This window comes from Anas acuta, chromosome 2 (assembly GCF_963932015.1).
Source record: "Anas acuta chromosome 2, bAnaAcu1.1, whole genome shotgun sequence".
Taxonomy (NCBI): Eukaryota; Metazoa; Chordata; class Aves; order Anseriformes; family Anatidae; genus Anas; species Anas acuta.
In genome coordinates this window covers 27,570,435-27,642,523 of record NC_088980.1, presented here as the reverse complement: position 1 = coordinate 27,642,523, position 72,089 = coordinate 27,570,435, and the positions used below count along the sequence as shown (strand labels likewise).

General features: G+C 36.1%; 1 long non-coding RNA gene across 1 annotated transcript; it reads left to right on the top strand.

The window, feature by feature from the left end:
- The first annotated feature begins 50,148 nt into the window (after positions 1 to 50,148).
- On the top strand, positions 50,149 to 54,614 carry LOC137851678 (uncharacterized). Its single transcript, XR_011093349.1, has 2 exons — positions 50,149 to 50,401; positions 53,547 to 54,614. It is a non-coding gene; the product is annotated as an uncharacterized lncRNA (long non-coding RNA).
- The last annotated feature ends 17,475 nt before the right edge of the window (positions 54,615 to 72,089 follow it).

Sequence of the window (72,089 nt, the reverse complement as noted above, 5' to 3'; positions counted from 1 at the left end):
CACACAGTACTCAAGGTGAGGCTAGACCAGTGCAGAGTAAAGTGGGACAATCACCTCCCTTGACCGATTAGTGATGCTGTACTTGATGCATCCCAGGATATGGATGGCCCTCCTGGCTGCCAGGGCACACTGCTGCCTCATATTCAACTTGCTGTCAACCACAACTCCCAGGGTCCCAAAGCCCATCACCAGCATTGAAGACAGAGGTGAAGAAGGCATTAAATGTCTCTGCTTTGTCTATGTCATTGTCTGTGAGGAGACCTTCCCCATCAAGTAGGGGACCTATGTTTTCTTTAGTTCTCCTTTTTCTGTTAACATATCTAAAAAAAACTTTTTTATCATCTCTCACAGACATGGACAGCTTGAACTCTAGTTGGGCTTTGGCCCCACAAATTTTCTCTGTACAAACATGAACAGCATCCCGTATTCCTTCCTCATTGCCTGACCCTCCTTCTAGCAGCTGTACACTTTCTTTTTCCATCTAAGCTCCAGTAGAAGATTTCTGGTCAGCCAGGCCAGCCTTCTGCCCCGCCTGCCTACCTTCTGATATTTTGGAATTGCCTGATCTTATGCTTTTAGGGGGTAGTGCTTAAAGATTGACCAGCATTGATGGACGCCAGTGCCTTCAAAAGCAGCTTTCCAGGGGACCTTGCTGACTAGTTCCCTGAGCAGTCTGAAGTCTACTATCCCCATATCCAGGGCTGAAGTTTTAGTGGTAGTTTTCCTTCTGTCACCATAAATTCTAAACTCAACCACTTCATGGTCACTATGACCAAGATGGCTGCCAATTGCCACGTCTCCCACAAGACCCTCTGTTTTCCAGTAACAGGTCAAGAAGGGCACCTTTCCTAGTTGGCTCCCTTAGCACCTGTACCAAGAAGTTATCATCTAGGTGCTTTATGAACCTCCTGGACTTGCTCGTGTCAGCCGTGTGTTGATCCCAGTTGACATCTGGCAAGTTGAAATCTCCCATCAGGACAAGGGGAGTTGATCTCAAGGCATCTCTTAGTTCTGCAAAGAATAATTCATCAGCGTTGTCGTCCTGGCTGGGAGGTCTGTAATAGACTCCCATCTCTTATTTGTTTGTCCCTTAATCCTTACTCAGCAGCTCTCAACTTTGCCATCCCCAACTTGAAATTCCATGCAGTCCAGCCCATGCTTCACATACATTGCTACCCCACCACCTCACCTACCCTGCCTGTCCCTCCTGAAGAGCCTGTAGCCATCTATTGCAGCACACCAGCCACAGGACTCATCCCACCAGGTTTTGCTTATGCCAATGATGTCGTAGCTGTGGGACTGGGCCAAGACTTCTAGCTCATCCATTTTATTCCTCATACTGCATGCGTTTCTGCAGAAGCACTTCAAATGCTCTTCCTTACACACAGCACCTTGTGGAGCTGACTGAAGGACCTCACTGGCTGACTGAAGGACCTCACTCTGATTCTAGAGCACCATCCCTTAGCTCATCACTGGCATGCCTGGTTTTATCCCTTTCCCCCTTCAATTCTAGTTTAAAGCCCTATCTATCAGCCCTGCCAACTCCTGAGCCAAAATCCTTACCCCTCTCTGAGAGAGGTGCATCCTCTCTGGTGACAGCTGGCCTAGCATCATGTAGACCTTCCCATTATCAAAAAACCCAAAGTTCTGTAGGTTGCACCAGTCCTGAAGTCATGTGTTAATGTGGTGAGCCCACTTGTCAGTATTGATCCTCCCTATCGGAAGGACAGAGGCAAACACAACCTGTGCCCCTGATCCTTTAAGTAGTCTCCCCAAAGCCTTTAAGTCCCTTTTGATCACTCTCGGACTTCTCATTGCTACCTCGTCATTACCAGCCTGAAAGACCAGTAGCGGTAGTAGTCAGTGGGCCATATCAGGCACTTGACTTTCTTAGCTAAGTCTCTCACCCGAGCCCCGGGGAGACAACAGGCTTCCCTGTCAGTTGGGTTGGAATATTGCACCTTCTGTCCCTTTCAACAGGGAGTCCCCCATGACAATAACCCTTTTGTCTTTCTTGGTAGACAATGTAGCAATGGGGGGAGGGGGTAGGTTGCCTTGCCTTAGGCACCCTCTCCAACTGGGAAGGGCTTTCGTCTACTTCATTGTTCTGACTATGGTGTTCTAGAGCCTTGTACCTGTTACATAAGGGTAGATGGGAAGGTGAGGTGGGCTTACCTTTCATGGATATCCATGCAGGTTACACCTCTATATCTGATAAAAAATTACATGCTTCATTGACAAGTAAAAATATGTGTCATGCCATTATATTAAACCAGGAAAGTAAGGTCTCTGTATGAGGATAGTTAGAAGAGGGGAATGATTTAGAAACGTATTGCTTCATATTTACAAAAATAGACGTGTCTTTATGCCAAGAGAAAATACAAATTTAACCTGACATTTAAAACACATTTTAATTGCATTTTAAGATAATATGTATTATGCTAACTTCTCCAGCCCCTCTAGAGAGGTCTGCACGGGGCCTACACTACACTTTGAAGAAAACCACCAAAACGTTAGGTACTGCTAAGCATTTGGGAGATCACTTCTTGGATCTAGGTATTAATCTCAAAGCTCTAAAGAAGACTCAGCATATCAGTGTGAAAAGCAGGAAAAAAAAAAAGAAAAGTCTAGAGCAATAAAGACAAAATGGTTTCTGTCTAAATGCCACATCATCTGTGAGATTTTTCTTCAAATGCTATGGACACATATTGTAGCACTTAGATTTGTAATTATATGAGGCTGATATATCCCATGGTAAGAATCTTATAAAAAGAAATGTAACAAAATTTAACATTAATCACAGGGCACCTCTTGGTCAATAGTTAGAAATACATCATTTATTCCAGCAGTTTATTTTAACATCTAGTCCATAATATCTAAATCGTTATGGTTGTCCTTCCTTCCTTCCTTCCTTCCTTCCTTCCTTCCTTCCTTCCTTCCTTCCTTCCTTCCTTCCTTCCTTCCTTCCTTCCTTCCTTCCTTCCTTCCTTCCTTCTCTTTCCTTCCTTCCTTCTCTTTCCTTCTTTCCTTCCCCTCTCTCTTTCATTCTCTCTCTCTACCACATATAAATATGATGTGTGACAAGTCACATGATAGATGTAGGTAACATTCTCCTAGAGCTGCAGTAGGATCATATATCAACATCCGTCATTTTCTGTTAAATTAGACTGTGCTAGGCTTAAATGGAGTCCGGTGGCCAGAAAAGAGTTTATTGTTAACACAGGCTCTTTTTGTTGTTGCTTGCTCACTTAACCTTTTTGCTCTTGAGGTTCTTATTCTGTAAACTGGGCCTAGTAATACTCCCATCTTAAGTGAAGTATGATGTTTCCTAACCACTGTAATGCTTTAAGCTGCCAGTTTTGACAGAGCAACAAGTTTAATGACAATAAAAATAAATGCAAGATGTTTATGTACCACAAGAGTTTTAGGAGATTTTGATCATATAAAATTGTGTTATCTAATTCCTTGGATGACATATGGTTGGTGATCAGAATTTTAAAATTGTGTGAGGTAGGTAAAAGGAAATAACCAGATATTGTATTTCTCAATTACTCTTGAAAACATTCATTTTTTACACTTAAAATAAAAGTCAACAATCTAGCTGCCAAACAGCTACATATATATATATACATATATATATATATATATATATATATATATATATATATATGTTTGGAAAATTAAATTTACATTTCAATTCCATAACAATACAGTATATTAAAAATGTTCTGAGCTAGTTCTGATTTGTAAATTTTGATCTGTTTGCAATAGTCTGTGTTAATAAAATGCATAAGAATGTTACAGCCCTGCATGTACAAGTATTTCTGTATATTAGATATACCCTGGTGTGAACAAATTAGGAAGAACAAAGGATAACAAAATATACTATGTTGATAATCTGCTAGAAAATTGCATATATATATTAAATGTAACATGAAACTTCAGGAATGTTTAGAGCAGACAGTGTGAACTTTCACAGCATGATTTAATAAAATTGCAGTATATGAAAATACAAACTACTGGAAGAGTCATTACTTTCATTAAGAATATTACAGTGAATAAATTAACCTAAAACAATAAAACCTGAGCAGCAGATATATGTAAGTCATTTACATCTTGTAGTAGACTCATTTGGTGTAGAAAAGAATGAATGTGTTATGGTAGAGGTTTCATTAGCACTTGCATTTCAATTGACTTAGAAGCACACCATAATACAAAGACAATAAATATCATCCATAAACAAGAATACTGTAAAAAGCTTCTTTTTTTTTTTTTTTTTTTTTTTTTTAACAATCTGCCTTTACGTTTTAATAGTCATCCTGAAAAATAAAAATAAACAATGCCTTCACTGGTGTCATCAATGAAATCAATGGTAATGTTTTATATGACTATATCACATAACTGCATTAACCCTATGAATACATTGTCACATCAAGGCAGTCTGAAGATCGTTGGAAAGATTTTGCCCCACTGTGTTAAAATCACAGTGAGCTATGTGTTTTAGAGAAATTTTGCCCATGTTTGCTCATCATTTCACACAGTCTAATTAAAATAGCCCACAGAGTAAACCTGTTTATGAACACTGTTATTCATTGAAACCAAGAGGCATTTTAGCATGTTTTCACTATCATTTTGTTAGTATCTAAGTAAACATAGTATGAGAAGTTGTATGATCTCAGCCTTTACAGGATAAGAAGACTAAAAAAAAAAAATTAAAAAAAATCTGACACCTGACCAGGGGGCTGAACTTTTTTACAAACAATCATTTCTAGGAATAAAATTCAATATAGACTGAGCTATCAGTTTGAATGATTTGAATCTTATTCTGCATCAAAGATGGTTGAGGAACTGGGACTGCATTGTGCCTGTGACTTATACTTATCAGCTGTGATCTATCGTTCTGTGTGTAAGCATGTCTGGCATCACAGGAATACATGGTGAATTGTCTGAAAATCTGAAATATGCAAGGTACCATACCATACAAGCAAAAAAAACAACTACTTTCCACCACTGTATATTTATGCATGTATTAATCTACATCTCAGGAAGACAATTAATTTTGTGACATTCATAAAAATGGCTAACCAGTTTAATAACTATACAAATATTTCTAATTTTTATACTCAAAAAAAAATTATCATAAATCAAAATAGTCATCTTTTTAACTTGAAAATAAACTGGTAATATTTTCTGTAGAAAAAGTGTAAGAAAAGGGTAAAACATACATCAGTATGATAATTCTTTTGATATACCCACCCAGTTTCCAGATTTTAGGATTAAAAACATCTTAATCACTACATGTAATAGTCCATGTTTGGTCTTCATTTCCATTAATACTTTTATTCTTTAGGCATCCAAACATCCTTTGGTAAAGTATTCAACACTTCATGAAGTACTTAATGGCAAGTATTCTATCAAATACCCCTCCCTGCCATGTCTCTTTTTCAAGTCATGTTCCTCTTTCATCACTTCTTATAGAGAAGTCATTCGGTATCTCCAGTTGTTCTTGTTGCACTTCTCTGTAGCTTATCAAGTACAATCATATTGTTTTTGACAGGGGATTTACTGAACTGCTGCACAACATTCGAGATAGTGGTTCATCACTACTTTGCTTAGTGTAAGGATTTCTGTTACATTCTCTGTAATTTTCTTTATAAATTCTAATATATAATTGTCTGTTTGGAGAAACAATCCCAACACATTCTAAGATTTTTTATCTTTTTTTTTTTTCTTTTTCTGAGTAGCAGTAAAGAAGATAAAGTCCACCATTATTCATGCACATTCAGGACTCTGTATCCTCAGGGTGATATTCTGCACTTATTAAAGAACATTTTTGTTTCCCATAAAGGTGAGTGGATATTCATGAGATCTTTGTATTTTAAATGTTAGCACTCTACACCTGGAGTAACTGCATTATTAGCCAATTTGTCACTATTTCTATTTTTTCAGATCATTCCTGAATATATTAAATACAACTGTAAACCAGAACATTTCAGTTTGGGATTCCTCTATTATCCTCCTTTCTCCAAAGCAAATAAAAGTCCCATTTCCTATATTGTGTTTAAAGTAAAATATAGGACTCTTTTCATCCTATGCCTGGTTAAGATTCTTTGCTAAAAACTTCCTTGAAAGATTTCTATATATGTCTAAAAACAAATAATATTTTATCACGTGTTTTTGATTCTTCAAATAATTCTAGTAGATTAATAAAATGTGTTTTCCTTCTGGAAAACCATCTGTTTCTTTATCACTATATGAGCTGTATGTATATCAGTATATAAATACTGAACCTAATATTTACTGTAGTTTTAACCGATTTGGCAACTAGAAAGTTCAGACTCACTAGCCTGCAATTCTCTGAATTTTCCCTTGAGACCTTTTAACATGCTACTGTGTTTACAACCTTGCTTTCTTCCTAGTACAAGGGCTGATTCAGTAGGTAAATTACAAACCACTACTCATATTTGGGCACTTTCATACTGTGAAATTCAACTTTTGGGCTAAAATATCTATTCATGGACTTACTAATACTCCTCACATCAGTTCTTTCCAAAACTTGAAATGCTGACATCACAAACTCAGATAGTTCATTTGTCCTATCCCCCTTGGAGAATAAGGTCTAGATTGTTCTAAACTACTTCACAATGAACACTGAGTCAAATAATTCATTCTGGTTTTCTGTGGTGTCCTCATCCTCCTTGAGAACTCAGTTTAGATCTTGATCTGTATATAAGTTCTACCAATTCCCTGGTAGGCTTCCAGAGCTTTTTCTTTTTCTGTGTTTGAAGATTTAAGGAAGTTGTTTTTCAAAATCTCTCTCTCTCTTTTTTTTTTTTTTTCCCTCTGCTTTTACATTCTTTAATCTCCTCCATTTTTTAATAATATCTCATGGCTTTTAACACATCAACCCACCTCCCCCTACACACACACACCCTTCTCTCTTTTTGACTGGCAAGACAAGATGTATTCACCCCACATTAATTTTATTTTTTTAGCTGTTTGTTGTTGTTGCTTTGTTTTGTTTTGTTTTGTTTTTCCAAAATTGTGTGACTTGTTTTCACAAAGTCATCTGAATTCCAGGACAAAGGGACCATACAAAAATGACTTCAAAGGCTTGTCATTTTTTCTCTGTTAAGAGTTGTGCAATGTTGAGATTTTCTTTAGCATTGTACATGATTCTGCAGATAAGATTTTTTTTTCATAGCATTAAGTGACTGTAATTACAACATTTGAGTATAGCATTAAAAAGTTATATTTCAGGGTATTGTACCTTACTTCAAAGTATGCAGAGTCACAGAACTTGGCAAACACATTGTCATGAAGACAACAAAAGTCTTTCACAGCTGGGCCAAAGAAGCCCCTGATATCTTTCTTAAGATAAGACACTGTTATACCTACTGCAATTCTTAAGCTAAGACCCTATTGTACAAATCACGAAAGGCATATTGAGCACAAATTGACAGCTATGCCATCCAGTAAATCTTCAACACATATTTTAAAAATTATTTCAATATAGGACTGTTAGAACAGATTAGTAAACTTTCATTTAGGGAGAGTGATAGGCAGCATTTTGTTTCACCTCACATATCAGTACATGCATTTTTTTAGCTCTAGCTGTTCAGAATTTTGTCTATTTCAATCTCTTTCAAACTGAGTTTAAATAAATTCATTTTAAAAGATGAATATATTGTAAAATATAAGATTTTCTAAGACTGGGATCTTATAGCTCAGAAGTCTTTTGAAAGTTTAAGAATATACAAGCATCCCTCAATCCACTATGGCGTATATGGCATATATATGTAGTGAGAGAATACTAACCACATCCCTGTACCAATGGACTAAGAAGGATTTGACAGTATGATGTCAGTTCCATGTGCCATGTAAGCACGCAGTCGTATTTCCTCTGCACTTGTATTTGTATTGGAAATGCTTCAATTACAAAGAAAGTAAGAAGAGATAACATGTTCTGGCAGAGATATAGATAAAGATAATCAACCTACAAATCATTCATCCTGAAACTAAGCACCAGCCCAGAGATAACAGAGAAAGTTCATTAAACTGTGAAGTGGAGTCAACTCAAGCGCATTTAACAATTTAACACAGAAAAGTTTTTCTTTTTATTACAGAAGATATAAATAAGAATCTTAACCTGTGAATCCATGGATATGATGGATATGTATTTCACTTCATACATCCTATCAGCTACTATAAACTTATGAGTATTTTCTAGGTTTACCTCTGCTAGAATAAAAAGTGTGACATGAAGAATCAGGATATCAAGCATTAAGAATGTGAAAAGAAACTACAAAGCTCTAACTCATCTTCAAATAAATTAATGAGACCCTTTCCAAGTCAAATAAAGGGGCTTATATTAACTACAAATTAAAATTAAACTGAAGCATATAGAAAACATTTTTCTTTACATTCACTATTTCTCCTCCTCATACAAAATAGAAGAGTCCACATATAACAATTAAAATCCCAAATCTCTAATTTGTTTTAATTGCTTGGGCAGTCTGAGTTTGGCATTTTCCAGAATGAGAATGTGGAATGATCAGCTAGTCTGGGAGTTGGCATCAAGGGTGACTTGTTAGTGTCTTATGATTACTACAGAGGAAAATAGATAAAAAAAAGCCAGATCCACAGCCCAGGGAGACTCAACTTCTTACATAGTTTAGCACTGTGACATATTAATCTAATTTACTGCACATTTTTTTACAATTTTTTACATCGCTTTACCCTGTTATGTTACATCACAGCCCCCTCTCTGTGTAACATGATGGCGAAAGCCTATATAGTTGACTTCTGATGTTCAGGGATTTTTTAGTATATAAAATAATTTCTTCGTCTGCCCTATACATTTCTTCTCTTCTTGCATGTTCAAGAGTTAATTGAAAAACTTTTCCTGTAGTTACTATATCTAGTAGTCAGGGATTTGTGATTTTCATCAAACAATTTCATAACTAAGATGCAGGGAAGACGTGATGAACTTTGAGTCAAATAAGAGACATGAATCAACTGGTTAAAAGTGTCATCTGAAAATCTTCCAGCATGTGAATTGTGGTGGAGTTTTCATTAGAGCTGCACATGTTTTTGTTATGGTATTAGACCTTTTGTTTATTAGCAAGGTAAATACGCACATTTTATTTCAAAATTTAAGTTATATTTAACTACTGTGGTTAACTGGCTTAGGATTTCTGCTGGTATTATTTGTTTGGGGTTATTTTTGTTTGTTTGTATTATTACAAGCTGTAAAATTTGGACAAAGTTCATCTAAGAGTATATCATATTTTCAAGGACAATTGGGTTCTACTTCAAATTATAAATTAACCTTCATTTATGGATTCATTATTTGTGTTAGGTACAATTTTGCAGTTTTGACTGTTTCTCTTTTCGTGATCCAGTTGATTCAAAATGCAAATTAAAAGCAGCAAAAAGATTACATCCTTACAAAAAGAAGATGTTGATAAAATTTGTTTGAAATTAAAGAATTCTGGAGCTGCTATTTAAAAAAAAAAATCATAAAAAAAATATATTGGATCTGATTTTCATTGGCTTCTTTCAACAACAAATTTTCTTTTGTCAAAATTTTATCTAATCTTATAAGTAAGGTATTAATATGTTATATTAAAGTATTATTAGTAATATATTACTATTCATTTACAATGAACTTTAATGAAATATTATCTCATGAGAAAAATACATTATAAATATTTATTTATTTGCAATAATTTAGCCTAATTTTTCTGACCAACATTCATGATAGAAAGATTTCTGTCTGTCTGATAAAGAATGTCTTAAACCAAAATCCATTAAAAAAGACTCATGCTAACTTCAGGGGAGCCCCTTAACAGATTCAGTACATAACAATCTCTCTATTTTCCTACAGGTCGTAATGTGGCTAGGCAACATCAGTCTTTTGTGTCTTACATCATTATGCCTTTTCAATTTTTGTGCCTTTGACCATTGAGCAGAAGCTTTATGAAATATTCAGAGCAGACCTCCCAAGTCACTTATCTCTCAGCACTAAAGAAAACACACACTAGTATCTCATCTAGATCTAGTATTCTCCAGTAGGCATTTATTTCAAGCCCAACTGTCTTGACGGGGAAGGAGAAATATCACCCCTAAGTGGGGAAATTTGCTTTGGCCAGGGACATTCATAAGTGGTAAAACTATCAGCACACCTCCATAAGCTTTCTTTCCGTCTGATTCCACAACCCATGCCAACTGCTGAGGCAGTTAACCACTAAGAGAGTCTTAAAGGCAGTGCATGAGATGTAACCAGTCTGCATCAGATGGGGTTAGACACCAATGTGTATTTTGAAATGCTTTTTATTCATTTGACATCAGGGACTGAAGAACAAGAGAACAAGACTTTTTTTTTTTTTTTTTTTTTTTTTTTTTTTTTTTTGACTCCTTTATTTCCTTGCTTACAGAAATACTGCAAATCTTCTCCTATTGCTATAGTTTCAATAACCTGCTGCAATTTGCCATTTGTGACAAAGTTCAATAAATAGAAAGTGTAAAGTGCATCAAAATTATATTTAAGGATCCTCTTCGTCTGCAGAAGTCCTGCTTATTAGTTATATTGCACATTTAGCTCCAAGGGTTCTGATTATAATCAATAATTAATCAGAAAGTAACTTACACAAATGAAGTCCTGAATAATATAAAACTGAGTCATAATTTCCCCAAGTACATAAATACTAACCCTTTTATTGAAAAAATATGCAGTTAGCACTTTTTTTTTTTCTTTTTATTATGGCATCTATTTCAGAAACAAATTTTAAAAGAGAATTTTCAGCAGCAGCCTCTGTTTTCAAGAGCTCTGTATCTACAGTGGTGAATCCACTTTAATCAGAAAAGTTAGATAAGTGCCCTATCAAAGGCATAGTGCAGGGGAAAACATGCAAATGGAGCTGATTAGAATGGACGGTCCAGGGGTAGAAAGCTCTTCTTAATAGGCAACCTCTCTGAAGTGGACAAAATGAAGGAGAAATCCATCTGCAGAACATGCAAACACTTGTCTCAGCTCTGAAACGTAGCTCAAATGCTTTGGTACAAAGTGTGATGAATAGAGTTATTTATGGATGTCCAGGGATGAAAGCTTTGCCTATAAAGAAAACCCACAGACGCTCTAGTGAGGTAAGTACCAACAGTGTAATAAGATTTAATGTGACCATCAAAAGAGAAATAAAATTGAAAACTTTTTGATCACACTTTCTATAGTGAGGGCAAACTGCAGGAATGACCTTTACTGCTAATGCCAAAACATTGAGCCAAATTCACTCCTGGTGCTACAGCGTTGAATTCCTGTAAATTACACCAGGATGACCTTGGTCCATTCTGTTTACTTATTCTAGCTATAAGCACCCAAGAGTAGCCAGAGTGTATTGTGTTTGAAGCAATAACATTTAACAGTCCAGAGGTGAATTAAAAAAATAACAGCCAATTTTACTGACAACTCAATTCAACTTAGGTTTAATTGAAATCACAACATTAAACTGGAAGTAATTCCTGCTTGGGAAACAGCTTCACTACCCACCTACGACACAATATCAAGAATCAAACATTTCACTACCAGAAAACAAAGAAAGACAGAACACTTCTCATTTATTTTAAGTATCCTGAAGGTAAAACTCTAGTATCTAACAACTTCTGAAAACTACTGCTTTATCTTTTTAACTCTTTCATGGACAGCTCATGCAATCTGTTGGTTATGTGCTAGCCCTAAGTAATACTATTTATAAAAAGATACATGGATAGTATTTGGATCATTTTAACAGCCTTGGATACGCTGACCTTCCCATCTAGCCTTAGGAAGTAAACAAAATAGAAGACCACATATGAGCAGAGACTTAAATTTAAGTGTGTGGTATTTCCTCTGCACAGTCAAAAGAATCTGCATTGCATACACAGTGAGTCTAGACTGCACAGACTGTTAATTCACTATGCCAGAGCAGCCAAGCACACTCCGACTTACTACTTACTAGGACTCAGACATCCAGACCTAGCTTAGAGTCAGTTTAAGGTCTGCTTTTTAGACAGGAGTCATATGAACTTAATAAATACCCCGAACAAAAAGCAATAAATCCTCATCTAATAAAATAAAAGAATCAAATTACAGAAAGTGGCTTTTTTTTTTTTTCTTTTTCTTTTTCCTTTCAATAGGAGAAATATTAACTTTGAAGTCATGGAAAAATCCTCTTCACATTTGCTATATCTTGTCTTTTTTCATTGCACTTTTAGATGGATACATCTTTTTAGTCTTAGTTCTCATTTTACAGATATTCTGCAAGATATTATGTGGTTACATTTCACCTACACAGAGCCAGAACCACTCCTTCTTGGAGTGGTTGGGGACCTATCAGGAAAACAAGTAGTGTCAATCACTCTGGATAATTACCTAGATTATTCTCTAGATGAATATAAGATCTTCTTTCTTGTAATCAGTATGTGCTCCTTACACAGCACAGAATTCTTCTTTGAGTTTTATCAGTGACCCTCATGGTAGAGGAAATTAAAAGCTATATTATCAATTACTATTATCAATTATATAAATTATTATTATCAATATATCAAGAAGGTAGAGCAGGTGCATTCCTGGGGCTCATCTTATGTGAGACCCAGTGAAATGCTGGGAGGAATGAACCTGCAGTATGACTCAGCTGTTCTTCCTCTAGATTGATAGAAATAACAAAAGGGAACCTACAATATGAAGTAGGGAAACAAACTGTAGGTCTCTAAGGTACCCCAAAATACTTTACAGAGTTATTCCCAGGCAGAGTTATTTCACTGAAGACAGCATGATAGATAATTTTGTCAGTACTAACACTGTATGACTTCAGGTAGTCATAAAAACAAAATAGTAACAGTCATGGATAGAGTTGATCAGAATAAAACACTTCCATTATGGGAAAAGTTACAACTTGTCAAACAAAATCTTTCACTTTAACTGTGAATGAAAATTTTTAGTTTCATAGTTTTCTGTTCAAATTAACAGAATATTTATTTATTTATTTTAAGTTCAGAAAAAAATAATTCTAAATTATTTTTTCCCAAAGCAAAGAGCCTAGGACATGGTAACGGGTCATGGTCACTGTCTCCCCAGAAGGAGTTAAAATTGTCTCTTAGTATTTTGGGCATCCTCCACTAGCAGCTCATCAGACCTAACAGCAACTCACAGTACCCTTGTTTAGAAAGACCTGCTAGGCTTTCAATATTGGGACAATGTGCTAGGCAGCAATTCAAACCATAGTTCCCAGATTATTTGTGACATGTTCGCTATGGGGTTCACCTAAGAACCCCAACTATCCCTGCCTCAAACAGCCCACTCCATCCCTAAGCAGGTCTCAGATTCCTGTTCTTAGGCACTCAGCAATCAAAGGCAGTCCACACATTAAGGCACTCAAGCCCTGTGTCCTGGAAGCCATAAGAAGCAGGAAAATATTGGAAAGGAAAGGAAAGGAAAGGAAAGGAAAGGAAAGGAAAGGAAAGGAAAGGAAAGGAAAGGAAAGGAAAGGAAAGGAAAGGAAAGGAAAGGAAAGGAAAGGAAAGGAAAGGAAAGGAAAGGAAAGGAAAGGAAAGGAAAGGAAAGGAAAGGAAAGGAAAGGAAAGGAAAGGAAAGGAAAGGAAAGGAAAGGAAAGGAAAGGAAAGGAAAGGAAAGGAATAGAAAAGTGGATAAGTTCACTGTCTGTTCATTGTCACTTTCAGTGTTCACTGAAAGGTTTCCATAAAGCAGTTTGTCTTCATCAAATTTATACTTACTTACTCAAGAAATAGATATATTTTTTTTAAAGCCTCAATAGAAAAATTCCAATCAGGATAACATACCACTAATGGTAAAAGAAATCATTTACCAGAAACCTATCTTGATACTTTTTTATTTTATTTTATTTTATTTTATTTTATTTTAATTTTATTTTATTTTATTTTATTTTATTTTATTTTATTTTATTTATTATTTGTTTTTGTTTGTTTGTTTGTTTGTTTTAACAAGAAACCCTAAAAGTGCCATTTTTAGTTCAGCTCAAATCTAGTGGAGTTCATTATACTTACAGTACTGGATCCTCAGTTTCCAATATCTTCTGTGGGCAGCCTTCTCTTCATCTAAGAAACACTTCAGAGTAAAATATGAGTTCTATAATTATCGTACCCTTGTTAGACTATTACAAAGAAGTTATCATTCTTAAAATATTAGTAACAAAACAATATTTCTAGATTATTGAAATCAGAAGAGAGGGAGGGACTTTTTGTTCCTAAACATCTTTGCTTTATATTTTGTATTTAAGAGTTTATTACTTAGTTGACTATTTCCAGTGTTGGTTTTGATCCAGTGCTCTGTTTTGGATTATGTTTCTGATACTATAATACAAAACTCACTTTGGGGAATTTTCTTTTTTTATGACTGGAAAAGTACCTTTCCAGTGTGTAAAAAGTTACCAAGTAGAATACCAAAAGAAAGTTGAGTAATATGAAATATATTCATTTCAGTGAGGAGTTAACACTGAAATCTGGAGGTGATGATGTAAATGCCCATAGTGTTAATCATTACAATTTTAACTGCCTCGCAGAAATCTCACTGGTAGTGCTATTATATCATAAATCTATATTCTCTGCTATTTATCTATGGAGTCAAATATCCCAATTGTTGCCCCACAATATGTGTATTGGAAGCTGAACAATGTGTATTGGAAGCTGAAGTCAGCTTTGACCTTCGAAAGTTCTAGCCTAAGAACACTTAACACTGGTGCAAAAATCTCTGAAATGTTAAAAACTGAAAATGTAGTGACAGAGTCAAACTAATAAATGACTATAAAAATAAATGCAGTGGTGCTACTCCATATTTAATTCTGTAGAGTTATCCAATGTGAAGTTAAAATAAGTTTTTGACAAATTTTAAGGTGTTGGCAAACATTAACACAGAATTCAGGAATCATGTAGGAATCCATAAAGCTTTCTTTATACTCTGTTCCCAGGATAGCTTCTGAAACATTTCTAACCAGAGCTTGATTTAATACTTCTCTTTCCTTGAAAAACACACAATTAATATTTATATATTTGCCTTGCTTGAGTGGAAGAGTTGGACCAGATGTCCTACAGAGGTCCCCTCCAACCTCAGCCATTCTGTGAATCAGTTATATAAAAATTTTTTGAACAGGGAAGTTTCAGGCAATTACATGCGAACAGGAAGTTGTACACAGAAATAAGGAGGTCTTCCATAGATAGAGATATAAAAACAGATAATTCTTTGAAGATTTTCACATGTAAAGAACTAAGAATATTCTGTCCATTTATGCCAATTGGAAACGGAGGAATAGTCACCTGGAGAAGAGTTATTAGCACAGAATCAGAGACAGGATAACAAAATAGAAAGGATATTAAACAATTGCTCAAGCACAGCCTGTACTAATGAAATCGATGAACATTTACCTACATCAGAAATTGGATTTATCAGGACAAAAGAGAAGAAACAAGAATCTATCCTGATAAAAAAGTTAAAAGGTTTCTTAAAAGGTTTGAAACTTGCACAATGCTAACACCCAAAGATCAGAGTGTAAACACTCAAGTCCAAGAGCACTAAAAAGAAAATGAACTAGAGTAATTTAGTATATATTGTTATAAGTTTATTAAGCCCAAGTGAAAACATTAAAGGCTGGAACATTGGAGAAAAACAAACAAACAAACAAACAAACAAACAAACAAAAAAAAAAACATTACATACAAAAGAGCAGCAATACAGTAGGAATTTTCACTTTTCTTAACCCTGGCCAAATTTATTTTCATACATCTCATAACTGTAGTTTCAATGATTTCATTTCATATGAAAACCCAAATATTCAATATGACTAGAAATGGGAGTATCTTCCTTCCTCAAGGGAGGCACTATTTGCTGATATGCATCAAATCATTCTTATCACTAGCAAGTCAGGACCAGTGTTCACTGATTTCCATGCATTTTCCAGAGCAGGGTTTGTGAAGAGTTTTTAAGGAGAAAAAGACAACTTCTGACTTGTTGAACCAAAACTGGTTCTGTTGTTGATGAAAATTAACTAGTTGATCTAAGATTTATATTACTTCATCAGTAGTTATCAAGTAACCAAGGAGTTGGATTCTACTGTATTAACAGCATAAGGAACACAGAACTGCTCAAATTCATTGCCTTACAGTGCCTAAGGGCTTTCCCTTGCTCCTGCTGTGTATCTTCCCCCTTCACATCTGGCCTTGGTGAAGATACAGAGATTAGTGCAGGACACTGTCTTGTGAAGAGCTTCTTATTGAAAGGTAACTTATTTGTACTGGAGCAAGTCTTCATTTCCTATTTACAGCTAGAAACTGTTCCTTTCATACTATGTGGTATCATCTGGTCTGCAGATGTTTGAAGACAACCAACTGGAGAATTTTTACCAGGGCAGGTAGAAATTATAAGATGTTTAACACTAGCTTATTTTGGAATCTAGTTTTTGTTCATTTCCTTATCCAGATTTTCAGAATAAAACTTACATGGGACTACATAATTGTCCTATCAAGAACCGAGAGCTGGTCAGAGGCATTTTCAGCATCTCTGCATGGCAAGCTAGAGAAATCTAAACTACCTTTTCATAGACTTTCTCAAACATGCAGAAGCAGAGTAGTTGCAAATGTAGAGTTCAGTGGAAGTAAAGCCTACTTTGCTGAAAAACTGCTTACAAAAAAAAATAATTAATTAATTAATTAATCAGTCTCTATGGTGTTCACTGCCACTGTGCCTAGACAGCTCCCAGTGCCATCCTAATTAACTTTAAAATGACTTACAGGATGTACCTCTGTACTCTGTTCTTCAGGAACAGCATCCTAGTAGCAATATGCAAAAACACTGTGTTAAGTAAAAACTGGACATATACAGACACTTCAGTCTTCTACTTATGCAAAATAAGAATTCTAAAAAATAGGATAAATCATGCATCTTTCCTGATGTGAATTTTAATTAGACATTAAAACAAGTTGCAGAAAATACTGTATATGTGAAATCTTGTCATGTTTAAAATTCATGTGTATGCTGAAACAGTACTTTTAGCAATGGGAAAATAAATAAATAAATAAAAAATGTCAGAAACACCATTTATTCCTGTGCAATCTCCTTTCTTCACTAAAAACTGAGACTCTGTGACTGAAGAGAAATCTGCAGATAAATTTTCTATAACAATGTTTGTTATATATGTAGGTGTTTTCCCCAAATGAAATACAGAATCTGTTACCGACGATGGGAAATGGAAACCCAGAATGATGCAAAATTCAGTAGAAACCTATGGAAGACTGACTCTAAAATTGATGTGACAGAATAGAGATCAAAACTGAAAGCCATTTTCTACTCCAATGCCCAAAATACAAAAAACATAAGAAAGATACTTCCTCAAAATATCAGAAATAATAAAGGCTCTCATACAAAGAAGAAAACAGGTGTAGAAGTTTAGAAGTTTAATTTTAGAAAAATTACAGATGGCAGAAATAGAACTGAAATGCACTGCAAGCTTCTCTCAGTTTGGAAATAAATATTAATTTGAAGTATATGTGCCAAAGAGCAGTACACCTTTTAATGAAATTGGTCTTATAGAGATGCTGGTTTGTTTTCTTGCTTGCTGAATATTCTGCTTAGCTATTTCAAATATCAAGGTATAAAAGTATAACAAATTATAATAATGCTGATAGGATTGCAAATATATTATCTTAAATATTTTAAAATAATTAAATACCCTAAAAATGAAAACTTAATTAAAACAAACTATCTGAGAATGTACCTAATTCAAATGTTTTCTGTAGCTGTGCATGTGCTTGAGTGTTTTCCTGAAAAATGATTTTCTTCAGAAAGAAGGTACTGTGATTCAGTTTTATCTTAGTGATTCATCATAATTGATTATCAAGTCTTCGTCGTAGTTTATAGCTTCTTAACCTTTGTTCACAAATCCTGCTGCAAAGTTTTATATATATATTATCACAAGAAACAAATTATGAAAACATTATCTAGCAACTGATAATCTCTATAGAAAGATGTCTAATCAATCAAGGTGAGCTGGTAATATTAATACAATATTTAGGTTTGATTATAGAATACTTGGATTTTATGGTTCTCCTATAAATACTTTGGTTGGACAGACAGATACAGTAGATTGGAACATATCTTGCAATCTGTACTGTAAATTAATGGTTTTATCCAAACAGAATATAATTTAACATATTCTGGCATATATGAACACACAGGAAATTAAATATGAAGTCTCTAATGATTTGAAAAAGATGGCATTAATTGGAAGAAGGGACAAGAAGCCACACAGAAGGGTCTATAGGAACAAAGGTAGGTTATTTTTTCTCCTGCAAAAGATCTAGTATAGTTGCTTGATATGCAAGATAGGCTGCCCATAAAGAAGAACAATAGCTAATGAGGATGGATGTATCACCTAAGCATATCAGAAATGGCTGCAGAAAGAAAAGAATTGTGATGCATTTAGAGAGCTTTTTTAGTGTTGTTCAGCTCTCTCATATATGTCTGGTTTAAAAATGGAGGGAAATGCAGTATGCCTACATTTCACATTTGCTAAAATAGCATTATGGGAAAAAAATGTTAACATAATTAAAATAGTTCGTCTTTGTACCTTCTTTTGTTTTGTTTTGTTTTGTTTTGTTTTGTTTTGTTTTGTTTTTCCTTGTTAAAGAAAATATTTCAAATGGTCTTCCCTTAGTAATGGCAGAAAATAAATCCTTCAGAAAAGAGTGACTTAAGTTTATTTATAATGAAGATGAGCTAACAAAGATAAGGAAACTATTTTATTAAGGGATAGAAACTTACTTACACAAGGATTTAGGTAGCAGTATTAGTGGCATTGATGGTCAAAGAATATGTGTTGTTATGGGTACAGGATGCAGAAAAAAAAATACATATAAATCATGTCTTTTTGTCCTTTGGTAAAAGCAAAATATACTTTTTTAATATTGAAAGAGTTTTCTCAGTGCTGTTGCTATGCACTCAGCAACTTAAAAGAATAGACAATTTGGCAGTTACAGGTGTTTAGTTATTCAGTAAAAATTTAGATATTCAATAAAAATAAATATCCTGAACAGGCTTGCATTTTTATTTGGGAACAACAAATTTGAAAAGGGGTGGAAGGCTAACCATTTCAAAGTGTTTCAAGACAGAATAAGGGAGGCTCATCAGTTAGAGGCTTTCTTTATTTGCTTTAATTATATAAATAAATGTTTCTTTTAGGAAGAGTACAAAAAAAAAAAAAAAGTAAAGAAAGGAAAAGAAAGGAAATGAGAGTTATATAGGTTGTTTTAAATACTAGAATATGTTTGTTTGTTTGTTTGTTTTAAGAGCTTAGAATCTGGGGGGAAAATAAATAAATAAATAAATAAAACTCTCTCCTGTAAATATGCAGCCAAACAGCTGTTTGTCATTCAAGTCTGTCATTCAAATCTGGAGAGAATGAGATGGTATTCTTCCTTAGATACTTAGGTACTTGTTGCAGCTGAGCCCTGCACATGAGAAATGAATGAACGGGGGTTATTGTGTACCTCCAGGAACCACCTTGAACTAGTGACAATGCATATAGATAAGAAAATCATCTAGTCATATAGTCATCAAGGCATCACCTGAGGAGAAACACTGGGTACCACTCAGACACAAACACTTATCTGAGCCTTAAGACATCCACTGTCACTTCCTTTCTTCCAGGGAATTTGCTGCTTGTTGCTGACCAGTTTTAGCAGTAAGTGGGCTTGCTATCTCAGCTGTTCAGGTTGCCATGCATGGATAGTGAAGTCTTTTGCATGTTCTCTATTTCTCATCACTTAATGGTGAGGTTGTTCATCTACTTCTGAACTACACACCAAAGATTCAGACTCTCTTCCAAGGTCAAAGGCACATGAGAGAAGTGTGAAATCATTTAGTTAGTACATGAGAGTGTCACCAAAACAATGGTGTAGCACTCTGGGTAACTTTCAAAGGATTCAGAGGAGCAATTCAATTCATATGTAACTGATAGTTCTGATTTTTACATAAGCAGTTCTTTTTTGTCAGTGCCATTCCAAACTGGAAAAGAAAATATCTTATTAATGTATGGTTTCAACATAAAGTTAATTTAAGCTATGGTATGGGAACAGATAACTTTTCAGATCAAAACATGGTAAAGATTTTTTGTCACATAATAGCAGGTTTACTTAATGTGTTGTTGATCTATTTCATATATTTTGTTTTAGATCAGTTTTTCCCGCGCAAGTTCATAACTCAACCACCCTCATGTTAAAGAACCTTTCATGATATTCAACCTGAACCACCCCTGTCACATCTTCAAACTGTTTCCACAGGTACTATCACTAGTCACCAGAGAGAAGAGATCAGCCTCTGCTCCCCATTTCAAGGAAGCTCTAAACAGCAATGAGGTATCCCCTCAGTCTTCTCCAGGCTGGACAAATCAAGTGACTTCAACCACACTTCATACGTCTTCTATCCAGACCCTTCACCATCTTTGTAGCCCTTTTTAGGCCTTTGTAGCCCTTTTAGAGTTAGACACTCTCTAACAGTTTTATTATTTTAACAGTTTTATTTCTTTCTTATATTGTGACACCCAAAACTATACATGGTACTTGGGGTAAGGCTGCACCAACGCAGAGCAGAGTTGGACAGTCACTTCCCTCAACCAGTTAGTAATTCTGTGTTTGATGCACCCCAGATGGTTGGCCCTCCTGGCTGCCAAGGCACACTGCTGGTTCATGTTCAGCTTGCTGTCAACCAAAAACCCCAGTTGCCTTTCTTTGGGGCTGAGTTCCAGCATCTTGTCCCCCAGTCTATAAGAAAATCCAGGGTTGCCCCTTCCCAGGTGCAGAATCCGTCACTTGTTCTTGTTAAGCTTCGTATTGTTGCTGATTGCCCAACTCTCCAACCTGTCTAGATATCTCTCTCTGCAAGGCCTCTCCACACTTGACAGAGTCAACAGCTCCGCTCAATTCAGTATTGCCTGCAAACTTTCTCAAAAAATCTTCAAGTTGTACATCTAAATCTCTGGATGCACAAATCTCAGATGAAGACATTGAAGAGGGCTGGTCCTAAAATGGAGGCCTGGAAAACCCCACAAGTAACAGGTTGCTATCCCAATGTACCCTCATTTACTAGAACCATCTGGGTCTCACCTATCAGCAAATTGTTCACCCATCTTATTCTGCTTTTACCTAACTGCATTTTTTTTTATTTCAGTAAATTGAAAGCTTTGCTGAAATCCAGAAGGATTTCATCAACTATCAACTGGCTTCCTTTGGTTAACTAGATGGGTGATCTTGTCATAAAACAAAATCAAGTTTGTTAAACATGACCTTCCCCTAGTGTTGGGTGTTACCAATGACTGCATTGTCCTTCAGGTGCTTTTCAATAACTTGATGATGGTGGTTTCTAGGACACAGATCCAACACTCCTTCCTTTACAGATAAAGATGGTGCTTTTCTAAAATAAAATAAGCTAGTGAATTAGGCTGGACATCCATAATCAATTAAGTTGGAAATCCATAACCATCAGTAGAATACCTGAAATACCTTAGAATGGCAGACATGACTTATCCGTGCAGTCAGTGAAGCTGATCCATGGGTCAGCATTCACCTCTGTCCTCAAATACTGTTTGACTTTTGTTAGTTTCTGCAGCATTTTCACTACTAAAGGCTTCAATAACAAAGTTAGCATTATATAAAAATGTCATCTGTAGCAGATTCTGTTCATCCACAGGCAGTGTTTGAGCGGATCCAGACATAAAACCAACACTGTCAAAAACAGTGCTAAGAATCAAATGAATGATTTAGGTGTAAATTTTCAACCAGAATTACCCTTTCAGGTGGAAACCTTAAAGTTAAGCTATTCTATATTTCTTCTATTTATCTACTTCTTCTATTCTTGTATCTAAACAATATTATTACCAGGAAAAATTTTATTTAGATACTTATAATTAAAATGTCCAATCCTTTTATGGTTGGTTAAAATAAAGAGTGACAAATCTAATGTGACAGTGAAAGGAATAATACAACTTTATAAACTTTAGGGGTCATCATGGTGGAATTGATTAAAAAAACACAAACTTTCAGCTACTAAATGTTGTCATTCAACACTCTCAAAAAAGCTATGACAAGTTATACCATCTCAGCCTGTGACCTACAGCAATCTTATTTACATTCAGAATACTATTAGTGCTGAGTCAAAGTGTTTACTATGAAAAGCTGTACTTGTTCATTTTGAACTGCTCTAGAAAAAGAAAATGTCACTATAGAAAGAAAACCTTTTACAGTGAACAATAAAAATAAAAAAGAAGACAAAAATGCACTATTCACATTCTAGAGATTTCAATCTGAAACCGTTTCAGTAACTTTATCTACTGCTTTCATGTGCCTATCCTAAATACATCAGTGTATTTTTATTTCAAGGAATTTTCAAGAAACAATAATAGATCAGCTTTTTTACTAAAGGCCAACACATACATAATCCCAGTGAGAAAACTGGAGGGACAAGAAAAGATCCAATTTCTACCTATGCTTTATGAAAGATTACTGTCTTCATCATCTGTTATGTGCTGACATTATTGTGTTTACCAGTGCTAGAAAGCATAGCAAACATTTTTACCAGCCATTAGCAAAAGGTAGCATTATGCTTAGACTATGTTCAAAAGGGGTGATGATCTTGTACCATTCCTACAGAAGGCATTTCTTTTATACTCTTAAATTTTGGATCATGTTGAGACATCAGAGTTGTAGTTTCTTTGTAATGTGCTAACTTTAAGAGTTAATCTTAATCATATTATTTTTTGTTACCATTACATTTAGCTTAAGATGAAAAAATGAGAGACTGAATTTTGCTCTGGATATTGAGGGCAGGGATATTGAGAATCATGAGTTTTCCATATATGATACAGTGACTGCATATCTCTGCTTTTATCACCACTGAATCAATTTCCTCCTTTCTTTTCTGACTCTACACCTGTCTGGATGTGGCAGATCAGACAACCCTGAAACATTATTGTTTGTTTGCTGAGTCTTTGTCAAAACTTTATCACATCAACCCAACAGCATGGTCCTTGGGAATAAAATACTTATTCTCAAATTCCAAGTTACCCAGTGAAAAGAGATGCCTAGAATGCACCTCCTTTCACTCTAAGGAAGGCTCAGAAATAATGAACTTCAGAATGAGTTCACACCTTCAATTGATAATAATGAGAAAAAGGAAGGAGGAAAGGGAGGGAGAAAAAAAATGCCTGAGGACTTTCGTTTGCATAAATTACAACACATAAGACACATACTTCATTCTACATACTCTGTTAAGATGCTGTTAGGATTTATTAAGATCTTAAATGTCTATGACAAGGACCATTTATAATTGCTACGTATTCTTTAAAGTAATTAAAACAAGGAAGCTGCCTCCCTTTTTGGTCCAGGCTATCACTGTTATAAACTAAGTTGATAAAAACAAGTGAACATCACTAAAGAACTTCAAATAAGTTTTTGTGTTTGGGTTCATTCTCATAAGTCCATTTTTTGTGGCTATATAATAGCCTGCAAGTAATTTTGCTCACAAAGGAAAGGTCTGCAGTTGAAAATGATTTAGATGCCAATAGTGAAAAATTAATTCATAGCCTATAATTATGGTGATAATGACACCATCAGTAATCATAAATCATCATTATGAACACATAATGACTGATTAGTGTAGCAATGGGCTTTGCGTAGTACCCAATATTACTTCAGGAGCTACATGGCAAACTGAAAACACTGGCAAAGTAAAGTTCACTGCAATGAGGTTGCTAATTTACAGTGTAATGTTTCTCAAAACATTATGGTTCCTTGTTAACTGTTTTCCTATTAAAATATAATCAAACATTTTCTTTGTGAATAATTCACTCTAAGTTATTCAAATGTGATAACATCATGCATTCTAAGACAGAACTAATTACATGAATGGACTGGAATCTTCTATAATCTGGAATATTGTTTTTTAATCTAATTCTGCTTCTGAGATAATTACTCAGAATCAGTCACTGTCAGGATTATAGCAATAATCAGATTGGAGATAGAAGCTGTTGATAGTATCTCAGAGTTCAATTTCTCCCCATAATAAGGAGATCAAATCAATTCAGCAACTAAGAACTATATTATGACTATTCTAAATATAGTTTATATGCATCAGGGTTTTTTTTTTGTTTTTGCTTTTGTTTTTGTTTTTATCTTGAGTTCTTATTCATTTTGTTTGGAATAAATATGTCCATTCCAAACTTTAGACAATGTTTTAAAAATAAATCCAGTGTTTCTCAATTTATCTGAACCGTGGCTTTCATTGAAAGAAATACAACTTTCATTCAGTTTTCTGTACTGATTTATGATACATTCAAAAAGAAGGCAATCAAAGACTGTCCAGACTCTTTGAGACTCAAATGAAGAACACTGAAGTGTCTGTTAAACCAATGATTTGCTAAGTATTTCTATATGTTTGTTAGTCCACTGTAACTAAAAATATAACATCTAGAAAATAATTATTAACATAAAAAAATGAAATTATTATTTTGTCTTAAAATTATTAAAGAAAACCAAATAGCCAAACAAGATCCTATTTGGCTTTGAATATACACAAAAGAAAAGGATTGGACTGTTGTTACAATGAGAATACCAATCTAAGTATAAAACTGGTAGTCCAAGCTTTTTAAGAGAAAAATAATTAAACTTCATAAATAGAATTGTAATAATTAAATCACCTTACTGAAACCAGGCTGCAAAATGAGTTTCACTTTTCTTCTCTACTTTATTGGTAATTGCTTACATTTGTTTACTGGGTTCAAAAGTTATTTCTTCAGCCTCTTTATGTGTATTTTTTTTAATGATTTTATACCTTCAATTGCTCTATTCTGATAGAAGAAATGGGTTAGCAATTCACTGTTGAATTATACGTGGTCTTGAAAAGTCAAAGATGCTCTTTCCAGAGCATCTGGAAAGAAAAAGAAAAAGAAAAAGAAAAAGAAAAAGAAAAAGAAAAAGAAAAAGAAAAAGAAAAAGAAAAAGAAAAAGAAAAAGAAAAAGAAAAAGAAAAAGAAAAAGAAAAAGAAAAAGAAAAAGAAAAAGAAAAAGAAAAAGAAAAAGAAAAAGAAAAAGGTTCCAAGAAAGAGAGAGGTGCAATATGTAGCAGCAGAGAATATTATGATACACATGAGGCAGAAAGATTAATTCTACTACAATACAAAAAGATATCTGTCAAGTATGTAAGTATAAAAAACACTCGTTATTGTGCCACTGCTCACAACTCTCTGACTCTCTGAAGAGTGACTTCAGAGGAGGGCTACTAAGATGATTAGAGGGCCGGAGCACCTGTTATACAAGGACAGGCTGAGAGAACTGGGCCTGTTTAGGCTGGAAAGTAGAAGGCTGAAGGAAGACCTCATTAATGTGTATAAATATGTGAGGGGAGAGTGCCAAGGGGATGGAGCCAGTCTCTTTTTGGCTGTGCCCAGCAACAGGACAACAGGCAACAGGTACAAACTGAAGCACAAGAGGTTCCAACCGAGTATGAGAGGGCACTTTACTGTGAGGGTGGCAGAGCAGTGGTATAGGTTGCCCAGAGAGGTTGTGGAGTCTGCCATCCTGTGCAATGTGCTCTAGGTGATCCTGCTCAGCAGGAGGTTTAGACTAGATCATCTTCAGAGGTCCCTTCCAACCTCATCCATTCTGAGATTTTGTGATTCTGTGAACCTGTTACATTTCCTCAACACCCCTACAGTGAAGAATTTCTTCCTAATATCTACTTATATCTACCCTTTTTTATTTTAAAAATTCTTGTCCTATCATTCCACTCCCTGACAAAGAGCCCCTCCCCAGGTTTCCTGTAGGCCTTTACTGGAAAGCTGCAGTGAGGTTTCCCCAAAGCCTTCTCTTCTCCAAGCTGAACAACCCCAACTCATTCACCCTGTCTTCACAGGAAAAGTGCTCCTTGACTATCCTTGTAGCCCTTCTCTGGACTTGTTCCAATATGTCCATGCCCTTCCTGTGCTGGGGACCCCAGAGCTGAATGCAGTACTGCAGGTGGGGTCTCCCAAGAGCAAAGTAGAGGGGGAGAATCACCTCCCTTGTCCTGCTTGCCATGCTTCTTTTTATGCAGCTGAGGATGGAGTTAGCTTTCTGGACTGCAAGCATGCATTGAGGCCCCATGTTGAGGCATCAACTGACATCCCCAGGTCCTTCTTCTCATGGCTGCTCTCAATCTATTCTCCACCCAGGCTATATTTGTGTTTAGAATTACCCTGGCCCAGATGCAGGACCTTGCACTTGACCTTGTTGAACTTCATGAGATACACATAGGCCCAACTTTCAAGCCTCTCAAGATCCTTCTGGTTGGCATCCCTTCCCTATAGTGTGTTGACCACACCGCACAGCTTGATGTCATCAGCAAACTTGCTGAGGGTGCACTCAATCTCACCATCCATTTCACTGACAAAGATGTTAAACATTGTTGGTCCCAATACTGACCCCTGAGGAATACCAGTCATTACTGATCTCCACTTGTCCATTGAGCCGTTGACCACGATACTTTGAGTGTGACCATCCAGCCAATTCCTTACTCACTGAGTGGTCCACCCATCAAATTCCTGTCTCTCCAATTTAGAGACAAGGATATAATATGGGACAGTGTTAAATGCTTTGCACAAGTCTACTATTTAAATGGAAATAAATTACATTACATTCACTTCATTTTTATGCTATGTTATATAGGCAGAGACAAATAAATGGAGAAAGAAGGTTTCAGTGTAAAGAGATTTGGACTTTTAATATCTAGCTAGTTATAAACCCTAGATCTATTTCAAAGTCTGAGGTGATGGATGGTGAGTAGAATAACTTAGAAGTTGTTGGACTTTAAGCTTTCTAGCTTGTCTTCTGGTGTTCATTAATTATTAGATCATATCACATTTATGAGAGAAATTTCATACTCCATATAAAGTCCTTACCGATCTTTTCTTAAGGCAAGACTTTGCCAGACAGAAGGCTGAATGAATACACAAATGATAGATGAGTTCTCAGGGTTCTTTTAGAAAGTATGTTTCTAAAAGTCACAAATGTAAAACCTTTAGAATTAAGCAGGAAAATATTATGATGCTGAGGAGCAGTATGTACATTACAGACAAGGTTCAAACTACCTGAAATGAAGTATTTTTGTAGTTTATTTGATGGTTAACTCAAGCCATAAGCAAACAAAATTTCCAACTTAAATAAATAAGTGATTTGTTGTAGAACTCATGAAAACAACAAGAAGCTTTAATGTTTTTCTTTTTCAAAATTGGATGTACTCACTTTTTATTGTAAAGAATTGTAAAGAAGGACTACTGGTAAAAGTCCTCACATATACTATTTAATCTTCAGGCAGGATATAACCAGGACTTTTCCTTTTTTTTTTTCCATTGTAAGATCATTCTAGCTGCCACACTGCCACACTCAGCAAGGACACAAGGACCATGACTGGACCCAAGCACTTAGAATTATAGAATCATAGAATCATAGAATACCCCGAGTTGGAAGGGACCCATAAGGACCATAGAGTCCAACTTCTGGCACCACACTGGTCTTCCCAAAAATTCAGACCATATGACTAAGAGCACAGTCTAAACACTTCTTAAACTCTGACAGGCTTGGTGCAGTGACTGCTTCCTTAGGAACCTGTTCCAACGTGTCACAACCCTCTCAGTGAAGAACCTTTTCCTGATATCCAACCTGAACCTCCCCTGTGGCAGTTCAACTCCATTCCCTCCGGTTCTATCACTGGTCACTAAAGAGAAGAGAGTGGCACCTGCCCCTTCACTCCCCTTCATGAGGAAGCTGTAGACCATGGTGCAGTCTCCCCTCAGCCTCTTCTTTTCCAGGCCAAACAGGCCAAGTGACAGCAGCCGCTCCTCCTACGTCAGAGTTCAAAGTCTGCAGAATTATGTAGATAGAGCAAAGACTGACAATATGTAATGCCTATATGTGGTTAGTAGTGTAGAGGCGTCATGTGAAGGAGAAATATAGTCCTTTCATCCTGCAGCACTACCACCCTATTATGTTACTGCACCTAGTTCATTAATATCCACTCAAGGTGTAGGCAACCTGATGTTAATTACTGGAACACAGAATTTTTTGATGACACCATAACAATGAATTGCGATACTTAGCTTCACTTGTTGTTTGCAAGTGTAAACTGAAGCCTTAACGTGTCAGCTTGTCATCTTGAACTGTCTACCTTTCTCCACTAACAGCACCAGTCTTCAGTAAGGGAGTATGCAGACTAGTTGTATGTTTACATCTTCTGTGGCTGTATATTAGAGTGTGAGGTCTGATCCAGCTAGCATTTTTCACCGGGTTAACAATATAACTTGGTAGCTGGGAATCACCTCCAGATGGCTGTAGTCTGACTGAGTTTTCTACAAAGTAGAAAGATAGGTACCTTGAACTCACTGGACTCTTAGAAACCAGAAAATTGAAGTAAGGCAAAGATTGGTCAGTGCCTTGTTTAACTCTCTTTGCTGTGACAGGATCTTCACTAAGACATGCCTGGGGAGACAGAGGAGCAACTGTGTTGCTTGACCAGTAGGTCTAACTGACTGTTGCAGGGAGTGAGGCCAGAAGAGTAAGACTAAAATTATTATTAAATCCATGTGGGCAAACCTCAGATGACATTATCTTATGCTTTTATTTCTCAGAAAATCATCATTACTACAGAACAAAACCAGAAATTCCTCACATTCAAAGCAGCAGAACCCAAAATGCCATTTTCCAAGTTAAAAGATGTCCTGGTATTTTTTTCTAAAAAAAAAAAAAAAAAATCACCACCTTGGCTCTTCAGACATTTTTTATATCTTAGATGACACTGGAGAGGTTTTATATCAGTTCAAGGGAAATAAACAACTCTCTGATGACACTGTATCTTTGAAATATAGCTTTAGCCCATTAAGCCAAAGTGAAGTTGGAGCTATATCCAAACTACGAGGATTTTGAATGTAACAGGATGAGATATATCAAATATGTGTATGTATATATATTCTGAGAATTTACCAAGTAGATATTAATGAAGCATATATTCCTCCTCTCCTTGCTTTTAAAAATGTTGTGTATGCCCTCCAAGTTACAACAAACATTGTAGTTATCTAACTATGATGACTATTGCCCCACAAATCATAGCTCGGGGCCCTGTTTCTGCAGTGGATAGCACTTAATCAGGCAGCTGCTTTTGCTGACATCACATGTTGCTCATAATATGCAGGGTTACACATGGCTAAGTACAAATTACAAAGACAGGAGGGAAAGAACTAGCTCCACAGTCACCATTCCCTTAGAGCATTCTTTTACTCCTTGAGTAGCAGAGCAGGTCAAACAACAGAATATCTCATAAATAATTTGGTGTGTTTGTGCCCCAGATTGAGATAAAACAAATAAAAACAGCAAATTACTCCCCCTTCAAATACTCCAAAGTATGTTCCTTTCAAACAAATGTCACTTCATTAAGGATCAAAAATAAATTTTGAGTTCATGGTTTCATTTTCTCTTATAACTGTAGTTGACTTAAGAAAATAAATCACATTCAAAATCTCATGTAATAAACCAATATAATTGCTCTTGCCACATCAACACAAAAAAAAATATTAGTTATTTTGTGGAAAAAAAAAATCTAATTTATGCAGAGGCATTAATTTCATTGAATGAATGAACATTTTCCCAATGTAAAATCATCCAGCAGAGGATTTTCTACAAATAGTAGCAACCTAATTAATTGGAAATGAAAGAACTAGTAGCAATGTAGCCACTCCTAATCCAGAGTGAGGGTAAGAGTAGTGTTTCAAATCCTGGTGATATAGCTTTAACTTATTAACTTATTACAGGTTCATAAAAGATTAATTTGTTAGAAATAGTTATTTAAAATGTGTAATTTAACCGTTCTGCCTTTTCTATATATTTACATTTGCTTTTCTATATAGATAACAATAAACACACAACTGTGAATGATGGAAGTGCTGGATAGCTAGAGTGCATAAAAGAACTTTGCAACATGTCTTACACTGCGTGTGCAGCACATTGCATGAGGCACTGCACCTCTAAGACAGTATTCAGAAGAACCAATAAGTTCACACAGCCTAGAATTGCTTTCACACTGTTACATGTATGTTGTGGTGAAAATAAACCCTGTTAGATAATTATTAACATAGCACAGGATCACAGCTTGTGGGCCTAGGCTGGATGGAATCTCATTTCCAAATCTTGGGTGTCTCTTCTCTTTACTCATGAGAAATCTTTTTCTTAGGTCTGCATGGTCATGGTGTAGATACTTCCTCTGCCAATTAGTTTTTCTTTGATTTTGGATACCTGAGTGGTTGCAACCTAGGAACTCAAAAGCCAGCCAGACTTGGCAATCTGCACATCTGTGATTGACATTTTCTTACTTTAATCTCCTGCATGTAGGAATAAAAACCAACTTTTAAAAGACACAGTAGGCTCTGAGTGCAGTAGACCATCTGTGTAAGCTTTGAGAGCTGCCAACAACAGAGTACCCCTCCCGTGCTACGCTTTTTAAATATGCTCCTTGGGGAACAGCAGCTGAGATTCACAGTGTTTCAAAGCAATCTAAGAATCAAGGAAATGGGATGTCCAATTGTGTAATGGTAAATCCCTCAGGCTTTGGTGTTAGGTAAAATGGAAATTATGATGATGGTGACAGTACATTAATGAGGACAATGATGCTGTAGGTTGGGTAAGTCACCAAGAATTCTTTAATTAGAGATATCCAAAGCAAGCAACTAGCTTGTCTTGTCTAGCTTTCTTTCTGATAGATATGTGGGTATTTATTTTATTCTTCTATGAGTTTTTGTCCCTAACCTTTGCTTTTCAACTTTAATTTTAGCGCCAAATCATTTCATGTTCTTGTTTTATGCCAGCTTGGCCCTTCCTTCTCATGACAATAATCCACAAAATATTTGCAGGTTAAACTAAAATGTGTTTCACAGTTTAGTTATTATGTGAAACAAAACATTATTTGGATCCAACAAATCTCAGAGCTTAAGAAAACATATGATGAACTTATACTAAATTTGTAGTTTTTCATGAATGGCATGTAAAGCGGAAAGAAATCCATGTTTTCTGACAGAGTTTTACTAAGAAAACAGAAAATTCAAATTTAGATTAACAGACGTTATTTTATGTGAATCAAAGTCTAATAAAATATTTGTATGGACCCCTGCAAAGCATAACTGTCAAGCTTCAAACTGTATCTAGGCAATGCAGTTTACTGGAAAGATAGTTAACACTGGAAAGATAGCTAATACTTTTAAATTTCCAAAACCCATATTGCCATATGTTCAATGATATATTAATTTTCTTCAAATAGCTTTACACATTTAAAGAACATGGAAGCATATTTTCCACTAAATAATGGCAAAATAATAATGTTTCTACCAGAAGAATTAAAATGTTGTATTCTGAAAAACAGAATAACAAAGAACAAAGGCCCTACAAATAAGATTTTATGACCCTGTTTGTCTACATATATATTTTGTTAATGAAACTAAAGATTTAAATTTCACTTAGCAAAATTTTTATTTGCATCACTAAAAATAAGACAAGGTTTCTCCTTTTAGCAAACACTGTACTGATTCCCAATCTGCATGCAATAGGCAATATTGTGGTTGGATATCTACCACTTTCCACTCAAAGACTACTATCTTAATTGACAGGATATAAAAATATGTATTATTACAAAGGTTTTTGTCATGGTTAAGATTTCTGTAAATTTCATTTACAGAAATAATTTCTGTATGATTTCATTTCATGTTGTGCCAATTTTCAAGAAGGGTCAGAAAGAAGACCCTAGCAATTACAGGCCTGTCAGTCTCACGTCAGTGCCTGGTAAAATCATGGAGAAGATGGTTCTCGAACTTATTGAGGCGCACCTGGGGGACAAAGCAGTCATTGGTCCCAGCCAGCATGGGTTTGTGAAGGGTAGGTCCTGCCTAACTAACCTGATTTCCTTTTATGATAAGATCACCTGTATGGTGGACCAAGGGAAACCAGCTGATGTGATTTTTTTGGACTTCAGCAAGGCTTTTGACACGGTTTCCCATAGGATCCTACTGGACAAAATGTCCACCATACAGCTAAATAAAAACATCATACGATGGGTGAGCAATTGGCTAACGGGCAGGGCACAAAGGGTTATGGTAAATGGGGCTGCGTCAGGCTGGCGGGCGGTCACCAGTGGGGTCCCTCAAGGCTCCATTTTAGGGCCGGTACTTTTCAATATTTTTATAAACGATCTGGATGTAGGAATAGAAGACATTTTGAGCAAGTTTGCTGATGACACCAAACTTGGAGGAGTTGTGGACTCGAATGAGGGTGGAAAGGCCTTGCAGAGGGATCTGGATAGGTTGGAGAGATGGGCGATCGCCAACCGCATGAAGTTCAATAAGAGCAAGTGCTGGGTCCTGCACCTGGGACGGGGAAACCCTGGCTGCACGTACAGACTGGGCGATGAGACGCTGAAGAGCAGCCTAGAAGAGAGGGATCTGGGGGTTGTGGTAGACAGCAAGTTGAATATGAGCCAGCAGTGTGCCCTGGCATCCAGGAGGGCCAACCGTGTCCTGGGGTGCATCAAGCACGGCATCGCTAGTAGGTCAAGGGAAGTGATTGTCCCGCTCTACTCTGCGCTGGTGAGGCCTCACCTTGAGTACTGTGTGCAGTTCTGGGCACCACAGTATAAAAAGGACATGAAACTGTTGGAGAGTGTCCAGAGGAGGGCTACGAAGATGGTGAAAGGCCTGGAGGGGAAGACGTACGAGGAACGGCTGAGGGCACTGGGCCTGTTCAGCCTGGAGAAGAGGAGGCTGAGGGGAGACCTCATCGCAGTCTACAACTTCCTCGTAAGGGGGTGTCGAGAGGCAGGAGACCTTTTCTCCATTAACACCAGCGACAGGACCCGCGGGAACGGGGTTAAGCTGAGGCAGGGGAAGTTTAGGCTTGACATCAGGAGGGGGTTCTTCACAGAGAGAGTGATTGCACACTGGAACAGGCTCCCCAGGGAAGTCGTCACTGCACCGAGCCTGTCTGAATTTAAGAAGAGATTGGACTGTGCACTTAGTCACATGGTCTGAACTTTTGGGTAGACCTGTGCGGTGTCAAGAGTTGGACTTGATGATCCTTAAGGGCCCCTTCCAACTCAGGATATTCTATGATTCTATGATTCTATGATTCATTTAACTCTATCAGATCTAAAAGGGGAAATGACTGAGCAGCACATCTGACAGAAGTCTCTTCTTTGGAAGTGCATTGTACCGAAGTGTCAGGTTCAAACAATGTGACAACACTTTCCCTTATGTATTGAATTGCAAATAAGGACTCACAACAATTATGCAAGTGTAGTCAAACTTCGTTGTTTAAAAAGAAGTATTACACTTATAATGCTTTAACATTCCAAGTACATGCACAAGAAGACCTCATGATACAAATTCAAGTCCCAGCCCTAGAATGAGGAGTGCAGCAAAGTTGGACCTCTTATTTCGGTAATGTCCTCATGATTCCCCATTCAAAATTTATTGCTAGATTGATAGTCTGAAAGACCACTACAGATTCTTACTTTTTGTTTCTGGAAGCAATTATATTCTTAAGTAAAATACTGAGTCTAAACACTTCCCTCCTTTTCATCATAGCTGAACATCTGAAAAACTTGATTTAGTTTTTATGCAGTCTTCTATTAGAATATTCTCAAAGTATATCTATCATGTTATAAAGTTCCAGCTTTACTAAATAGTCAAGATACAAGTCATCTAAGGTCTGTTTTTTAACAGTGGTACTTAGAAAACCTTAGATTATAATATTCAAAATTTGAATACACAAACCTTTCAGTTACCCCTGAGAGTTGCTCCCATATTATTTATGTTTCTCCTGACAGTTATAAGTCAAAATGTTGGAAGTGTCACAGGAACACAGGAACACAGGAAGTGTCAAATGACAGGACTCAAAATAAATCCTCAATAGTGACCACAATCTGAATATTGCTAATCTATCTCCTTTAATTTATATATATATATATATATATATATAATATATATATATACCTAAGCACCTAAGCACCTTGTATGCACAATCATGTCAAATTTGTCCCGTAGAGCTTACTTACCATGATATCTTCTTCATTACTTTTTACCCTTTAATTCAAACATATTTATCTGGATATCTGGCATTTATAAATTGCCAGTGCTTTGGTAATTATAAATGTAATTCAGGCCTCTCTTTCTTTGTAGTTTTCTCTCATAAAAGTGATTTGGGTCATTTGACTTTGCCTTCTATCAAAAGCACTCATGCAAAAGAATGATCTGTCATCTGTTGAAACAGTTTCCCAAATACTTAAGTTTTCTGTCCCAAGAAAGTACTTGATCATGGTACTCAATTGTTTGTTGTTTGTTGTTGTTGTTGTTGTTTGTTTTCTCCCATTTTAGTCAATAGTATCTACTCTGAAGTTTTATGAATCTTTATTAGTCTGTGTATCTGATGTCTATTGAAGAACATTATATCTGTAACAGATGAAGACTGAAGGTAGGCAGCAGCACAGAGGAATAACTATGCTGGAATAAAGCAACTAAAAAAAATAAAAAATAGACAATGCATGTAATTATTCAGGCATATCCATGTTTTAATGGGAGTTGTGATTTTTTTTCTTATATCTACTATTGAGAGATGACATAATGGTATGATTTTTTAGGACAGCTTGGAAGAAAGAAAGAACAAGAAATAACATAATTTTCTATGGGTTCTGTTTTTTGTTTTGTTTTGTTTTGTTTTGTTTTGTTTTGTTGTTGTTTGTTTGTTTGTTTGTTTTTGTAGTTGTTAAAACAACAACAAAATTGGGTGGAACAAAGTAATTTCCGGTGGAGCAAGAATAATGTAAAAAAGCCACAAAATACTTTATTTGTTAGGTCAAAATCATTCATGTGATATTACAAATACCTTCCATGAACTCTTCAGCTTCATCAGGTTTAGCAGTAATTTAGATTCTTTCATTGCTACATAAGCATTCCTAAATCTTCTTTTTTTGATGAAAACTATTTCAAATTTCTAGTTTAAATTTATACATTTGTATCCATTTAATTTTCTGTATCTACTTGAATATCCTTCAATATTTATGCTTTTTCATTTATTTCCTAAATGTATTTATGAAAAATAATCATACTCTTCTCAACTTTTATTCTGCTAGGCTGAACAAGCAAATTCCTTTTTAATCTCTTTATATATGGTAAATACTCCCTTTCCTCTAGTTATACAAGTAGTCGTCCTCTGCTCCTGTTCCAGACTAGGAGGATTTTTTTCAGTTTGTTTTAAACACAGATTGCTTAACACAGTATTAGAGTATTCTGACTGTGCTCCTACTAATAGCCTTATACAACAGCTACATAGTGCCTGGAGTAACATTTATCCTGAAAATATTTGCTGCAAAACTATTACCTTTCTCCATTGTTTAGGTTTAGTCATCATCCTGTGCATTCAGGTTTTTTCTTCTTCCACTACATTAAATTATTGAAACACTTTTGCTTAAAACAAATGTTATGTTATGCATCCCATCACAAATGATCTTGTACTCGATCTGATTAGAGTCTCTTTGCTATCACTCCATCCCATTAAATTTTCCTATACAATATTATATTATACTATGCTATGCTATGCTAAATAATATTATACAATAAAGTATTTCCCTAGACTGTTTCCCTAGTAATGTTTGGTCTGGTGTCATCTACATACAATATTTAACCATCTGTACTCAAAAAACAGCTTGAAAAGAAAATGGTGTCACCTATCCCTATTCATTCCTTTAATATCAATGAATGATCATGTCTCTTTTAGCCAGTTTTTTATTCACCATAAACTCTGTGCATCCCGTTGTTTCTACTTCAATGATTACTTTTGTGCACAAAATTAAATACTTTTTTCTTAAACCTAGCTGTATCATTATTTTACCCTTTTTCAATGAAATATGTTAACAGACATTGATTTTATTTTGTAGAAATTATCTTTGATAAAACCATGGTAAATTTTAGTTTGCTTTCCATTTATTGCTGTATCCTTTATAAAATTTTCTTTGGCTTTTCAATGAACTGGAATTTGCCAGACTACCTTCCCACCATGCTAACTTTTTCATAAGCTTGGTGTTTTATTTGCAGCTTATAATGTCTTTAGTCCTACTAAGAAATTAATAGAAATCATTACTACTGGATTTGCAATTTAATTTTCCAATCCTTTCAGAATTATTAAAAGAGGTTAGATTTTAACCAATTAGTCTAACTATTGTGTACAGTGTGCAGCCTTATGAGCACCTACAACTATCCACATACACATTATTGTCCTGACCCAAACCACAATTAAACTACTCAGTTACTCAATGGTTCACAGACATTCTTTAGTCTTATAACCATCCTCAGTATTTAGAATGTAGGCCTCACTTTCCTACCTTTTCTTTTTTTATTTATGTTGCTGAAAGCTGTCTTATTATTACTTTCATTTGTCTCAGAAATTGAAGAACTCCTCAGCTTTATTCTTTAATCTTTATTCTTTAATTTCCTTAATTTCAAAATTGAACTCTTTAGTTCATTATTATTTTTCCCACAACTTGGCTATACCCTTCTTCTGCATACCCAAGTTGCTTAGTTTTACTATTTTTTATCCTTTATAAGTTTATTTCTTTCTGTCCAAGATGAAATCAAGTGAAAATTTGTAATTTTAGCTAAGGTAATTCAGTGAATCCTCTGAATTCAGAGAATGCAAATTCTTTGGTGTTCTCGGTTAACAAGTTTCTTCCTTTACTCAGATTTTGTTCTTCTAAGTCTTGCAACCTTACCTACTCATCTATTTTTCTCTAATTTATGTTTCAATAGGTACTGAATTAGCTCAGTGTTGTTTATTCTTTGTTTGTTTGTTTGTTTTACATAATCGCTTCTTAACAAACTCTTTGCTGACTTTAATTCTTGAGTTAATTAGTGAACTACTTAACATTTTAATTATCGGAGATGATTTTGTAGATGGTGTACCTGTCATTACCAAAGCCATGAGCCTATGACAGGAAGAAAGCATGAGGTGGTAGGAAAAAAAAAAAAAAGGAAAACATTTAGAAATATGGACATGAATGATGCAGTGAAAAGGGGAAGGGAGGTATGAGCAAAGATGAATTCAGGCAAATACAATTAGATGGAGGCAAAGCAACATAAAGCATACATTTTCGAAGCAGAAAGAAACCTAGTCACTTGAGACAAGAGTGATAGTGGAAAGCAATTTAGACAGCAGTTTGAAATATGGCACCAAAAGCAAGCCAATGCAATTTCAGTCTGTCTGTGTATTGGTATCATGACATAGTGCAGCACTCTATCATCTAGAAAAAGGAAAAGTAACTCAGGAATTTAAGGATGTTCCTATTGTGCACCTTATATGAGGACAAGTTATTGCATCTTATACTACAACCACCGCAGCATCTCCTTCCAAACTATATCTGGAAAAAGACTGTCTCAGACTAGGTATAATTGTCTAAGTGCTGAAGTTGTTGAAATATTATTTGTAGATACATAATATGGATTCCACCCTGGCTGCAATATTGCTGCATGCAATATTGACAACTGTGGAAACTGGAGAAAAGTACATTATCTAGTTTCAAACCTTACTAAACTTTCTCTCTGCATTGCTAAGACACTGATAAAAAAACACTGTTAAAATAAGTCATGAGCATGCATTCCCTACAGCCTTTGAATTCAGCCCAGGAAGTGATATTCTACCTCAGACCCACAAGCAATGTAAATTCTTTAGCATTCAATTAACACATTCCAGCACTGTCATACAAAATTCAGTGTAATTTCAATATATTCAGATCAGTGCTTCTTCTGCAACGCTACAGACCTTTGAAAAATAGGGTTTCTCCAGTATCTCACCACTACCCAACCGACCTTATGACAAGTTGTCAACTTGAGTGGTCAGGTAATAAAAAGTAAGCAATTTCTATAAAGCATTTGCTGTTGTCATGTAGCAGAAAACTCGTCTGTCTGGTAGGCTATGAGGTTTAACACTTTACAGACTGCTATAAAAGCCTGACAGAACAGAACACAGAAATATTAGTATTCCCTAAGAAAACAATGTAGTGTAACCCCAAAATTCTCATCTCAACAGCTCATCTCTGAACAAGTATCCTTTGTTGACTGCAGGATCTAGCACTGTTTTGTTAGATGAGTCACCTAAGACAGCAAATATGGTAAATACAGTGAGTTTGTAGCAGAGTAATAACAACCTTTATCAGGTGTTTGTAAATCACTGTATATGTCTGCCATTGGTTTCCTCTGTATATTCTCTATTTCAAGGAGACCTGTGTATACAAGGCCATTTCAGTAGGGAAATGAATAGGGCTCTGTTCCAAGTTATATATTCAAAGTAAACATAACCCAAAGTAACAAACAAACACCATGCCACCCTGACACTGTAGTGCTAAAACCTTCTCAGTAATATTTCACTGTGCACTGTGCTAGACATGCAATCAAGATACAAGATACCAAGGACCTTGAGCTTGTGGTCATCTTGTCTATGACCTGGCTAAAACAAGTATCTAAAGGACACTGAAGACCTTGTTTAGATATTATCTGATAAATATAATTAACTGAAGAAACAACTGAGATCAAAACATACAAAGACAAACCTCTAAAAAAGCCACTGAAATAACCAGTCAAGCTCAAGTAGGGAGAGACGGGAGGAAGATCAAACTGAATCAGTAGCTGTCTCTGAATCACTACAAATTCATATCTTTGACCCTGAAACATATCCAGACTTCCTAGGCTGATCTTTTTTTTCACAGTATTACACATGCAGGAAGTAAAGGGAAAGTGCAGAGTCCTGCACTTAGGGAGGAGTAACCCCAAGCACCAGTACAGGATGGGGTCTGACATGCTGGAGAGCAGCTCTGTAGAGAGAGACCTAGGAATCCTGGTGGACAGCAGGATGACCATAAGCCAGCAATGGGCCCTTGTGGCCAAGGACAATGGGATCCTGGGCTGTGTTTAGAAGAGGAGTTCCAGCAGGCCAAGGGAGGTGATCCACTCTTCTCCTGGTGATGCCACACCTGGAGTATTGTGTCCAGTTCTGGGCTCCCCAATACAAGAGGGACATAGAACTACAGGAGTGTCTTCAGAGGAGGGCTACTAAGACGATTAGAGGGCTGGAGCACCTGTTATACAAGGACAGGCTGAGAGAACTGGGCCTGTTTAGGCTGGAAAGGAGAAAGCTGAAGAAAGACCTCATTAATGTGTATAAATATCTGAGGGTAGGGTGTCAAGGGGATGGAGCTTTTTGGTTGTTCCCAGCAACAGGACAACAGGCAACAGGTACAAACTGAAGCACAGGAGGTTCCAACCGAATATGAGAGGGCACTTTACTGTGAGGGTGACAGAGCAGTGGCACAGGTTGCCCAGAGAGGTTGTGGAGTCTGCCATCCTGTGCAATGTGCTCTAGGTGATCCTGCTCAGCAGGGGGTTTAGACTAGATCATCTTCAGAGGTCCCTTCCAACCTCATCCATTCTGAGATTATGTGATTCTGTGAAAGGTAAAAACACCTACAATAAGCTGATCATATAACTTTTGTTAACAATTATTACACAGATCAGAGTCGTAACAGAGTTTTAACAGATTGAACTGTATGCAGACCAGATGTTTCACTTTTTTTTATCTCAGGATTGAGAAACTGCCTGCTAAAAGGGGCTGAGGAGCCTGACATGGTTTTCTGTGGAGGTGTAAGAAATGATGGATTAATGAAGGATTTGGAGACAGATTCTGTTTCAGTAGCTGTACTAATTTAACATGTCTGAAAGATTCAAAGTACTGGATTATGAGTGGGAGTAATCTGGCTGGCAAACTTTTATGATTGAGATGGTATAAGCAGAATCTAGAAATATATAAATATATCTAGCATAAATACATAGTAAGAAGAAATGCTATGGGTTTCATCATTTAATGAATTCTATGGGCCTTTGTTGTGATCTGAAGAAAGTATTTTGAGTTTAGTTCGAATCCTGTGTGAGAACATAAATGGGGCTTTTGTTTTAGATAATGAGGTTCATAAGTTGTGTCTGTCAGCCCTTACTTGCAATCCCTTAAAATAAATTCTGGACCAATACACTTCTAGTTTTGGAATGGAAATATTTTATATCAGTCATCTCTTATGAATTTAATGTAACTAGGGCTCCATATTTCTCTGTTTTTTTGTTTGTTTGTTTGTTTTTTCCCTCCCCTATCATTTGTGTTATCAGCAAATTTTAGTCGTTTTGGAATATGTATTTTATTTCAATAATTAGCCTCCTCCAAGTATGCTCTACATGATCAGTTTCCAGATTAATCTTTAGTGGAATCTCCTGTGAATTCTAATCACTGAAATCATATTCAAGTCTACACAGACCCCACTTCTAAATTTATACCAAAGTCAATCTTAGACCCACCTGTTTTAAGGATTAATTTTCAAATGCTGTAATACAATCTATAGACGTTTGTGTTCACTGATTACTGAAGGATTTGATAGACAGAGAGATACAAAGGTTCAGTAACTTAAATCAACATCTGACCTATGCTTGGGTTTTGATTCCCACATCAACTATGTCTATAATCTTTAAGGCAAACATGGATTACCGAAAGCTCAAATGAAGATTGTTATTATAGCGTATATTTTCAGTAGAACTATATCACAAGCTGATTGGATTTTCAAGAAGTCTGAAGTGTTAAAGGCATCCCTTGTTTGCCTTGAACTAAAGTCAACAGAATTTTACCTTAGAAATTAATATGTATAATAATTTGTAAAAAAAAAACAACATGGAATCGTAAACTCAGAAAGACTTTTTTATTGTCCTGTACTTTGAATCAACTGCATTAATTGTACAATGAGTAGCTTTTATGAAGTCTGTAGCTTTATATTAATCTCTAGAAAATGTAGTATTTAAACTTATCTTGATGGGAAAAATAATACTGATTTTGAAAAGAAACTATATTTCCTTACAATATATTGCAATACTTCATATTCCTTGTATTCCTGCACACTGCTATGTGAACTTGAATAGAATCACAGAATCACAGAATCACAGAACTTCTAGGTTGGAAGAGACCTCAAGATCATCGAGTCCAACCTCTAACCTAACACTAACAGTCCCCACTAGACCATATCCCTAAGCTCTACATCTAAACGTCTTTTGAAGACTTCCAGGGATGGTGACTCCACCACCTCCCTGGGCAGCCTGTTCCAATTCCTCACAACCCTTTCAGTAAAGAAGCTCTTCCTAACATCTAACCTAAAACTCCCCTGGCGCAACTTTAGCCCATTCCCCCTCGTCCTGTCACCAGGCACGTGGGAGAACAGGCCAACCCCCACCTCTCTACAGCCTCCTTTAAGGTATCTGTAGAGAGCGGTAAGGTCGCCCCTGAGCCTCCTCTTCTCCAGGCTGAACAAGCCCAGCTCCCTCAGCCGCTCCTCACAGGACTTGTTCTCCAGACCCCTCACCAGCTTCGTCGCCCTTCTTTGGACCCGCTCAAGCACCTCGATGTCCTTCTTGTAGCAAGGGGCCCAAAACTGAACACAGTACTCGAGGTGCGGCCTCACCAGAGCCGAGTACAGGGGGACGATCACCTCCCTAGCCCTGCTGGTCACACTGTTTCTGATACAAGCCAGGATGCCGTTGGCCTTCTTGGCCACCTGAGCACACTGATGGCTCATATTCAGCCGACTATCCACCATCACTGCCAGGTCCTTCTCTGCCTGGCAGCTCTCCAACCACTCATCTCCCAGCCTGTAGCTCTGCTTCGGGTTATTGCGCCCCAGGTGCAGGACCCGGCACTTGGCCTTGTTAAACTTCATGCAGTTGACCTCAGCCCATCGGTGAAGCCTATCCAGATCCTCCTGCAGAACCTTCCTACCCTCGAGCAGATCGACACACGCACCTAACTTGGTGTCATCTGCAAACTTACTGAGGGTGCACTCAATGCCCTCGTCCAGATCATTGATGAAGATGTTGAAGAGGACCGGCCCCAGCACCGAGCCCTGGGGGACGCCACTAGTGACTGGCCTCCAACTGGACTTGACTCCATTTACCACGACTCTTTGGGCCCGGCTATCCAGCCAGTTTCTAACCCAACGAAGCGTGCGCCAGTCCAAGCCAAGAGCAGCCAGTTTCTTGAGGAGAATGCTGTGGGAGACGGTGTCAAAAGCCTTGCTGAAGTCAAGGTAGACCACATCCACAGCCTTTCCCTCATCCACCCAGCGCGTCACTTTGTCATAGAAGGAGATCAGGTTCGTCAAGCAGGACCTGCCTTCCATAAACCCATGCTGACTGGGCCTGATTGCATGCTTGCCCTTCAAGTGCCGCATGATGACTCCCAAGAGGATCTGCTCCATGAGCTTCCCTGGTACTGAGGTCAAACTGACAGGCCTGTAGTTCCCCGGGTCAGCCCTCCGGCCCTTCTTGTAGATGGGCGTCACATTCGCTAGCCGCCAGTCAGCAGGGACCTCCCCCGATAGCCAGGACTGCTGATAAATGATGGATAGTGGCTTGGCCAGCACCTCTGCCAGTTCTCTCAGTACCCTTGGGTGGATCCCATCCGGCCCCATCGACTTGTGCACATGCAAGTGCCGTAGCAGGTCACCAACCAGTTCTTCGTGGATGGTGAGGGCCACATCCTGCTCCCCATCCCCTAATTGCATGTTAGCTTCTGTATATACAAGATGGAAACAAAAAACCTTTTTCCACTTGATTTTTGCCAAACTGAATCTATTAAGATCTCAGCAAGCTCTAAGATCTTAATATAAAGCATAGCTTTTACATTTAAATGGAAATATAAGTATTTCCTGTACTGATTGTGATGTGATACAGAGACAGAAGTTTGAGTCTTGTTCTGGTTTCAGCCAAATCTGATGGTTAAATACATGCCTAATCATTCAGAGCGGCCTGTAACTAGTGGACTTGTCCCTCTCCTTCCCACTGATGTGGAACTTGGTGAGTCAACAGAACCTCTCCCAGGCTCTATAGGTCTAGAGTATTCTCCTTACATTGGTTGCATGTTTCCTTATGTACAATGAATACTTCAAAATAAGTATATATATACTTATTAGTATATATATCCTTATAATTAGTATATATATATATTATATATACTTATTAGTATATATATATATCCTTATATATATATAATTATAAGGATATATATATATATATCCTTATAATTAGTATATATATATATATACTAATAAGTATATATATGTGTGTGTGTGTGTGTGTAAAAAAATAATAATAAAAAAATATCTTAGTGAGAGAAAACCTGGACTACAGCTTTTAGGATTGATTCTACTACCCAAAAGGTGATGTCACTGATTCTGGTTCATGGAGATGGCAGAAATAATATATATAGTTGGATTCTGATTCTGATTCTTTGGCTTACAATATAACATCTTGACCAACTCTCCTAGACTACTCAGTGCCAAAAGAGAGGATATAGTTTTTCACATTAATTATATTCAACCATTAGCAATGCAATAATATGAGTAAAAAGAAAAGGAGACATTGTGCTTTAAATATATTTTTTCAGTAATGTTCATAAACTCATTAAATTCTCCTCTGTGAATTTCTTCTTGATTTCTAAAGGCTTAGAAACATTTGGAGATTAAAGAAAAGATTAATTTCAAATCTACTTTTCCTCTCCTATAACTATTAGGTGATGATTTGTACCCACTCTTAAATCAGAGATTATATCTGTAGAAGTCACCCATGATTAAAACTGCATCATGTTACTATCTCTTTAAGGCATATTTATTGTTTTCAGTTTCTGTGTATTTTTAATATTCTAGTAGTGGGGCAACGTATTGCCTTAATTAAAATAAGTCACATTAATTTATGAATCTCTGATTGGAATTTGTCAAATAGTGATTAAGGTGTAATAGAAAGATGCAATCATAGTACCAGGAATTCAGCAGTTGTCTCACAGTGAGAATCTCTTGACCTTACAACTCATTTACTCTTCAGCTTGGCCTGGTAATCTCCAGAAGGAAATGATGTGGAACACATGAGGATTCAGGTCAGAACCTTGTTAGAATCAGTGTGAAAGAGCAAAAGATTGTTAGGACTCTCAATAAATTATGGCTGAAAATGATTTCAAGTGAAAATTATGCTAGGATGCAAAAATAGCAGGAGTAAAAATCATTAAATAACATGCCTTCATTCCAATGACATTGTACCAAGTCTCAAATATATATTAACACTATATAAAATGCCTACTTAGGAAAATCCCCATTTCTATAATATACTGCAAATATATCTGTTTTTAAAAGCCTCTTGCTTTTGGGGATAAAAGATGTCAAGAAAAACAGGGAACTGTTCTGTCATGCACACAGATTTTAAATTTGTTCAGTTGTTTACAATAATAAAATATTGTGATAATGATATGCAAAAGTCTTTAGACAGTAAGCAGAGTCAGGTTTCACTGTTTACAAACAACCAAAATCTCTCTCTAAACATAGTAACTCTCCTCATTCTCCCATTCTTACACTTTCTTAGTCACATTACTCTGTACTGCAGAGAAGAGAGTATAGATATGAGGAAGTTTGTGCAAAAATCAGAGGTAGAATAATATGTCCAAAAGACATTTTTCAGAAACAGACAATATCTGAAGAAACTATGTTCTCTGTGGCAGGCTGCAGCTGGCTGCTTTCTGAATGTTTACAGTTACTTCCTACATGAGACTGGTTAAGTGCTGTTTAGCATCATTGTTTTCAGGATTATTTTCCCACTGTTTAGCTTTTACCCTGACACCAGTCCTTACCTAATCTTTCCCAGTATGGGGAGCAATATCCCACATGAACCTATCACATCTGCTCACTGCTGTTCTCTAACTTCAATGGTTATCTCCTCTCCACCCTTTCCCTCTGAATTTCTCATAATCTTTACATTACTCTAAGAATGCATGTTCTACTTACACTGGTTGTAAATCAATATTCCAGCTACGACTCACCAGTCTCTTCCTCTAGTTACTGACCAGTGAGTGACTATGCATCCCCAGGTTCTCAGGGACTGTTAAGTCCAGTAAGAATTTCAACTAGTGATTAAGCTTTGGTTTACTAGTTGCATATCTCAGATTAAAAACAAACAAACAAAAAAAAACTACCTATATCAAAAGAGGGTCTTCTGTGACCCTTTTGTTTCATCATGTCCTAAAGACTAGAAATGTGGCTGTCCTATTGAACACCAATGGAGAATGCAACTTTCAACAGAAAGTGTCCCTTCTGCATGCAAGACACTTTCTGATGAAAGTGGAAGGGCTGTAAAAACCTGCTCACACTTATTCACCCAAGTAAACACAAATAAGGGAAAGAACCTTCCACAATCATTTCAGTGATTGGAAAAATCAATTGCTCAAAAGACAAAATATAATAAAGTGAAGCAAAAAATAGTAAGGAGTATGCATAACAACTTATCACAAAAGTATGGCTTGTCACAATAGTATGTCCTCTCAGGCAGTGAAAAATATGCTGTGCTTTGGTTATTGCTACCAAATGCTTAATGGAGTGACTGAGGAGAGAAATTCTCCACTGGTAAAAGCTGTATCTTCATAATAGATGCTTTCAAAGAGTGCTAAAGAGTTGCTTAAAAGGAATTAAAGAAATTTTAGGATCAGTTAGTAAATATTCTAACATATTCAGTTACAGCTTCCCCCAACGCCCCATTCCTCTCTCTCTCTCCCCACCCCCCCAATTCAAGTAAGTAAAGGTGATTGCATCAACGTTTATTGTGCTTGGTGCAATCCTTAAAAATAATCTCATGACATTACAACTGTCATCAAGAGATTCTTTCCCAAATTACATGCCATTGTACAGCAAACCACCAGATGGCGACTACAAATGCAGCTCTTCGTCATTCCCTCAGATCGTATAATGAATGCTGTGTTCATCTGTCTAGACCCAGGTTCCTGGTGACCTCAAAGGGCAGTTAACTTAGAGCAGTTGAAAGGAAAGAATTTATCACCTTCTGCAGTTTACATCTGCTTGCTAGCCAAAACTGTAAAACAGGTGCGAGGGAGTTAAACTTGCATAACTCTGTTCATAATGTCATATTCCACTATGAAATTTATTCTGGAAGCTCTCCTTTGCCCCAGCAAAGTAAAGTGCAGAGTCTCTGAATGTTGCAAAGACATAAATCTGTTCTTTTACTCTTGAAATTCCAGAGCTACTACCAGTGAAGCCTCTGGGAGCAAGTTGTATTATAACAGATAACTAGAGCCTAGATGATATGAGAGATAAAGTACATTAGCAGCAGAAGAAATCAAAGTAATAAATGGAAAATAGCTAGTGACAGAAATGGGAAAGTTTTTCTACTATTACAATAATGTACATATTTATTACTCTGTCTCAGCCTTTCTTTAGTCACAAAACAGTGGTCATGTATCAAATGAATGAGAGTCTCATCATAGCCAGTGCATCAGTTTAAATGGGTTTATGATTTTCTTTGTTACAGCTGCTTCATTAGTTTGCTTTATGTAACCTGAGAAACTGCTTGCAACAAATTTAGCTGCTAAATAAGTTACATGGATAGTAATTATAAGTAGACATTCATTCTACAATTGCCTTCCAATGTATGTGCTATGCTCCACTCTTTTGGATACCAAAACTAATTGAAAAATGACCAGAGTTCTTGAAACCTCTAGCCTGACTAGCTTTGTAGCTTGCATGGTTAGTGGCACTTGTACTTGGCTCTGGTGAGGCTGCACCTCGAGTACTGTGTTCAGTTTTGGGCCCCTTGCTACAAGAAGGACATCGAGGTGCTTGAGCGGGTCCAGAGAAGGGCAGCGAAGCTGGTGAGGGGCCTGGAGAACAAGTACTATGAGGAGCGGCTGAAGGAGCTGGGCTTGTTCAGCCTGGAGAAGAGGAGGCTCAGGGGCGACCTTATTGCTCTCTACAGATGCCTCAAAGGAGGCTGTAGAGAGGTGGGGGTTGGCCTGTTCTCCCACGTGCCTGGTGACAGGACGAGGGGGAATGGGCTAAAGTTGTACCAGGGGAGTTTTAGGTTGGATCTTAGGAAGAACTTCTTTACTGAAAGGGTTGTTAGACATTGGAACAGGCTGTCCAGGGAAGTGGTGGAGTCACCATCCCTGGAAGTCTTTAAAAGACATTTAGATGTAGAGCTTGGGAATATGGTTTAGTGGGGACTGTTAGCGTTAGGTCAGAGGTTGGACTCAATGATCTTGAGGTCTCTTCCAACCTAGAAATTCTGTGATTCTGTGATTCTGTGTTACCTCACTGTAATATTTCTGCAAACTTAACTGGCATGAACCTTGCAATGGCCTTTTTCAATAGAACATGTTTACCATGCCAGCATTATCTACAAACTACTGGTCAGAAAACTAAATGAATCCTTATGCTTAGCCTCTGTTTATACAAGAAAAAGTAAAACAGATATATGGGACAGAGTCTTCTGATACACTCAGGAGCTAATTTTCTTCTTTTACCCTGTGACATTTAGCTATTTAGAGTGCTCTCTCCTTGGGGAAAAAATAAATAAATAATTACATAAATAATTAAAAAAGACATTTTCTAGGAACTCCATTGGGAAGTTATGATTTCTGAAAGAAAACTTATTTATGCTTGTCAAATTATATCTTTCCTTGTACTAAATCCCACTGCAAATACATGAATTTCGTGAAGGACTCCTCTTACCAGTTGGTGCATAAGCAGGTGTGGTTATTTTACCATGCTAGGCAGCTAAAAACCACAACCATGCTCTCACTCTCCTTCCTTCCTTACATGAGGAGGGGAAGTTGTAAAGGAAAGAACAACTCATGGGTTGAGATAAGGATAATTTAATTAAAGGAAATAATTATTAAGGAAAGATTATTATTAACTAAAAATTTTAACTAAAGGGAAAAGAAAAAAAAAAAAGGAAAAAGGGAAAGGGGAAAAGGGAGGGGAAAAGGGAAAATAAATAAATAAATAAAGGCTATCTGGAAGTGCAGAGGAAAGAAATTACTTTCTACTTCCCACTAATGAGTGATGTTTGACCATGTTCTTGAAGCAGGACCTCAATGCATGTAGCCGGTGTTCAGGAGGAGGACTGACGTTTTCGCAATGAGAGCCCACACCTCTCCTCTTCTTTCTTTTTCCACCTTTTATTGCTGAGTGTGACATCACATGGTATGGAATATCCCTTTGGTTAGTTTAGGTCAGCTGCCCTGGTGATGTTTCTTTTCTCACTTTTTTTGCCCACCCCCTAGGAGGGTTAGAGAGAGTCCTGATGCTGTGCCAGCACTGCTCAACAGCAGACACAACACTGGTGTGATACCACTGCTGTTCTAGCTACAAGTGCAGAGCACAGAACTGTATGGGCTGCTGCAGGGAAAGTTAACATTCCAGCCAGACCCAGTACAGCAGGATGAACTATTCTTGTAGGACAGTATAGTTAAAATGATTAAGCTGTGAGATTTGGAACAATGCTTCATCTCTATCACATCCAGAGCCTCAAGCAGATTACTGTCAAATTTTATTGTCAGTTCCATGAGTATGTAACACAGAAGTACCACATCAAGGTGTCTGTAGGTATGCATGCAGATCCTACAATCATAAATAGATTTTTATTATTTTTTTTTATCAAGGAAATCCATAAATAGAAAGAAGAAGGCTGTTTTTAGTTATAAAAGTTTCTGTGTTTCTCCATGCTTTCAACCATTTGCAGGTGTTGGGGGAATAGTACATATGCGTTTAATAAATTGTACTCATCAGTAGTTATAGATGTTTAGGACTGACAATTCACTTTCCTCTCTTTAACACCAGCTCATAGCAAGTAAGATTCTTACTGTTACAAGTTTTGTGCAGAGCAAACCAGATAGTGTAGAATTTAAGACGTATATTCAGTGGAAATCATGACTGAATGTTTTCAGTAATTCCTGAAGGGCAAGTGATCTACTTCTGACTGAATGCTTAAAACTACTATAACTCACCAAGTTTAAGAAGGTTGCAGTAAAATCATTTCAGACATGAGTTTTTTATAGAAATGTAACCCATATCTCCTATGTTTTAGATCTTCTTTCATCCAATTGCTGGATAAAGAGGAGTGTTTTCCATTCATGGAAATATACGTTTTTGTTTTGTTTTGTTTTGTTTTATAAAGACAATGTATAAAGACTACACTACTATATAGTATAAAGACTACACTACTGTAGTGATTTAACCTAAAGGTTGGGATTTGACTTTCCTGATTTTAGTTATCTAAATATATGGTTTATAATTTCATATATAATATCAGTCATGCTGCATCTTACATACTTACTTACATGCTTACTTGATGTAGCTGTAAATTGTCATTGACATTTAACAACTACTGCTTTAATTTTCTGCCACTTTGTCTGCCAGTGATAAAACAAACAAACAAACAAACAAAAAATTCTGGCTTCTCATCCATGTGATCATCCAAGCATGTTTTGATTGTTTGTTTGTATTTTACTGAATTAGTTCATACAGGCCATAGTTCTCAAAAAAAAAAAAAAGTCACTATGTAGTATAACAAGTATTTATTTGACAGTTACATCCAGTTGAAATGCATTTTGGTATTGTCGTTTTTGTTTTTTGGTTTTGTTTTTTTTTATTTTTTTATTTTTTTTAACCTAATAGAGTTATTTATATATATCCAAAAATAATTAGTCTTAAATAAAAGAGAGAAAAGATTAATACTTTATCCAACATGTTGGAAGCTACCCACTAATGTATTACAATATATCCTAGAGCAATTTGATCCATTTTCAGACTAACTCTCTAACAAATTTCCTTTTTAAAATAAAATGTAAAAAGCAAATATACATTATTCTGAAATGTGACTGCAGTGTATTCTTATCTTTCAACCGACTTTATCTATAATAGAGTAGATTGTTTAAATTGGCTTAAACTTGAGGGGTTTATTTTGTTAAGTCTAGACCCTGCAGATGTTCCTCTTGGTGGTGGGTGGAATTTGAGTTTTCTGTCTGTTTGTTTTTCAATTGTATTTCCAATTTTTTTTTCAAGACAGGACTGATCCTGTTGGATACCTAAAGGTTAATAAAATGTCCCACAACACTTGTGGGACAGACGTGTGGTGAACAGGTACACTGTCTTAGGAACAATGCTAGAATTAGCGCTTCCAGGACAAACATCATTATTGTATTAGTTCTTGGTACTCCTCTAAGGACTTCAGCATACCTTCTCCACCTTTGAGTGTATAAAAGTGTGGTGGAACTAAGTCTATTTCTCATTTTCTTCAAGTGTTTATCAGCAGCATTGTGGATTTTTCTAGATCCTTACAGTGGTATGGCAGTGGTGGGTCATAACTACCACAGGAAGAGGTGAGATAGATAAAAATATGATGCTTCTTACTCTTAAGACCTATCTAGCTCTCAGTGTTATGTAGGCATTTTCTACTATGTGTCAGTATATTCATTTTTCTGGATTTCATGCTATGTTCTATAATACATGAAAATTATATTACATATTTGTAAGTAGTAAAGTATATTATAACTATATACTATAATATAACTATACTATTACATATAATATCTAATATATATTCAAGAATATATAACTATTCTGAGTTTTCTTTTACCTCAAAATGTTCATTTATTTCACCCTGATGAGATAAATGTGTCTTTGAATTACAGCTTTTTTATTTCTAATTTTTGTAGGTTACATGCATTACAATTTAAGTGGGTTTGAGCTTGTTAAGCATTGATACAAGACTAGATGTCAGTTTGTGATATAAGCTATGCACTGGAAATATACTAAGAAATAAAAAAGAAAGCAAGAAATATGAATATCTTATTATTTAGGTCTATCGCTGAAAAGCCTAGTACGTGTAAATGTTTCTGCCAATTAGGTTTCATTTACTATAGGTTTTGTTTCATTACTAAAATAGAAAGAATAGGTGATTTATTTTTTTTTCTCTCTCCAATTTTCTTCAAAACCAGAGCATATTGCAACTTTATTTTTTATTTGCCTTTAATAAATGTCAGTTGTGAGTAAAAAGTACAATAGAAAGCATTAGAAATAAAGTTTGTGCATGTTTTTTCTTTGTCCACCAATAAAACCAAAGCCCTACTAAAATTCCACTTGAATGGTCCTCTACAGGTCTATTAGGCCATTACCCAGCTTTCAGCTGAACTTCTAACTAGAAAACTGCTTGTTTTCTTGTTGATGTATGAGGCATACAAACAGCAGTGAGAACAAACACAAACTTCATAAAGCAGCCCTCTTCCCCTAACCCATTATTCTGGGGAAAAAGCCATCGTCTCCAATGTACAATGCAATCTAAACTAGGCAATCTGCCAAGACCTCCATTCTTTGTAACATTAGATCAGATAGAAATTCAAGGATCTAATAATCTTTAAGAATCAGGACTTGGTATGATGTAAGCACAATATTCTAATTATCTCAGGCATGCTTATCCCCAAAATAAAAGATAATATGAAATTAGTGTAACTAAACCAGAAGTTCATTTTAAATATTTACTGAAAAAAAAGAATTTTGCTGATCAGGCCTGTTTGAACATCTAGATCTTCACCGCAAGAACAATCAAACAAACACAGTTCTGCACCTGCGATTGTTTGGGATTCTCATTGATTTTATTAATTATTATTAATAATAATAAATTAGTATTATTAATATTGATAAATTAACATTACTGATAATAATAAATTAATAGTATCTGTAAATTGTTATTATTGATAAAATAATGTTATTTAATATTATATATAAAATATATTTGTAATATTTAATAATAACATGTGAGTGTATATATATAAATACATTAATTGTATTTTATATAATAGATTTTTAACATTAAATTATAATTTAATTAATATATTAATTTACTATATATAATATAGTAAATTTATACATAATTATATATAAATATAAATGTAGATATATGTAGATATATAAATATATAATTTATATAAAGTAATGATAATATAATAAATATATATTATGTACTATATTATAATAAATTAATGTTATTAAATATAATTAATTATTTATTTTGTTTGTTTGCTTAGAAATGTGATCAAAATTGTTTTTGCATGAGGAAAGCTGCAGACTTACATTATGCTTAGGCAAAGATGTACAGTTCTCATAGACTGACATACTTCTATGAGAAAGGATTGTTCCTACAGTTTCTCTGTAATGTGGTAGGAAACTCCTCACAAAACATCATCGTATCATCAAAGATGAGAGGTTTTCACACAATTTTCAGCCAGGTTGTTTTCTTTTTATGTTAAATTTATGATCTTCATTGTACTTCAACACCGAGAATACCTACAGTCAAGTTATCCTCTGAGTAAACCTGAAATCACTTGTGTCAGCAAACCCTCAAAATCCAGACTGTACAAAGTAAGTCTGCTAATGTCCATTGGTTTGGCTTCCCAAGTATTGTGACATAAGGATTTTTTTTTTTTTAAATCTTATAACGGAAATAGTAAAACACTAGATAGGGAGCCCAGAGTGGCTGTAAAATCTCTGTCTTTGGAGATACTCAAAATTGGCAATGCATCATCCTGTTATGTGTTAGACTGTGACCTGCAAAGGATTCTAGGTCTCTATATGTATGCTTCAACAACAGAAAGCATAACAGATTCAGTAGTATCTGTTACATCTTCCATTATTAAAATAGCAGCTGAGGATCTCTGGAAATTCAACTTCAGAGGAACTGTAAGAAGTTATTCTGCCTTGTCTTTCCACCAGACAACACCTTACAGGTCCTATTTCCTGGCTCATTCACTCTCAGTATTCCTGATTTCACAGGTTTCAGAGTATGATCCTTTCCTGCTTGGTTTTACCTTCTGTTCTGCTCCTCAGTTGCTTCTTTCCATCTTCTATGTTGCCCTATGGATGCACAGAGAAAGCAAAACATTGTAACCCAATATAGTCTCCTACCATGTCATCACGTTCCAGAAAAAAAATAAAAATTAAAAAAAATATATAAAAATAAATAATAATAATAATATATATTTAAAAAAAAAAAGCATCACCAAGGTGGTAACTACCTTCTCTGCTGTTATTAGGCTTCTTATGCTCAACAGGCATCCCAAAGCATGGCAACTCATCTTTCAACTCAAAGTTGCAAGACCTAGAGGAGATAGCTAGCAATTCTCCATATTTCCAACTCCAAAACTGAGTATATCACTTCACATTTAATACAAAAATCACATTAAGTGACCTGAGTCAGCTAGCAGCAGTGCTCTGTCTTCTAACCAGTGTTACTGCATAGTGCAACATGAGGCAGTGGTGTGTGAGCATGTGTATATGTAAAAAGAAAAAAAAGGATGAAAATTAGCTAGATCTTTTAAATGTAATTTAAATTTTACTTGACCTGTTTGCTTTGTGACCATTTGTCATAGTTTTGACTAGGATAGAGTTACATTTCTTCATGTAATGCGGTGTTTTGGATGTTTGGTGAATATAGTAGTGATGATATATCTATGTTCTTAATTGTTACAGAGCAGTGCTTACACAAAGACAAGGACATTTCAGCTTCATTTCAGCTTTTCATACAGACAGTGAAGAAGCTGGGGGTGCCAAGAAGCTGGAAGAGGACACAGCCAGAATAGCTGACCCAAACTGGCCAAAGGGATGTCCCATACCTTATGGAGTCATTCTCCACAATAAAAGCTGGGTTAAAGAAGGAAAGGGGGGGGAGGAGGGGGGGCGGAGAGAGAGATGACAATATTCGGATTGATGGCATCTGTCTTCAAAAGAAACCATTACGCATGATGAGTTCTGCTCTCCTGGGAGTGGCTTAACACCTGCCTCTGATGAGAAGCAACGAACTGATTCCTTGTGATTCCTTGTTTTGCTTTGTTGGCACGCACAGCTTTTGTTTTACCTAGTAAACTGTTTTTATCTCAATCCATGAGTTCTTACACTTACCTTTTTGATTCTCTCCCCCATCCCACCTGGGGAGAGTGAGTGAGTGTCTATATGGTGCTGAGCTGCCTGCCTGCTGGGGCTACATGACAATAACAAGCTAAGAGCTAGAAGGCCTAGACAGTTGAGCTCTTTATTGTATGCATTTCTTGTGTCTGGAAGACTAGAGCCCAACTGATGTATCCTCCTGAAATAACTGTATGTAAGAAACATTATTGTCCCTATTTCTGAGCAGGGAATTGAAGCAATGGGAGATTAAGTGAATTTCCCAAAGTGATACGGGTAGTTAGGAATAAATCCTAGTCTTCTGACACCAACTCAGTGTTTTAGTAATCCTCTCAGTTACAGTTGCTATAGAAAACAAGTCTGAACCCTTGTAAATATTACCTAGGCCTTCTGTTGTGTAATCCTACTTGAATGTGCAATGTCTGCTTTAATGGATGGAGAACTGAAAGCCAGCTAGCCACACCTAGGCATTGCGATAACACAGTAATGCTACTTGTGACCATACTGGATTATTCTGGAATTCTGCTGTTATTGCTCTTCTGTATGACCGCGGTAATGTCATGTCAGAATCTAAAGAGATGTAAAGTTATAGATTCTTTTTCTATGAAAATGTTAAATAAAGGTTTTGAAATTTAACATGTTCAAAAGTCTACATTTAGACACATGACAAACATTGTGCTTGTTTTTATTTTTTATTTTTTTTTATTTGTGTGTGATAATTACTTATTAAAAATATTATCTCCCTTAGACAATGGTTAGGGCCTGCACATTTGTCTGAAGTTCTAGCAGGGCATAGATAAAACTGAAAAGAAAAAAATATATTTCTTATTTAAATAACAAAAATACGTTTATTAGCTTTACCACTTTCAAGGAACTCATTAGGTAAAACTAATGTTAAATTAGGTATAACTAATGTTAAAGTGAAAGTCTGACTTTCTAAATATTAGAAGATAACACAGCACAAAAGCTATTCTCATGATCAATATGGGTTGAAAGGGACTAGAAGTTTTTCATTCTATGATTTATTTATTTATTTATTTTTGCCATTAGACTTCATGAATCTTTGTGCCCTAAATCTTACCACCACCACTGGTGAGCTGAGCCCTTTGTGTATCCTTCTTACCAGTGTTCCAACATCAATCATATATTGTCTCCAAAGTCAGGTAACTGAGGAGAGCTGTCTGGTCCCAACTGGTCCAGGCTGCCCCAACACCTCATTACAAGCAGAATATCATGTTAGAGATTCAGCTGTGTTGTTATCTGCTCCAGAGGGGTCTGTCACTATGTTCAACAGTGCAAAAATATGGCTAAAATAAACAGTAAATAAATAAATAAATAAATAAATAAATAAATAAATAAATATATTTTTTTATTTATTTATTTATTCCATGTGCCAACAGAGACTAACTTGAAAAACACAAGCTACCTCTGGCTATAAATATTGAGTTATAGAAATTCAAAATTCAATAGCAGATGAAACTTACCTGCAGTCTGTCTGGAAATTATTTTTGTGATTTATTTCTCCAGCAGTGATGATGAGTGGTGTAATGTCTACCCTTCTCTAAAAATATTTTGAGAATGTCCTTAAGCTTTGCTTATGAAACCAGATCTACTCAGGACTATGTTACAGCAGAGAACCTAAGTACTAGCGATATCTTGGAAGGATGGAGAGCAAAGGGGATGACAGCATGGAAAGTTGTAGCAATGCAACGTTAGGATCATCAATATCAACAGCAAGAACATATCAAATGTCCTTGCTGAAAGTCTCACTAACAGAACTTATAATAATAAATTAAGATGTTAAATGCTGTTCTTTCCATATCAATATAATCTGCAAAGTCAGGATTTGTTTCCATGGGACAGAAAATGTCAAAGAATCACAACACTTCATATAATAAGGAATTTTAATGGTTAAATAAGTTATTATCAGGTCCCATACTGATAAAACCTATCTTGAGCATATGACAAAACTAGCTGCAGGTAAATGCATGTGCTGAGGACAAGAAGATTGCTAGGGGATGGTAAGAGTAAGAGAGAGTGACAGAAAGACAAAAGTCTTCCAGGTTTCAGTACAGCAGTTGCAAGTCTGTGTTCAGTCTAATCTGCTTGGCAACATTCCCTCAAGCACGATGACCATATAAGCTCCAAGCCCTGTTTGCAAGAGGTCACTGCCTACCTGCTGCTGCTGCACCTCCATTTGCACTTCTTCCCATGGTTAGAAGCATGGCCATGCAGTAGGAGGGAGGTTCTCACCACATGGTGCACTGGCCTTTCCATCCTAGGTACCTGCATGGCAGGTTTACTTTGGCTAGGTAGCTACAGGCAAGGGTCAGCAGGGAGATAAAGTATAGCTACGCTTTTTCAAGGTATCTTCTATAAAATAAATCTAAAAAGCTACTACCATATATTCCCTCAAATTACAACATGATGCCTAATTCTGTATCACTAGAACTACTGATTTTTTTTCAAAGGCAATGCAAAGTAAAGCTTGGAACTAAAGCTATTATGTGTACTTACACAAAGTAAAATATGGCATATAAGTATGACATATATTTGCAAATAATTACGCATACTTTTGCATACAGCTGTCCCTGTAGGTTTATGTTTCTCTTATCTGCCTATATTAGAAGAACTTTGAGGAAAAGAGTGTTTCCATATGTTTGTTCTGTTCTTGTACCAATTTAAGCGTTTAAGCATGAATATATTTCCAAGGAAAATGTACTGGGTTTGGCATTTAAACATTTAAATTTCCAAGGAAAAATAATAAGAGTTTTTAATATTGAGCTATCCCCAAAACATGAAAATGTAATTTCATTTCATTGAAAATTTGGGTCAGGAAATCGTTATCTGAAGATCATGTAAGTTGATATGATTTTAATCACAAACTTCTCATTCTTGTCCTATATTCTGCTGAGAAGTGATTCTCTTGAAATCAATTTAAAGAAATAATGGATTATTTTTTTTGACATTGGAAATCAAAATTTTCAGAGACAAGAAATAATTGATTTAGAAGGAATACATTCCTGAGAAAAGTAACTGGAAAATAACAAACAAAATACAGTGTCCTGATCTGTCTTCTTGTACAAAATCTAAGGAGAAACAAGACCAGGGAGATAACAGGACAACTGATTTTTTTGCTATGTAAAGAGAAGATCATTATCATCAGCAATAGATTAGAATTACCAGACTGAAAAATTGTCAATAGCCATTCTTCTGGGAGAATATTCTACTTCTCCTAAATCAAAAGTTTTTAAATAAAACTCCAGGAATTAAATGTGTATTGGAAAGAATCTTTAGGTACACACTAGATTTTTTATCATAACAAAAAAAAATAAATAAATAGAGACCTCAGCTGACATAATCATAGCTCAGTTGTGCAGTTATGTGCATACAAGAGTCTTTAGCTTAAGGTCCTCCTTTGTCCATTTTAGACAAAGACGTTTTACATCCCAGCAGAGTGTTCTGGGTATGCAGGGAGGATCTATCATATCCTTTTGTTATCAGTGTGATGTTCTGTGCAAATAATCCATTTGGCCAGCTACTTAAAAGTTGAGCCAGCTACTTAAATGTTGACCCATTGTTCAATGTATTCCCTCAAGAAACAAGAAACAGTGACACGAGCTCCACTGTGGTAAATATTTAATCGGTTACCGGATGTGAAACAGCTCCAATAAGAGAGCTTGGAAAAAGAAACTACATTCTGACAGCTACTGCACACATTTATTTCACGGGAAACACCTTGCTCATCTTGTTAAGATTATAACTATATGCCAAAGAAGGAAAAATGTGATAGCAGAAAGTTTTCTGTTCGAGCACACTAGTTTAATCATTATAAGGGCTGGAAATTTTCATATGGGAAATAAGGGATAAAGTTTTATCTAGAACCATTTATTGATGACAATGATGGATTTGTCACCAGTGGTTGTTTTTTTAAAATCAAAATGTATTCTAGGTCCAAGGAGACATTGTTCAAGGAAATCTCATGGCCAAGCCTGTCAGGAGGGATGATTAGGTGATTACAGTAGTCACCTAATTCTGGCTTTTTAAACTCAGAATTTGTGAAGGCACCAAACTACAAAGAGGCAAGTCAGCAGAAAAAGACAACAAAGTATTTATTTCCAGTTTTGTGTGAGTGCCCTACTGAGCTCATTGCAATGCTATACTATTTGGTCTGAACAAGACACAGAGACAACATTCAGACAATGGACAAAATTCCTGCAAGTTGGAGGTTGCATATGCTAGGCTGAACCACCATGTGACTGAAAAGACCTTGTGTGCCTCTCCACATATCTAAAGGAGCAAGCAGAAATTAGTTCTTTTCTTCCAACCCTGTTTGCTATTTAAGCAGTCAAAGCTGTGACAACATTGAAAGTACTAGTCCTCTATGAAGTTTTTTGTAACCTGAATATTATTATTGTATATAACTTGACTTTGAGATACCAGAGGTACTGCCATTTCAACCAGATTTCATAGCAGTGAGGAACAGCTGATGACATTAAATTGTTACTTTATATGTCTACAGTCTAGTCCGCTGTTGACATCAGACTTGCTGTCTGGATTCCACCATAGTCCTGGGGAGCTAATAAATCCAGTTAATGGAATTTAAAGAGCAATTCATCTGACCAAATTAGGGACAAAATGAACTGTTCTTCAAATGCCATTGACCTGTGCCTAGGTCTCTATTGACTATAATGGGACTTAGGCAATTAATTCAAACATGGACAGATGCATTACTTATAACAAAGACAATATGAATCCTAACCAGAATTTTTCCACTGTTGTGGGTAATAAGAATACCTACACCTACAGCAGATTATGTGCATGATATGTCTGCACAAGAGCTTTTTGTTTAAAACCCTTTGTTTTGTTTCACATGAAATTGAACTGAAAACTGCCCTCAGCTTTCATCATGCCTAAGAAGTTGAGAGCAATAAGACATGTTGTTAATCATATTGTTCTTTGAGTGATATGGCAAAAAAGAACTGCTGTTATCTTAGCATTACTAAACTGGCAGGCCATCTATGTTTGAGCAAATTATTAACTTTCATGTGAGAATATGAATATTTATATACCCCTGGCAACCAAACTGTTCCCTTACTTGAATGATTATTCAAGTAATTCACCAACACAATAAAAGCCTAGACTTCAGAGTAAAAAATTTTACACCAATGGCATTTGTCACTACCTTACTTCCAATTGATAGGAAAGGAGAAAGTTGGATCTCAATATTTGACTATCACTCTCTTTAGATCCTAAAATGTGTTGTTGCATGTGACATAAAGTGACATTTACATGTGACATCAATGTGACATTTTAGCATAAATTTGAATACCAGTAGATGAGTACAAAAATCTAAATTTAGAAATAAATAAGTAAATAACTCCACTGTGGATGTTTCGGAAAGATCTATATAACCCAATATTATAAACCATGTTGAAGATGAAAAGTTCCTAGTGACAACTGTTCTCATAAAGTATATGTAAATGTTCACTGTGATGAATAAAAGATTCAAACTTAAACATTCAAACTTAGAGATTAATACTCTGTTTTACCCTGAGTCCATATTTGATTCAACCTTATCTCATTAAGAACTTAATGCTGAAACCATACCAGCCAGATGGCATTATAATTGTGGGTCCAAGGAGCATAGACTAATTCCTTCAGGTAAAATGTTTTCAGATGAGACATGTCAATAGTGGTGTCCTGTTATTTTTCAAGTTTGCTTAACTGATACTAATATTTTGTCTAAAACTACAGTTATACAGCTCATTTTAATTCCAAAACTTTAACTGATAGGAATACAATTTCTAAGAACCAGCTGAGATGCTATATTTTATGCTTCCCATCAGAATCAGTAACAAAGAATAGTCAGTGACGTTGTTGGTTTTTCTTTTTTTATTGTTGTTTTTCGAAAGTTCAGTAATACAAAATAATGTTTTTCTAGAAAATGAAAGGTGTTGTGGATGTTCTAGATTGGGTATTACAAGAAAATTAATTTGATTTCATTACTGACAGCATTTATCTAAGTACATTATTTTAAAATATTCTTTTGATCTCTGGAGAGACATTACTGGTAAGCAACAGGAGATTGTTTCTCCAGGTTTATAGGACAGTCTTCAGTTCATGTGTGAGATAGCAGCAAGGGGATTATTAGTAGTTTTACAGATAGATATAAGAAACATATATACAGACTGACAACTATTTTGTTTTGAAAACTTGATTCATGTCATTCTGAGCATATGGTTATCAACAAGCACAATCTGACCATTATCTTTTACTTCTAAAAAACATAGTGTCTTCAGTACTGTGGCTGCCCTAGATAATAATGTGCCACATACATATTCATACAATATGCATATAACCTCAGTATGTTGGCAGTATTAGGAGAGACTTGAAAAAATGCTTTGTTTTCTCTTTTTTTATAGTTGTCTGTTTTTGTGTGTTTAACAGCACTGTGCTGATCTTCAGCTTCATTCCTCCGACTCTAGGAATAACATAAAGTAACCAGAACTGATAGTTAGCAAACAGCAGGGAAATGTTTTCAAAGCAGGAGGAACAGAGAAGATATTTGTGATCATGTTTTTGACCTGTCCCAGTGACCCTGTGGAGCACAGCAGAAAACTTCTTGAAAGGAAATATTTGTTTAAAAAGGTCTTTGATTCCCAGGATGCTCTAGCAGAAGTTGTAGGTTGGTTGTTGTTTGTTGTTGTTGTTGTTTGTGTTTTTCTTTTTCCTATTATTTTTTTCCAATAAGCCACTTTAGGGTGTTAATCATACTCAATACATAGAGTCTATTCTTGCCTGCACTTTGCACTGGTGTTAAGCAGTATACTCTTTTCAGTGTCTCACATATCCCACCTAACAAAATTTAGTTTTCAGCACAGTCACTCAGATTTGGGATTGTTTAGCTTGTGGGCATACATTTATTCTTTTGTTGTTCCTTTAATAATAACTGTATTAGCAAGAAGTACAGTGCATTTCTAAATATTAACTTTTAACAGTTGTAAACACTCAAATAATTCTTTTTACAGAATTGCACACTAGAACAGTGATATTAAATCACAGCAATCCTTTTGCTTTAAAGTACACCTTTGTTATCTGACAGTATCAATCACCATAGTAGGCAAGACCGTAGCAGAAGCTCTGCTGATGCTCACGCAATTCAGCTTCAATCACTGAGATTTAGCAAAGAGAGAAACCCATATTTTTCTGAAGCTAAACTAGAACATAAGACAAACTAGTTCTCTTTCAGTTCCCAGATTCCTAAGATTTTTCAATTTTCTTCACAGCACTTATAAACACAGCCTACCTGTTCCTTTCAATTTCATAATCCCCTCCTTTCATATGCTCTGTAACCTTTGAATGAAAATCAAGAAACCTCAACTGATGGTTCTGGCTGACTGTTGAACCATCTTCTCATACTCCCATTAAAATCCTTTTGCATTACACAGAAAATTCTCTTTAGTTCACCTACAGCTACCATAAACTTAAGACTAGAATGTGGTGCAAATAGGATTTGGTGTATATTTTTTTCTGATGTGTATTTTTCTGCAATGTTGTTTAGGTTTGAATACATCTGTAACATTTTTCATACTTGGAGAAGAGCCTGGATCCAAGCCAAGAAAAGCTGCAAAATAATTTAGATCTGATTCATTCCGGTTCATGCAATAGGTCAGAGAGGGTCTTCGTCTGTCCCTCACTCCTGACCTTGAATGCAGTCTAGCTGTAAATTTGAAGGCTATATCTTTTTCACCTCAAAAATTTTACATTTGTTTCATTTTCACCAAACATATATTCTCAGCAATATCACCTAACACTGAGAAAGACACAAGTAGAAACATCTGGCAGTTCAGAAAATGTTAATGGAATTTCATAGAATCATAGAATCACAGAACGGTTTGGGTTGGAAAGAACCTTAAAGATCATCTTGTTCCAACCTCCCTGCCATGGGCAGGGATATGCCCCACCAAATCCGATTGCTCAAAGTTCTGTCCAACCTGACCTTAAGTATCTCCAGGGATGGGACATCCACAACTTCTGTGGATGAGAAGAACACAGCTGAACACAATACTGCAGGGGTGGTTTCACAAGAACACAGTAGAGGGGAAGAATCACCTAGTAGAGTGAAAGAATCACCCTAGTAGAGGGGAAGAATCACCCTAGTAGAGGGGAAGAATCACCTCCCTTGTCCTGCTGGCCATTCTTTTTACGCAGATCAGGATGCAGTTAGCTTTCTAGGCTGCAAGCATACATGGAGGGCTCACATTTAGCTCTCATCAACCAACACCCCCAGGTACTTCTTCTCATGGCTGCTCTCAATCTATTCTCCATCCAGGCTGTATTTGTGCATGGGATTCCCTGGCCCAGATGCAGGACTTTGGACTTGGCTTTGTCGAACTTCATGAGGTTTACATGGACTCATTTCTCCAGCCTATCAATGTCACTCTGGATGACATCCTTTCCCTTCAACATGTCGATTGCACCACACAGCTTGGTGTCATCAGCAAACTTTCTGAGGGTGCACTCAAACCCACCATCCATGTCACTGACAAAGATATCTACATAAGAGGCCAAACTTTCTCTGTATGAAAACTCTGCATTCTACTAACCCTGTTTCCTGTCTCTTTTTCCCCTTTTTTTGATACTCATGAATATTAGCCCAGGACAGAAGAGAGAGAAGAAGAAAGAGAAGAGAAGAAAGGAGGGGGGGAGGGGAGGAGGGGGGAAAAAAAAAAAAAAAAAAGCTAATGACCCTCAGCAGCCTGAAGACCCCATGGGCCATTTAAGAATCCCTCTCAGAACACCAAGCAACACCTGTATCATATTATGAGATTGACCATGGTCAGGGGAATCATCACAAAACCCTGATTGCCAGAGGTGAACCTCCAGGCTGAGGTTCCTGTTGCAAATGCTGAATGCTTTGCTCAGATGATTAGACACAGCAAGTATAAGTTGTCTGTACACCATGCAACTTGTTTTGAGTTTATCCTAATAGCTTTCTAAGTTACCTGCAGAATGGATCTCCATGGATCTCCAGAAACTAAAAACAGATTTTTTAATATTTTTTCCCCAGCTACTACAAAAGCAGAGAATTTGTTTTTCTGCATGAAGAAGGACATGACAGGAAATTCAAGTCCTGTTCACTTCACGTGCAAACAGTGAATCATATAAATATTCCTCTCTGGAAGACTGGAAAAAGAAAATATGACATTTTTTAAAAGTTAGAAGTCAGAGAGGCCAAAATTATGCCTTTACCACTTAAACCAACACTTTTTGAACTGATAGTTGAACACCAGATATTTTTTACCAAAAAATAAAAATTATATACCTTTGAAACAATTTGATTTAGGAAATGATAACACGCTCTCCTGTGGGAAGTAAGTAGCAGTATGACAGTCTGATCTGCTCCCCACATAACAATTAGTCCAACTAAGAAAAGGCAACTACTGATAATAGTAGAAGACTCTCTTCTGAGAAGTACAGAGGTGCCCATCTGCCAACCCAATCCCCTTTTGAGGGAAATCTTCTGCTTACAAGGGGACTCATATCAGGCATGTTATTAAGAGACTGCCAAGACTTGTACAGCCTACAGACTACTATCTGCTGTTGTTTCATGTGGGCACCAGTGATGCAGCCAGGAGCAGTATGAGGAGTATCAAGAGGGATTACAGAGACCTGAGAGCAGCAGGAAAGGACACAAGAGTGCAGGTAGTTTCAGGTATTTTTTTCACCAGTCCTTCTGGTAAAAGGAAAGGGGATTGAAGGAGTCGAATATAGCAAATCAACTGATGGTTACAGGATTGGTGCTGCAGACAGGGGTTCAGGACCTTAGACTATGGGACTTGCTTTGAGAAACCAGGTGTGCTGGGTGCTGATGGGCTCCACCTGTCAGAGGGAGAAGATCATCTTCAGAGTACGTTCACCTGGATTTCTTCCCCATTACAAGACAGGACTGCAATATGTTAATAGAAAATGTATGAAAGCATTTATTGAGTGACTGGTGAGCAGAGTATTTTGATCTGACTCATGCAGACATTAGGCACACTAATTACATAGGCTGATATTCCCTACAGGCAATGAGAAAGGAGCTGTCATCATCAAAAATTTGCATACATATAAGAAGTCTTTTTGTGTAGATCTGTTACTTTGTTTGTGGAAGTATGTGGAATTCAAAGAGTGTATATATTGTGCAATGTTAAAGTAAGTTATTTAGATTCAAACACTGTTTATGATTTTAAAAATACCAAAATGCAGAAAAGAAGACTTGATATTTTCCTTTGTAACTAAACATCACTTTAGCCTTGAGTTTCTTCCATCACTTAAAGAGTAAAATCCTCCTTTCTTACAGAGTAAAATAAAAAAATAATTACACCGTTTTTAAACGTGGGAGAGTATGGGGAAATTCTTGCACATTAAAAATTCCTTATGTAAAGGTCATAGCAGTAGAAAGAAGGAGAGGGTTAATTTCCCTGTGCCATCAATAGGCTTCCTTCACCCCACAGGGAAAATTCCAGAATAGGTAGTAAGACCCAAATAACAAGACAAATCATAATAATGATAACAAATAAATAAAAATATGGAGACATATCCCAGTCATCTTTTTGCCTTCTATTTTACTTTCATTTTGCCATAGGCATTCTACTTTTTCCCTATTAAAATAAAACAAGCAAAAGACAACAACATTTTTTATCTACTTTGGAAGTACTTTTTTTTTTTTTTTTTTAAATGAATCCCTCTTAGCAATTTTATTAAAATAAAGTTGAATATATTCTGTTTTAAAAGTGGAAATGATTCTGTGCTTTTAATTTCTTTCTGAAGTAACAAATGGCACAGCACCAGAATGTTGCTTACCATTACTGGTCCTGGCCTTAGGGAATGTTACTTTATTACCTTTCCAAACCATACTTCAGAGGAATTAATTAATTGATGCTCTTAGCAGCCTCATCCTGACAAAAACATATGATACTCAAATGTTAAACATGGAAGCTAAGATGAAACTGTCAGGAGAAGGCTGAAAGTGGTTATTAATATGGGTTTTGATAAATATCTTCTCAGGCTCACACTGTGCCTCGTCTACTTTCATCTTGGAAAGTAGTTAATCTGATTGATGAAGATCCTGTTTCAGATTGTCTCCATGCTGAGTTTAATAACTGCTCTTTTTCTTTTTTCTTTTTTTTTTCCAAAAATAAAAAGTCCCTTATTGCAAGGCAAAAATGCTTTGCACTGTTGTGTTTTCCGATCATGTAAGAAGCCTAACAGTGAAACCCTTGTTTTTTGCTCTCTCCATGCTTGAACAGTGTTACTTAATTACCACACTATTCCATACATGACAGCATCCTGTCCACTTCCTCCTCCCTGTGTGCTTTGCAAAGCAGACTGATAAGAACGCTGTCATATGCTGCTAATGTTAAGCCCTTAGGCTTAAAGAGAGCAGGCTCATCATGGCATCCTATCAGGCCTCCAGCACAAAGGGGAGACACAGCAAGCCAGTTTTGTATCATTATTAACACTCCAGTGTTAAAAGTGAACAAGTTGATTTTTTGTAATAGTATTTAAATTCTTCTATTGTTGTTTTAAATATATAATCACAGTTGGTCACCAAGTTGAATAAAAAAGAATCTATCTCTACAGAATAATATCTGTAGATTTGTTACCTTACATAATGTAATTTTTCATGTTAGAGCAAAAATTGAAAATACAGTATATAAAAATTGGATAGAAGAGAACTTCAGATATAGAGAGCAACTGTACAGACATTAAAAACAGTCAATAGGGTTGTTATTAATTACTAAATCAACTTCAGTTACAGATGTCATTATAATGTGTCTACAGAAAATTCTTCCATTAATTTGAACCTTAGGTATTTTCTCCATGAATGTTCTGAGGTCTAGTAACAGGGTATATTGCCACAACTATCTCTGTAATCATAGCAATGCAGTTCCCCCTGCAATCCATTCACCATGCTATGCAAATATAAATTCCCTAGGCCACCTCTTTCTTGGAGCCTACCACTGATTCCCCCTTTCCATAGTATCTAAATATCTGAATAATCTCCCTTGTGTCCTACTGACTACACCTTACAAAGCAGACTGCAAATTCAACCCCAGACTTCTGATCCATTCTTGAATACTTTCCTAGTAATGTTTTCTCTACTTCTGAGCCCGGTGATTAGGGCATGTTGCAATTTTCTGCTCTTAAACATCTGTTTTACTGAAATGATTGGGAAAGCTTCACAACTATTAGGTTCCTGCAGTGTAGAGATCACTGTCTACCATGATGTGTTGTTTTCAGCTGGGATATAGTTAATTTTCTTGATGGTAGTTTGAATGTCTCTGTGTTCTGGATTAGCTACCAGCATTAAACAACAACACATGCCAACCTGTGTCATCCCACTGTCACTCTGAACTCTTCTGGCTGACTCACACATGTAAGCCTTGGGTAGTGACTGTTTTATTTTTAAGGGAAAGAAGTCCCACAATCTGACAGCTAAAATTAGGCCATATTCAAAAAATAAATGGAAGTTCCCATCAAAATATCTTCTAAACCACTAAATTTACAACTAAATCTGGATAATACTTATATGAGCTGAAGCTAAAAGGCAGTGCAATACTGAGGAACAAGTATTTCATTGCATCTACCATTCAACCAAGAAAATAGCCCTTTAGGAAATTATCTGGGAAATGTTATTTTCAGTAAAATACTGATTCATCAGAAAATAAATATAGAGAGGTTCAGTTTCAACTTGTTTTCTATTCCAAAATCTGTGTGATAAAAAGTGTATTTGGTTTCTTTTTTTTTTTTTTTTTTTTGTATTTTTTTAATCTACAGCAGCTCTTTATTTAAGTTACTTTTTATAGTTGGAAGTAGTCAAAATATACCTAAGTTATTGTAAAACAAATGCTCTAATTTGGTGTAAACTTATTTATATAGCAGTACTACATAAACATTTTTGAGAGGACAGTAAGAACACTTTCAATCGTAACAGATAAACCAAGACAAAGAAACACAAGAATTACAATACATCAGGACAGAGACCCCAGTAGTCTTTTCTCAGCAGTGTCAACAAACTCAATTTTGTTGCTGCAAGACTAAGGGGTCTGCTGGGGCCAGTCTGCTTCTTCTTCTAAGCAGATGGAACCTTGCAAAAGTGTTAGTGGATAGAGAAGTTGTGAATCTGTATACATTGGAGGAAAAACACCCAAAGAGATAGGCTTACTCTTCCTTTTAATGGCAGGGAACATGCAACATGAGGATTAGGGCTACACATCTATAAAGAGCAAGTGCTACTTTAACTCATATACCCAAACCCCTTATTGGCAGTATTGCAGAAAATGATGTGGCTCTCCAGGGCTCAAACACTGGCAAAGGAGGTAGCACAGGCACACAGGCATTTGATTGCTCCTAGTTCTCAGCTGACCTCAGCAATTCCTTCCCCAGTCTGTGCCTACAGCCAGCTCAGCAGCTCTGGAAAGACGACATCCAGTGGCTCACTGCACTCTTTTTCAGGTAATAACATGCACTTCAGTTTCACCAATTTCCTTCTCCTGAAAATTAGTTCAGTGATTAGGTGACTTGGTTAGGATCTGGGAGATGTGTCAAATGACCCTTCCCCTTTGACTTTTCCGTGTTGAACCTTTCCCCCGTTCATCAATTACACACAAGTAAACTAAGACTTCCTTCCCTCCTTCACCACTGCCATTATCTATTAGCAGTTATTTACTGAGAGTTATTTACTCGTATCATTGTCTGCAAATGCCACATGCACTGTGGCAAACCAGTGGGAATCCAAGTTTCTGCCAGTGGAAAGACTGATGAAATCTCCATCTCTTTCAAAATAGTGGGAAAGCTTCTCAGAATCCATTTACCACAGAACAGTAACAAAAATCTAACATTGTGTGTATATTTTCAAGAAAAAGGAAGGAAGGAAGGAAGGAAGGAAGGAAGGAAGGAAGGAAGGAAGGAAGGAAGGAAGGAAGGAAGGAAGGAAGGAAGAAAGGAAGGAAGGAAGGAAGGAAGGAAGGAAACAGTCACACTTTTCTGAAAATTAATGTCTTGATAAACACATCACAATACAACATGGTTAATTGGCACATTTAGATTATGCTGCTCATAGCAATTCTAAACATCATATAATTGCCTTTAGCACTGTATCATTTTAGGTGTACTTTCCTGAAGGAATAGCATGCTGAGCCAATTGCTGGCAAATCTTGAACACAACATTTGCAGGAAGGGTCTGCAAATATTCAGTTTGCCTATCTATATAGGAGCAGCTGGTGGATTTTTGCCCCATGTTGGCTTTACTTGTTTTGTTTTGTTCTGTTCTGTTTAGTTTGAGATAAGTTACAGGGACTGCAGGAAGGAAAAATCAGCTGATCCTGCTGGGAAACAGACACTGTTTCAGACTAAGATGGAAATAAAAACACACTTTTTTTTTATTAAAGGGGGGGGAGCAGAGGGGATATTTTTCATGATGTTGACTCAGGTTTTCTCTCATGCTGTCTTGTTATGGTTTTGCAGTGGAAGAAAGGACAATAAGAAGCTGTATAACTGCCATTGGAAATACATTCAAGAGTGTACCAGTAGGAGAAAAGCAGATCTGGATTTTGACATTATGGGCAGTGTCACTCATTCAGTGTAATGATCTTATATCAAGAAAGCAGAAATAGGACTAGAATAAGATAAACTCATTCATTCACTAGAGTAAAGATAATTATTGAATGGCAAACTCTCATCCTCAAAAGAAAAACAACAACAACAAGAAAAAACAACATTCTATATCATCAGAACTTTGTTCCCCAAATTCTTCATCATTGGTATGTTTTTGTCATCTACTAAAACCTAATCTATATCAGAGTGGTATTTAAATTGTCCATCTAGTAAGGCAGATTTGCCAGTATTCTGGGATCTCCTCAGACACATTGCAGTTAATTCTCTGATTCTTACTACCCATGGAAATAAGGAGTCATTTTCTCTGACTTTTGGTGGGCGTTTCACATCTCATATAGAGATGTGGTTTCCTCTGCTGAAAAACACAAGAGTGCTATGGGGAAAGAAAACATGGAAGAGGCAGACATTATTTTAAGGGAGAGAGAGAAAGGAAGAGAAATTTCATTTAGGTGAAAAAGAAATTCTTGGTGAATGGAAAAAATGTATTTTTTGGTAGAGCAAACCCAGGAAATTTAGTAAGATTAGATATTTTATGGGAAAATGGAAAACAATTGTCCTTGTAGAGAGGAGAAGCTTCAACATTCTTTGGAATTTTCCTTCTAGCTGTGAACTTTCATGCATGAGAAAGGGTGAGGAGGAGATGGAGAAGGCAGGTTCAATCCATCATGATGCATAGTGGAGAAATGAGTATAATCATTTCCCTTTCTCTCTGTTAGTTTCTGGTCTTCCTAGAGTACCACACCACAAAATAGTATCTTTAAAAGAAAAAAAAAAATGAAAAAGTGTACAGTTTTCAAATTGCTATTAAGAAATGTAATTTTAAAAATACAAAATTACAAGTAGTAGCAGCTCTGAGAAGCCATGAGGGTACATATCAGTTTCTTTAACAGCTATGGGAGAAACAGTAAGACTAAGTATCTTCCTTTTGTTTTTATCAATCTCTGTGACTGTTAAAGAGACAAGTATGTATGTCTGACAAGATTCATTTCAAAGAAACTTCATTGTGACTAACAATGAGTTGATTTCATTACCTGCTTTTTGTATCAATCTGGTGAAAGTAAATCTGAAGTTTAATTTGTCAATCTGTCTTAATCAGTCTAGAGAAAAAAAAAAAGAAAAAAAAAAGCTAAAGTAATAAAGTAATTAAAGTAATTCAGAAGAAAAGATAAATAAAAAATAAGTTTGCCTATCTTTTGCCTATCTTTTGAGATCTAGGCTGTAGCAGGAGTAGCTCTAGCTACTTTTTTTTTTTTTAATTGTTTTTATCAGCCTAAGAAATTAACTAGTCTAGAAAGAACATTTATCAAAATCACAGTTAGTCTCTGAGAAGCACTTAGGTCTAAGCAAAATGAAATTAAATAAGAAAATTTAATACCATTGAAATGTGAAACATTCACAAAAATAGTGCATGGGAAAAAGTATTAAAAGATGCCTTTATACATTAAGTAGTTTAGCATGTACCATACAGAAAAAGTTGTTATATAATTATAATTAAATTTGCTTAAGTTTATTCCTTAAGTTTATTATCAAAAGCTAAGAAAATAATCATTTAAGCTCTATTACTAAAGAATGAAAATCAAAAAAAGGAAAAGCAAACAAGAGGTTAAGACTCTCAAGTGGAGGATACTATTCTGAGGGAGCAATAAATAGAGTAGCAAAATAGTACCAAAGGAATGAGAGAGTGAATAAGTGGGATAGAGAGAGTGACAGTGGAGAATGTAACAGCAAAGACTACTGGACAAATAAGAGTCAGCAGGGTGAGTTCATAGTCATTCAGAGTCAACAAAAAGCCTGAAATGGGAAGAAACTTGAAGTGTCTAAGTGGATGAAGACTCTGAAATAGGATTAAAGTGTTCAAGGTGAGATTAAACAAACAACCTAAGATAGAAACATGAAATGCAGCATTTCATAGAAAAGCATTTGAAATGTTCAAAAAAGCTCATTTAGTCTTTCTGAGGTCAGGCTATTTAAAATAAATGAATAGGTATTTTTCCTCACTTACCTTATTGGATATAGTCTATGTTTGAGTTAAAATTTTCAGCTCTATTTTACATTTTGTCACAGGAAAGGATTTTCAGAAATAAAAGTTTAAATGCTGTTTTTATAGGAACATGTTAACTTCTTTAATTTCAATGACAAAAAAATGCCTATATACATTAAGTAGTTTAGCATGTACCATAAAGAAAAAGTTGTTATATAATTATATAGTTATATATATTATATATATATTATTATATAGTTGTTATATAATTATAATTAAATTTGCTTAAGTTTATTCTTATTATTCTTATTCTTCTCATTAAGTTTATTAAGGATATTATTTATTAAATTTATTTATTGTTTTCGTTCTGTAATGATCTTAAAGAGTATGGGAAAGACATATAAGTGGAAATTACTTATATGTAAAAATTTCAAAAGAATTTTCACAGAAAAGAAGTCTTTGTTTGGTGCTTTTTGTTTGTCTTTTTTGTTGTTGTTGTTGTTAAATGTGGCATGAAATCATGCCTTTCTGTCCCTTAGCATTGCCATAATCTCCTAGGTGCAGCTGTGTTATGTGGGATTTACTTTGACACTCCTCATCACTAGCAGGCCCTAACTCACTTGCCTTCAGCAATCCCCACTTTCAGATCCTGTTTCCCATCACTTCACTGACTTGCTTGACTTGGCAAACACATTTGTTCCCCTGAAGTGTGGAACTCCTGCAAGACCTTTGTCAGGAAGAACATGATGGTTCCTTTCTCCTTATTCTCAGGTCCACCTGAGAATGGCTGTGACTTTACAGCTTCTACTATGTCTTCATATTGTGCCCCTTTTCCAGTGATCTTCAACTCCATACTACATGTAACATTATTACATTTGGGGTGCCAGAGATATGTTGGATATTTGTTCTGTGTTCTCTTTTTATCCCTAAAACCATTTTTCCCCACTCCTGGGATTGCATACATTCCAATTATATACATTTATTTATTTATTTATAGCACTGGGATATTCAATATTATCTTCTGCCCCATCGGGAAGTGTTTGTATTACTCTGTGTTGTATCCTGTGTTTCCTTTAGCTGATGCTAAGTCTCAGATCCCAGACTCTTGCTATTTAGTGATAACTGCTGTTTTTATTTTTATTAAGACAACATTATTTTCCTTACAGTAGTTAATGAATACGTTCATGTCATTCCCTAAGTTTCCTCCACAATTTAAGATCGATGCCTACATTTATTTGGCTCAGAAACTAATGAAAAATAAAAATAAAATCAGTATAAGACCAGTATTCTGATCTGAAAGAAAAGGGAGGCTGTCTCATCATTTCTGAATGCTGGCATACTGTTGATTAGGAGATATGTTTCTTAGAGACAACAGCAAAAAAAAAAGAAGGTTGGGGTTATGATTGCACGTGGTTAATTTGCAAGTATGAGAGTGAAACAGAGATGAAGATGGCGAAGGAATA